Source organism: Fulmarus glacialis, unplaced genomic scaffold (genome assembly GCF_000690835.1).
Source record: "Fulmarus glacialis isolate BGI_N327 unplaced genomic scaffold, ASM69083v1 scaffold25580, whole genome shotgun sequence".
Lineage (NCBI taxonomy): Eukaryota > Metazoa > Chordata > Aves > Procellariiformes > Procellariidae > Fulmarus > Fulmarus glacialis.
This window is the reverse complement of record NW_009187535.1, coordinates 1-60,497: the sequence shown is the minus strand read 5'-3', so window position 1 is coordinate 60,497 and position 60,497 is coordinate 1. Positions and strand designations below refer to the sequence as shown.

The 60,497-nt window shown below is 36.1% G+C and overlaps 2 protein-coding genes across 10 annotated transcripts; one reads left to right on the top strand and one right to left on the bottom strand.

Annotated features, from left to right (window-relative positions):
- Positions 1–12,011: 12,011 nt before the first annotated feature.
- On the top strand, positions 12,012–42,723 carry PPP3CB (protein phosphatase 3, catalytic subunit, beta isozyme). Of its 6 annotated transcripts, XM_009575552.1 has the most exons (15): positions 12,039–12,234; positions 14,368–14,492; positions 17,889–18,000; positions 18,891–19,036; positions 24,242–24,381; positions 24,479–24,556; positions 24,648–24,742; positions 26,261–26,386; positions 28,063–28,132; positions 29,885–29,902; positions 31,766–31,776; positions 32,678–32,753; positions 33,649–33,746; positions 39,313–39,342; positions 41,021–42,723. In XM_009575552.1, exons 1-15 carry the CDS (start codon positions 12,207–12,209, stop codon positions 41,197–41,199), a joined length of 1,332 nt encoding a protein of 443 aa, XP_009573847.1. In that variant the 5' UTR covers positions 12,039–12,206; the 3' UTR covers positions 41,200–42,723. The 6 variants fall into 6 exon arrangements, with proteins under 6 accessions (XP_009573840.1, XP_009573855.1, XP_009573847.1 ...); XM_009575545.1 differs by lacking the exons at positions 29,885–29,902; positions 31,766–31,776 and having other exon boundaries at positions 12,012–12,234; positions 28,063–28,140; positions 32,669–32,753; XM_009575567.1 differs by lacking the exons at positions 29,885–29,902; positions 31,766–31,776 and having other exon boundaries at positions 28,063–28,140; positions 32,672–32,753.
- Positions 42,724–46,360: 3,637 nt separating this feature from the next.
- ANXA7 (annexin A7) lies at positions 46,361–58,005 on the bottom strand. Of its 4 annotated transcripts, none has more exons than XM_009575526.1 (12): positions 57,943–58,005; positions 55,118–55,334; positions 54,740–54,838; positions 53,577–53,620; positions 53,089–53,191; positions 52,709–52,803; positions 51,901–52,014; positions 50,425–50,595; positions 48,736–48,906; positions 48,552–48,627; positions 47,252–47,364; positions 46,361–46,719 (listed from the first exon to the last, which is right to left on the bottom strand). In XM_009575526.1, exons 1-12 carry the CDS (start codon positions 57,997–57,999, stop codon positions 46,597–46,599), a joined length of 1,383 nt encoding a protein of 460 aa, XP_009573821.1. In that variant the 5' UTR covers positions 58,000–58,005; the 3' UTR covers positions 46,361–46,596. The 4 variants fall into 4 exon arrangements, with proteins under 4 accessions (XP_009573821.1, XP_009573803.1, XP_009573812.1 ...); XM_009575508.1 differs by having other exon boundaries at positions 53,089–53,218; positions 54,740–54,847; positions 57,943–57,999; XM_009575517.1 differs by having other exon boundaries at positions 54,740–54,847; positions 57,943–57,999.
- Positions 58,006–60,497: the final 2,492 nt, after the last annotated feature.

Genomic DNA, 60,497 nt, shown 5'->3' with positions numbered 1-60,497 from the left:
CCCGTGGGGCTGAGGGTCTGCCTGCCGCGGGTGGAAGCAGTGCCTGAGGCCTGCGGCGCTGGCGCATCCCGCCCAGATGCGCTGCTCGGGCGCTGTTGGCACGCGTGTGCGTGTGTTCTGCTGGCCGGGGGCCACCGGCTTTCCCCGCTCCCCGGCTGGGGTCTGGCCCCTTCACGCCTTGTTCTCTGCGGGGGTTTTCCTCTGTCTGCGCAGAGGAGATCCGTGTAATTGCAGAAGCTGACAGCGCCGAGGAAGAGGGAGTGGGAGCGTGCTGCCGCCCTTTCTATTGGCTGCTGGTCTCAGGTTGCCAGTTCTGACGGAAAAGATTCACCTTGATCTATTTCTTCGTGGCCTTTCTCAGTAGCACAATCTCATGGGAAGCCTTTAAAAGTCGAATGTTATACTTCTCAGAAGAAAAAGTAAAACGTTTTAAAGCAGATCCATCTGTGTAAAACTAAGATAGTCCAACTACCAGAATGCTGTAAAATACCAAGTGTGTCATTTTAGCATTTGTGGGGAAAATAATCCTTCGCAACTGAGGTACCCTAAAATAGATTTGTTAGATCTAAATTGTCAGTTAAGAGAGTAGCACGGGTAACACTTCAAAGAATTTCTAGCTTTTGTTTACTCAAATTACAGATAATTTTATTTTGATCTCGAAGGTTTTGATGTTGAACTGTATTTGACTATGGCAGTGTGGACATTTGCGATAGCAGACCTGGGCTATTGGAATTCATGGTTGTACACAAAGCAGTCTGCTTTTAAGATTGACATTTGTGGGAACACAGGGTCTGACTGATTTCATAAGGGGCAGAGATCTGTTCATTTAACTTTTTATATAACAGGGGGTCTTGAGAAATGAAAAGGATGTCTTTGTATTCAGCAAGCCTTAATTAAAGCTTTGGAATCCCATAGCATGTTTTGGAAATCAGCATGTTTTCTAGCAAGCTGAAAAGCTTTACTCGCAGTAAGTTATTAATTTTGGATTGCTTAACCTGTTGATTTGTTTGAACAAAATGTAAAAGTAGAAAATGTTAAAACTAGCCTGTTGGAAACTTGTACTCATTAGTGCTACTTTATCGTATAGTGTTTAGACTTGCTGAAGTTTTGTACCTTTACCGCAATTTGTTGTAACAAATTAAGTTCTTCAAACAATGCAGGAGAACTAATGGTAAGTGATTAGATACTTTAGAGTGCGCTGGAAAACCTGCTGATTTCCAATCACTTAATAATTCAGCTTGTTAAATGTGACCTATGCATCTGGTTGTTTAAAATCATAGTTAAGACTTGCTTCATTCTAACAGTTTTACAGTCTGGGGTTACAGTATTTCTTTGAACCTGGGCGTGTAGGATACAGAACTATTGTAAAGGTAATCAGGCTTTGATAGCTTCATCTGTCATAATTACAACGAGTTAAACATTCATATAGCAGCATTTTTCTATTCCTTCTGTTGACCTGTCCTGTCCGTACCTATCGTGCTGAATCACTGGCTTCTGGAGAAAGCCTGGACAGCTGTGCCAAGCTGTCTGTGTTCTTGATATGAAGGAAAGGGTGGTTTGGTCCACCACCCCCCCATTAGGTGCAGAGCACTTGGAAATATTTTTTTTTAGACAGCGACCTCAGGGGTGCAAGATTGCAGGTTATGTCAGTGCTAAGCGGGAGTATCTATGCAACATAAATATGTTTGTTGAAACCATGTTAAAATGTGACAACTATGCCACATCCCTGTTCACAAACAGATGCGTTGCCACTCACATACCAAGAAACGTTCACCATACTCTTACCTATCGTACGATGAATAGATTACAGATATGGTGATACTCTCTTAAGGTGGGCCCTCTGCACTGCATACCAGGGGACCTAAAAGTGTTAATTTTTTATACGGGAAATGTGTGGACCAGGTGTGCTGGTGAAACTGTTAAGACAACAGTTCAAATGGTTGCATAATGTCTTATACTTTTAACTTCTGTAATCCTTATGAATCATTGTAGAAATTGCCTCTTTTTTCATAAGTATCAACTTATTTATTGATAATTATTAGTGAATTTATTTACTGGAATAAAGTTTAGGGATTCTTTTTAAGGCAATAATTTTTCGTGTTTATTTTGTTTAATGTGATCCACTATAGGAGGAGAAAAAAAGTGTAAAAATATTCTGAAAATGTTACTTTTTTTGTGTGCCGTCTCTGTTCCTAAGAAAAAACATCCTTGGTGCACTCAAGCTTTCTGTCTCTCCTTGCTGAGACATTTCATTTATAATGTCTCAGTTCCTTGAGAACAGCCACAGAGAAAAATGTAGTGATAGTATCTGGTGTATCTGTGTATTGGTCGATATTTCAGCTTTTGTGCTCTCCATATACTAGGCCTTTCTGGGAGGAAATGTGAATGCAGGACTTAATGGTTGCTGGTATTTGCGTTGTTTCATCTTTAGCTTTTATTTTAGCTTTATTTTCTTCCTCTGTATTACTGGAAGAGGGGAAAAAAATAACAGAAACCATTAAATTTCAGAGGCCGTGAGAAATTAACTCCTTTACCACTAATAATTTATGTTGGCAGAAATGGGCAAGAGATGCTAACCCAAGAAAAAATGATTAAATTATTGTATCATCACTAACTAATCTTTTCTAATAAGGTAGGGTAATAATTAGGATGTGTCCCCCTTTATATTTTGACCTGTATATTTAGCAGTTAGTGGGAAGTGTATATATCTAGAAAAACGTCTGTAAGGTTATCAGGTATAATGTTCATATTAAACATACATATAATAAACATAATAATGGCTTTAAATATGCAGTCTATACAGTCTAGCTGTGTTGGTCTGGCATAGTTTCCCAAGTATGAATTGTATCATCAAAGATCATTGGTTGCTTTAAAAGTGTATAAAAAGCCCAAATTTTCTCTTTTCATGGCTTAGTTCAATTGTCTAAGTAATTTGTACTTACACAATTTCCTATAAATAATGGTTTGCTATGGAATTGAAATGTCTAAAGTCAGGTTTTGGCATTTGGTTCCCAAAAGGTGTCTTGTGGCGAGGCTTTTGTTACTGCTTTTTTTAATAGACACGAGAAAATGTACCTGTCGTCTTGATTCACTGTTTTCTAAGGCACCCTCTTAATCTTTGAAGAATGATACTTAGTGTTGTACTGTCTCATGGAAGGTAGCATTTTCTCTATTATGTTCTGTCAAAATCACAGGAGGAAAAAAAAAAACCAACTTTTTTATTTAAACTGCTGTTGATATTTAACTGCTGTATCTGATTCTTTTGGGTTTGGGTTTGCCTTTCTTTTTATGATGATAATTGGCTGACTTCAGTCAGTGCACTTGACCTTTCAGTGCATGTGACTTTCATACTTAAATTTGTTAATGTATTGTATCTTTTCTCCTGAAACAACTGTTTCACTACCTTGTAGTAAAGTGTTTTTCGCTGATAGGGAGGAAGAGGTGCTTGTAAGCTCAGATAGTTTGATAGAGTGGTCCCAGGCATGGTGCGGATGAGCCTTCATTGGCTTTCCTTTGAAGGCAAAGCACCAGGGCTTCTCTGACCCACTTGTGAGTAGCTCCACTGCAAAGTTGTACTTGGACGGACTCTGTCCTCCCCAGCACTGCGCTTTGCCCACTATGGGTGTTACTGGGCTTTGGGAAGCAATCCACAGGACCTTGTCGTGCTGAGCTAATGGATATTTTTTGCTAAATTTGGAGATGATGTCTGTTCTTCTGGAAACGGGAGTCTTCAGTATTCCTTTGTTTTGGGTAAAAGTCATGCTACAGTCTGATTGGCAAACAGTCATTTGGACATTAAATGGTAGCTCATTGAAACAACTCTTCAGAGAATCCCAAAGAGAAGTAACTCATAGCCTTGAGCAGGGTCCTAAATTGAGACACTAATAGCTACTTTTTAATAATGATTTCCATGTAGGAGAAAAAGAAATTATTGCAGTATTTACCTTCAAATTTCAGAGTCTGGTTAAAAAAACCAGGTAAAAGGATAAATGCTTACGGGCAGCATGAAGGCTGTTTTAAAAGTATTATAAGGCACTTAGAATGCCTTTATGCTGTTGGTCAGAAATGATTCTAAAATGATCCAGAAAAGCAGCAGAGTAAAGAGCATGTTAAAAGGTCATACTTTTTAAAAAAAAAAAAAAATCACAGTTGTGTTTTGGGAGAGACAATGAAATGGAACTGAATTCTGACAAGTTAGTGTTTGACTGGCCATGTGCTTTTTTTTTTGATAGGGTGGTTAGAGTGAATAAATCTTAAAATAACAAGAATAAAACCCAAAAAACTCCACCCAAAAATGGAAGCCTGCCTTAATTTCAGTAGGGCCAATTGGCAGTTGAGGCTTGGGAAGGTAAGGCCAGAGCAGAAAAATCTGGCAACTACTTACATGTGTGTTTATTGCATAAGGAATTAAGGACTCTTTCACACATGAGTCAATTCTTATTGCTGAATGCGACCAAAGAATTGTCTCATTGAAATGTAAGTGGTTTCAGAACATATCAACAAAACAAATGTTCAAACAAAAAAAAAAAATCCCAGGACCAGAAGATATTTGTCTAGTGGCTCTAAAGGAATTCTTTGGGGTTTTTGGGTGCAAAATTGTGGATTTATTTTCCATAGCCTGTGGCATAACTCATCTTCTGAGTCTGAGAAATGGAGCACAGCAGCATTTTTTTAAAAACTCCAGATTGAACTGGAGAACTGTAGATCAGTAAGTTTAATTTAAGCAGACTCATAGCACTTGTAAGAAAGAGTGGACTAACTATGTCCCTGGGGAAATACAGTATTAAAGAGGAGTTGGTACAGTTTTCATAGGTGGAAATCAAGAGAAATTTTTAGAATATTTTGGAGAAGCCAGTGAGCTGGTTGATCCAGGCAAAACTATTCATCAGGTTCCTTCATTGGAGCCTTTAAAGTACGCAAAAGAGGAAATATCCTCTTTTGGATCAAAATTAGTTAGGAAAGGAAGGATGTTAATAGGTAATAAACTACCATGGTTGAGGGAGGTTAACATCTGTCATCTGTGCTCTTTAAATGTATTCATAAGTTATTTAGAAAACAGAGTGAATGGCAAATAATAACACTTATTCAGGATAGTAAACTTCCAGACATGTTTCAGAAAGCTCTTGTTAGAATGAGGGTAAAGAAGGTGCAGGAGATGCTGCTCTGATAAAGGCAGAGTAGACTCTACAAGGGAAAGAACAATTCTTGCTTAAACGTAGAGGGTGGTGAACTCGGGAAGGAAACATTAGGGTCTGTATGGATAACATTGTGAAAATGTTAGTGCAGCGGCAGTCAGACAGGCTGATAGGAATTTAGGGATTATTAGAAGATCAGTTTAGAAAAAAGAGAAGGTACCATCATGCCATTATATGCATCTTGTGTTGTATGTGTATCTTCAACAGCAGCATGTAATTTTGGTCCGCCTTCCTGATTTTCTTCTTTATCTAAAGATATATTCAGAGGCACAGAGTGGCTTTCATGCAAGGTGGAGCAACAAAGATGAGAAATCTGTGACTTGGAAGGGGATAGAGTTAGATACGGCTTACATCGTGAATGGTATTTAGTGGAGAAGTTGAATAGGAAACAACTGTAATTCTTGTCTCCCTGTGAAAAGGAGAAATGTAGTACTAAACAAAATCTTCCAGAAATGAATATAAAGGAAAGGTGAAATACTTTTTCATATAATGTGTAATTAAAATTGTGGAATTCATAGCAGTAAGGTGCAGTGGAGGCAAAAACTATAAAAGTGTCTATTCAGGGTCTGCACAAAATGCTGAAAAATAGTTCTATCAGTGATGATAAACATGGTGGTCTGGATGAAACTCTAGAGGAAATCCTTAAACCACCCTGTTTGGAAAACAGAGAGTATGGGGAGGGAAAGACCTATGAATCCATCATTGCCAGAAGCACATTTAAGCACTAAATAATCTTTTAGCATAACATGCTATGGCCATTTTAAGGGAGGAGCATCTTTAAATACTTTTCAAACAAATAATTATATTTTTCCTGAGAGAAACTTTCAAAAGCATCAACCAAGTTAATTGAAAAATTACACAGACAGTATAAAGGAGGAATGCATCATGGCATACTAGGTATATCAATATATAAATTTGAGAATTAAAATTCTATGAAACTTCTAAGACTGCAAGTACATGGTAAGTAAGGGTAAAATAAATAGTGTCTGCAGTGCTTTTGTAGGGTTTCGAGGTTTATGGGGTCATTTTTCCTTGCTTCTAGAATGCTTGTTAATATAGCAGGCAGCATGCATTCAAAGAAACTTGAGTAAAAGGATAGTTTTTGTGGCATTTAGGAAAAATACCACAATTCGCTAGAAAGTGACTTTGCTGTATCTGTTCTTTCTTGTTTGAGTTGAATAGAGTAACTCATATCTCTTGACAACTATTGATTCTAGCTTTCTGATTCAAGTAGACACTGCTGTGTATTTGTGCTTAACTAATATTTTCAAGGTTGCTGGTCCATAGACCATCTGTGGTGTCTTTATGCTATTTCTTTTCAAATCTGTTCTGCTAAATGCAAAAGGATAATTGGATATATTTTGTCCTTATAGCAGTCATGGGTGCTACATCTCTTTCTTCTGTATAGATGTTGGCAGAGGCGTGAAAACTCCAGGGACAGCCTGAAAGATGTGCTAGGTGTTAGGCTTTGTGATTCTTCTGAGTGACAATACATAGACAGCAATGCATTTATAAAACCAAAAGCCCACAAAACCTGACCGAACAACAGAAAAACCGCAGACAACTATGCTATCGTGGTAATAAACCTGCTGACAAAATGAAGGATACTGGCTTATCTTTTCACAGAATACCATGGTTGTATTGATATATTTCACTTAGTGGAGACAAACATTATATGCTTTTTCATGTATACCTACCACCAAAGCAACAAATTCTTTACAAACACAGTGTCTGTGTTTAGTAACCTTAGTAATGTGAGCTGAGACTTTATCTGTGAAATCAAAACCACTCTTAGAACAGAAAATGAAATCTGGGACGTTGAGCATGCTTTTGCAGCCAAAGCTGAGTTCATGGAACATGTCATGGGCTCCTGATTATAGAGGAAAAATGGCTTATTTTCTTTCACTGTCAGAGAAGAAGAATTATATAAGTTGTAAGGTCTTAAGAGCAGAAAATACTTCACTTGTGGAAGTACAGTACCTTGTACGGTTGATCCCTGATACTTTTTCCTACCATTAGTCTAGAGGCTTTGATCTCATCTTGTTTCATGAGCCTATTCCAACAGGGCGTCTCTGATACAAGCCAGATTTAACCAAGGTTATTAAAATGGGCATATATATCAGTGTGGTTTAAATTTACAGTATCTACATGTAAGATTTTATTAGCAGCTACTGTTATACTCAGTTACTAGGCAATGTGAGATCTGCTTTGGGTCTGCAAGTAGCGTGTTTGTGTTAGTTGCCATACTCCACCTCTCAGCAGGGATTATTATATTGGGTAAAGTGCCATGCTAATGTAGTTTTTGTACTTTTGAACTTCTTTACAATGTACTGTAAATTTATCCATTCAGATTTGTGCTAACTTTTGGATCTCTGTAGTATGCTTTATTGTAAGGTATAAATGTGCCCAGAGGCTTGTAGAAAGTCAGTGTAGAACTAGGTTTAGAGGTTTTGCTTTTGATATCTCTGTTTTAAGTAGTACTGCAGTATAAAGGAAAGGTGATTTTTTTCCTCTTTGTAACTGCATATACAAATAGTAATAAAAACCATCAAAACCTTTTTGTTAACAAATCCCAAAAACTACTCACTGTTTTTTTTCCCAGCATTACTGTTTAAAATTTTGAATCAATATAGTTAAAATTATATCATCCATACATATTTTAAAAGTGAAATTGATGCATTTTGACGAGTAAACAATGGTTTGTTTTAGAAAATCTTGTATGTTGTTGTAAATCATGGTGTGTTATCTTTGTTACTAACATCTATACTTTTACTAGTAGGATATAGTCTGTTATTTTGTACTGCAGCATGTATTGCTTTAGAGATTAATCTCTAAATGCTTTTCTATTGTGTAGCTTTGCTGGGAATGGAAAAAGGGAATCCTTTAATGACCAACACCATGTTATTTCCTTAGGGTAATTCCTCTTAATTACCATTCCGTTATAGTCCCGAGAGTACAGGTTATGCACAAAGACTTTGAAACATGGATTATATTTCTGTCTTGGAACACATCATGCCGCAATTTTTTTTCCTTAGGCTATAACATTCTATTACGACTTCATCAAACGTTTAATTAAAACCATTAGTTTGCAGAAATTGTCTACATGCTTCAAAAATTGTCATCCTTAACCTATTAAAAGATGTTATTTGTAATATTTTTTAAAGGTATGAGCTCTAATGTAGTGTTAACTATTGTTGAGACAAAACCTAAAGTGTAAAATGGAAAGAAACAGTTTTTATAGTAAGTGTTACTGTTTTATTCAGCTGGGTGATGCAGATAAAATCTTTAGCCGTATTTTATTCTGCCTTTTCTGAACATTATTCTAAAAAGAAAAAATTATTCTTGAGCAATAGGAAAATACATGTATTGTGCGAAAAGGGTTTTGTTAAACTCTGAGGAACTAGTTTTAAGACTTCATTTTTTCGTGAGGCAAATACAACTAGTTCTAATACTAACACTCGTGATTTTTGGACATTATGGATAACCCCTGGATAGACAGAGTTTTTAATTTGAATCTTCTTAAGTATATTGATTCAAATAATTTGAGACAGTTCTTTCCAGACACTGGACAGAAACATCTGTTTTTATAGCCTCCCAGAAAATGTAACTTGCTAGACTTACTTAAAGCTGTAGTTTGTTAAAATAGACAAAATTAATTTTTGTGTAAATCCGATCTGAAATATATTATGTGGACATAAGAACTTTATTAAGAGAAGAAAATTTCATCTGCCATGTGCTTAGAACCCCTGAAATATTTCTGAACTGTCATAAGGAAGAGGTCAACACCATCTTTCTGAATTCTGTAGCCATTGGTAGTCATAATAAGTCAGTAATGATTTGCACATAAGAGAATGAAGAACAGCTGGTCACCTCAACAGACGATTCTCTACCACACCCTGCATCTACTCAAAAAACATCCAAAAAGAAAAAAAGGTCATCTTTCACTTAAGTAGATCGTTATCTAGGAATAATACTAGAACTAATGAAGCACAATTCCTACGAAACTGTGTCTTGGAGGTGATTGGCTTTGGTTCTGGGAAGGTATGATCTCTAATGCTTTTACAACAATTAAAGCAGGAGAAATCTACTTTGTGAATTGTCTGGTCTCTTATAACAGGATGAGCTCAACTTTGCATTGCTGAAGGCAGTTGTGTTTTAACACAAATAATGTGTTAAAAAAAGTGGGGGAAGAAATGGCCTAAAACTAATTTATGTACAGATTAATAACTAATAAACTTCCAAATAATGCAAAAATAACATTAAGAGAATATCAAGGTTGGAAAGTCAAGTTCAAAAAAACAGTGAATGCTAGAATTGATGCTTGCACGGTCATAATTAAGTGCTTCTAAAATTAGTGAAATTTATCTTGTTGGAACAATGGATTTTTCTTTTCAGAGACAGATTTATGTTTTTAAACAATTGTGCATGGAACAGAAGTGGTTGTCTTTTGATTTCTTAAATACGGTAAGTTTATTAACGTTTGGACTACATGGAATTTTAACACTTCCAAATGAAACGTGAATCATTACTGGAGGAGACTGGAAGGAAAGGCATGCCATTTCTTTTCTGTTAATAAAATACTTTATGTCCAAAAATAAAGTGCCAAATTTGTTCTACACTGTGTAACGTCAAGGCACATTTTTCAGCTTCTTCCTACTTAGAAACTTTTATAAGAGGAAGAATAGACAATTCTCCAGTTTATTTTCTAGTATAATTTAATTTCAGTGAATATATGTATGTCATTTATGTATCAGTTATTTTATTGATAGATTTTTATTATTGCATAAAACAGAAGGGTAGCAATGTGTTGCTAGTAATCTAGGAGTCAATTTAAATGAAGTCAGTGAATGTTTTAGTATTTAAGCTTTGATTTTTGGAATGTAAAGTTCAACTTTGGAGAGTAAGAAAATAAAGTATGAATAATCTATCTACAAGTATATTCATACTATTAGTTGTTCTTATCTTTGAATAGATGTGTTTCTCCAATTTTTCTTTTTAAACATATTTGAAATAATATTGGAGAGAAACAGAATGGTTTTGCTCCTTTTCTCTTTTTTTTCCTTATTTCAATAGTGATATGGTTTTTTGTGGGGCGAAGTTGTGTTTCAGATTAGTTTTATTTCCTGTAATCCTGCATGAGTGTGATGATATTCTTACGCACTGCTTAGTGGCAATTTTGATGTATCCTCTTCTCCCATGTCCCACATCCATATTTCATTTGTGCAGTAACTGAACTGCCATTTTTTGAATTCATGTAAGCTGCTGGCCGTCAAATGTGCTGTCTGGGCAGTTGCTGAGCCTGGTTTGGTTCCCAGCTTCAGACCTCTCATCTGCTCCACTTCTTTGAGATATGGATCACATATGGCTGCTTTTGACCCGCAAGACTTCTGATACTTCCAGTGATTTCTAAAGTTGTGTCTAGTATATGGACAGCCTCTACTCTTATTTTAATCTTTTTAGAGACAGTGCAACAGGAAAATAAGGAAAACAAGGTCAAAGAAGGAATTTCAACCTGCAGTGGCAATGTTGTAGGCTCCCAAAATTACATTTTTTTTCTGATAGTGTGAATTGTTCTGCTGCTTAGTCAGTGGTTTGACAGAACTTCAAACTGGCAGAGTCCATCCTGCCCCTTTCTGCTCTTCAGTGGCCGAGAGTGCACGACTGCTGCTCTCCCTTCACCTTTTCCATTAATGCTGTCATAGACCTTTGTTAGAGTCCCCCTTAGTTTTCATGGTTTTAGGCTGAAGAATCCCAGCCTACTCCTGTAGCAGAAATCATTCTAACTTTTTGATTTCCATTATTGTTCCTTGAATCCTTTTTTAATTATTCTTTCTTTTTCATAAGGTGGGCAAACCAGAGTTGCATGCTAGATTTATCAGTGGCATAACTGCATCTTTTTTTGTTTTCTATTTGCTAATAATTCTTAACATTCAGTTTTCTGGGTTTCTTTGACTTGTCAGCATCGAGTATTTTCCTAGAACTGTAGCAGAGACATTGCTTCTGAATAGTAATAGTAATTTTATAATCTGTGATTTTTAGATGTAAAGTTAGGATTTATTTCCTTCATTAATTTGCATTTATTGATATTTAATGTGTCATATTTTGCTGAGCCACTCAGTAGCATGGATGACTTCTGTAGCTCTTCATAGTCTGCCCTATCCTTCATTGTCGGAATGCTTCCTGTCACCTGAAGGCTGCATCAGTTACCTTCTTTTCAGTGTAATTTATGCATTTATTAAATAGCACAGATTCTAGTGGGGCTTGTCTGGTGACCTTCTTCCTTTCCAGGTGTTGGCTATCTGCTCCTTTTATTTCTAGTCCTTTAAATAGTATTGTATCTTTTTCTTGCTAGCTTTGGATTTGTTTTGGTGTTTTTTTTTGTTTGGTTGGGTTTTTTGTTGGGTTTTTTTGTTTGGTTGGGTTTTTAAGCTTTGATGATGGACTTATTTTGAAATGCCTTTTTCAAGTCTGAGTGGATATTAAATGGATCTCTTGCATCCCCAATACTTCTTGAGTCCTTCAAAGAATGGCAGTATAATGGAGAGAGATGATGTCCCTTTGCAAAGGCAGTTTTGACTGTTCCAAATGTTGTACATATTATTGTGCTTTCTAACTCTGTTTTATAGTTTCTACAAACTTGCACATTGTAGATGTTAATTTTTTTAAATACGTACACAGATAGCACTATTCCATCCAGCTTTTAATGATGTCATCAAGTTGGTTGATTGAAAGACAAATTTGCTACTTTGGATAGCAGCTATTCCATGATAGATCCAATCCTAGATGGAGTATTTTTAAAATAGCATTGTTGTGACTACTGTTTCTTCTTAAATTTTAGCTGTCCCTTTTCCACCAACGCATCGCTTGACGTCTGAAGAAGTATTTGACACAGATGGAAGACCAAGGGTTGACATTTTGAAGAACCACTTGATAAAAGAAGGTCGAGTGGATGAAGAAATTGCACTTAGAATCATCAATGAGGGTGCTGCAATATTACGGAGGGAAAAAACTATGATAGAAGTTGAAGCTCCAATTACAGGTAATATTTCTAGATAATTTCACTCATAATTGAATTTGAAAAAAGACAGATTTTTTCAGTGGTAGAGTTTGTCTTAAAAATTGCTAAAATAAAATTTCTGTATAATCTTATTGAATTATCCCTCACAACTGCATTTGCTTAACAGTACTCAAATGGTCTGAAAAAAATAGGCTGCACATTATTTTGCAAAATGAAGGCATTAAACCTATTGGAAAAAAATAGTACGATTGGTATTAAAATGACAAAATAGAAAGTAGTTGAATGCTGATGAATTATGGATTTCTAATTCCTGCAATGTTGTAAGTGGGAATAAAGACGTCTACCTGGAATAGAAAAATGAACTCAGAATTATCCTGAAATCTAAATATGTGAAGAGAAGCTAATTGCTGTGGTTTGAAGCAAATACTGTGAAATGGAATTCTGAGTGAAAAATACACCTTTATATTTCCTCTGTAGGTGAGACTGACGATTGCATGTAAAACCATGTTCTTTTGAGGGTAGTAGTACTGGAAAGTGTTGAAAGATTGTTTTAGCATCTTTTAACGCACTAGGACCAGATCCACTGTGATACAAAACTGACTTTTGGGATTTTTTGGAGTGTTTTCATGGTTTGACTAGTTCTATTCCTGTTTGACCTGGTGAAAGGTGGAACTGGTGTCCGTTAGTGCTTTTATTTATAAACAATTCAGACTCGTAGAAAATAGTTTATTTTGCATATGTGTTATTTATGATAATGAAAGTAGATTTGATTTTTGTGTTCAAATCAGATCTTCTTTCATTTGAATGTGTTTTTTCCTAAATGGACCTGCCTAAAATTAGTGTCTGAAAAAACTTTTTTAGGGCATCAGCTTACTTTAATTTGTTAGTATTGGGTAAATGAAAACATTTAAACAGTACATCATTATTATTGACATTTTTTAAAAAATGAATGATTGAAATTGTGGAAACCACTAAGTGACTGTCTGAACTCAGAGTCTTTTGAAGCTGTAGATAAAGCTCAAAACTACAGTGTTGTCCGTATGTTTAGATTTTTTATATTTCCATTTATCCAGGTAGTTACCCAGAGCTACTGGTATATTGGCAGCTGAAACAGAAGGAAAGTTCTTGCAGTGTTTGAGTAGAAATCTTAAGAAAAGTGACATAAAAGAGGACACATTCTATTTAGTCTAGTATTTTGAAGGTCATGATGACAAATGGTCTGCTCCAAGGGAATAACAACCTTTAAAGTGTGGTGTGCCATATCCAATATTTCTTTCAAAAAAAATTTACTGATAAACTCTGAGAAGTCAGAAAATGCTATTTGTCAGTTGATCAGTGACATTTTGCATCAACGGAAGGCATAGTCTCTCAAATTCCTGTTAATTGTTATCAGCAATACCTCATGCAGAAGCGAGAAGGCGGCTCCTGACTTCCATTGAGCTGGGAACTCCTGTGGGAATGAGGAGTTAGGTGCAGTTGTCTCTTCCATACGTTTTTTATTAATTTTTTTTTTTAAATTGTGAGATGACCTGGCTTTGCTGTATGCTCTTCAAAGTCTTCCCATCTGCTATCTTTGGCACTTCTGCCTTAGGTTGCTAACCACTGTCTCTTATTCTAAAAACACAAGAAAAATCCACTGTTGAAATAATGAACGTGGTTATTTGAAGGAGAAAAGTAACTGAGCAAAGAGAAGATATGATGATATTAAAAGGTATGTTAGTCTGGCTCAGAAACAAAAGCGTACTCCCTGCTTTTTTCAATCCCACATGGACACAGCAAATTGTTGCAAAGCAGCAGGCATTTTCAAATATGCATACCAAGGAGAATTTGCAAAGATATCTAAAGGGTTGGGGAGGACAGTAAAGAGCTGCTGACAACTTCCAAGACCTCAGTGCTCAGTGCATAACTGTGTTTGAAAAATATTCCACAATCTGCTAGACTCAAATAGGGCTCTCATCAGCGTTGTCACAGGTAGTGAGGACAGCATCTTAATGAAAAGCAAAGGGGGAAGCTTCAAAAATTTCTGGTTTTCCTGCTTTATACCTGCCTTTCCTCTTAATTAGAAGTACTTTGTGGCTGTTTACTTAACTATAACTTAGTAACTTTTATGTTAGATTTTTTTTAAATTAATTTGAACAAAATTTTTGCTTGCAGTGTGTGGTGATATTCATGGCCAGTTCTTTGATCTAATGAAGCTGTTTGAAGTGGGAGGATCACCTGCTAACACAAGATACCTCTTCCTCGGTGACTATGTAGACAGAGGTTATTTTAGTATAGAGGTAACTGAATATATTAATCTGTTCTGTCCTAAATTTTTCTATAAGCACACTTTCACGGAGGTTTTCAAATGAAATTTTAGGTCTGCTTTAACATGTGAATGTGTTCTTCCTTGCTGTGCTTTCTCCTATGACAAAGGCCTGTTTACAGGAGGATATTGACCAGCCGTTTGGACTGTCCTGTTGAAATCGCCACTTACTCATTTTTCCTCCTCTTTCTTCAGTTAGTTTTTAAAAAGTTGAATTCTATAGCATTATTATACATAATCCTGCTTCTCTGGTAATATGCAGGAAGGTGTGTTTGTATGTTTTTGGAGAACAGGTGAGTCATGACTGCAAGGTCTTTTAATTTATTATAGCTATTTATCTGTATAAAGTAGATTCATTTTACTTATGTAATCAAATGTTTTTTAATAATTATTAATATTTTTCTTTACTAAAATTCTGAGGGCGATTACAGATATTCCCTAAGGATGACCTGTGTTTCTGCCATTAATTTTTCAGGTATTTTGAATTCAAATAATTTTTTTATTTTCAGCATGTTTATTAAGTATGCTACATTCCAGAAATATTCACTTATTCCTATCAATTAGTTTCAGAGCTATGATTTTTAAGTTAACTATTCTTCTGGAGCCAGCTTGGGAAGTGCCTCAGCTTGGGATGTCTTCATAGATAGCAAATCTAATAGAACGGCATACCATTTGATATAGTATTTTGCAAGTTATGGTGTATGATACTTCATTTCTGTATTAAAATTACGCTGTTCCAATAACATGTGTGGGTATATAATGTGCAGGACATGCACAATGCCTTTTGGGGTTGTTAGGGATGGTAGACAAACAGGAGATGCAGCAAGAGTGATTGCCTCAAAGTCATTTATAAGGAAAAATTTCAATAGACATTCCCTATTTATTAATTCGATCTTCTTGGCCTGTTCTTGATGATAACAAATAATGTAATTGTCCTTGAAAAGGACATTTACATAGCAACAATATATGTTAATATATCAAAACATGGTATGAAAGCTTTTCAACCATTACACCTACAAAAAGCCTTTGAAAAATGAATGTTCTTGAATATATTAATAAGAACAGGCTCAATTTTTTTTTCCTCATATGATTTTAATTTAATTTTTAGTAGAATATTTGGCATGCTAAAGGTACTTGCGGAATATGTAAAGATATGCTAAATATACTCTTGAAAACCACTCCAGGGTTCTTAAAAGGTTTGTCTTTCTTCATTGAGATAATCTACTCTCTTCTGCTCTGAGTGGCTCTTTTATCAGTGAAATATGTGGCAGATTGTCTGAATGAAGTTGAATTGCTGCAAGTGCATGAAGGTGGGGCTATGCTTTGTGGTCCTGTTGAAAAAGAAGAAAGCAGTACATGAAAATCAGCCATTTGTTCTCCACTTTGACCTTAAAAAAATTTTTCCTACTTAAGTTTTAGCCTTAATTAACATTTAGGAAGTTTAAGTTGACCTCCAGGAATTTTCATATATGGTTGCTTTAAAATCTTTCTTAGTGATTGGAAATGTAATATACTTTTGGTAAAATATTTGACTTTTCACAGAAAAGTGAAGGTGAAATTTTCTAAAAATGTACAAACAGTGAAATTTGATTTTTACTAATAAATTCTTAATCAGTCTGTCCTGAAATCTTTAATTGCATTGATATTTTAGTAGTAACCCATTTCCAATTAAAAAAATGTCATCACTTCTAATAGGAAAGATAATTACATGCTACCATGATTGTATATAACTGCTGGGATCAAGATGGAGTCCTTCACATAAGTGTGTGCAAATTCTTCTTTTCTGTACTGGAAGTAACAGGACATAGAGAACTCTGACATTAGTCTGTCTGTATTTAATAATAAAAAATAAATATGCCAGTACGGGAAAGGTTTAAAAAAAAATTCTTTTTGTACTTAATAGGTAACATACTTCAGAATGTGTAAATCTCAGCAATTTAATCAAATGTAGTATCCATTCACTGAAAGGAAGGCACTATTTTGCCACTTTTCTATTAAATAGAATAGAATAGAATCATTAAGGTTGGAAAAGACCTCTAAGATCATCAGGCCCAACCGTCAATCCAACACCACCGTGCCCACTAAACCATGTCCCTAAGCGCTACATCTACACGTCTTTTAAATACTTTTACATGTTTTCAAGGTTGCCAGCTTTTATAAATTTTTCATACAAACTGACTTAACTAAAACAGTTCACAATTGTAGAATTTGCCAAATTAATTCATGTATTCATTTGATGATAAGCAGTTGTTTTGTAAGAAACTGATTATGCTTTCTGCTGGGAAACAGTTTTAAAGTGTCTGGGGACTTTGCAATATATCAGGATATTTTAGAGTTATAGAAACATTGGAAAGCAAGTGGTATCATTACAAAAATTACTATTTTGCATATTTTTACTAAGAAGATAAGAAAAATCCAGTAATTAGTTTAGCTAAACTTCACAATAGAAGTCTTTGATGTATTTCTTCATGTTTGCTGTGTTTTTTAAAGTGTTCCTTTGTTTTCTTTCTTCCTTCATGTACTTACTATTCTATGCAAAATAACTTTGAAGAATAATAGCTTCAGGGTACTCGTATTGATTAAGAACAATAATAATAACAACTTGCAGGTGACTTCAATGTAGTCCAAAACTTGTGGGGTTTTGAGATTCCTGTGCTCAGTTAAAAATACAAGAATCAGATTTGAAATTTAAGAAATACGTTTTGGGCATTCAAGACTGCTGGGTGGTAACAGACTCCAAACTGAAAAAATTGTGCATGTTCTGTAGATCTGTCCTCAACTCTGTTCGCTGCTGATGTTGCAATAATAACGATATATGGAAACTTACTATAATTCTTTGAATTTGCTGCTTGAACACTGAATAAACAACCAGCTTTCCCAGGAAAAAAAAAAGGTTTACTCTGTCCATTCTTAATTTTAAAATGGTCTCCAAATGATACAGCTGACTTTAATGTAAATAGTTTTATGGGTTTTTTTCTTCAATCTATTAATAAATGTCTGCTTTCCTTCTTACATCAGTGTTTAGAATCATATTATAAAATCAAATTTTAGGCATAAACACATGCATTATTTGTCTAGATTAAAGTGTTCTGTAGTATAATTCTGCTGAGTTTATTTTATTATTGAGTGTCCGGTAAATACAAATATTTTTTCAGCATTCTGTGCAGCTGTTCTTAAGAAAAGTAATAAGCAATTTGCATAACTCATGTCCAGAACTGGACTCGGGGAAGTAGTGCTGTATTTTAAAATGTCAGATTAAGCTGTACTTGCTTTTGAAGCTGTTAACATTCTTACTCAATGTTTCTCAGTAATAATTTTTAAAGTTCTTATAAACTAGTGTATTTTACTGGATATCTTTCTTTTTCAACAGTGTGTGCTGTACTTATGGGTCCTGAAAATTCTCTACCCAAGCACGTTATTTCTTTTGAGAGGCAACCATGAATGCAGACACTTAACAGAGTATTTTACCTTTAAGCAAGAATGTAAGTACTGTCTAAGAATGTAAAATTAGCTTACTTCCAGCCTGCTAATCTACAGTTGGTCATTTTGCTTGAGAGATATTTGTCTGTTAGTTTAATTAAGGTCTTGCAAACATTTGGAGGCCCCATTGACTTCTGTAGAATTGCTTGCAGTTACGTGTGGCGTTGGAGTGCAAGTTATGTAGAAGATTGCTGTCTGTAAAGATACATTATGGAGTAAATTTTCATGTATCAATCCTGATTTTAAAATCCTGGAGAGAGGAAGGTTATTTTCCTGTCTTAGCTATAATCGGGAATGCAAAGTAACTTGCTGAGCAGCATTGTGAAGCAGGCAAGAAGACCCTACTGCCAAGTAGTTTTTCCAGTTGGGGAACTGATTTCAGCTATACTAGTAAGATAACTCTTCTGGTAATGTAAGCTGCTCCTCCATTTGGAGGCTTGTGTAAGTATTGATTCAGTGATAAATGGATCATTTGCCCTGATAAACCCTCTTTGGTGTAGGTAAAAGTGATGTAATCTATAAGCAATTCTTAGCTTTTCACTGTAAATGAGAAATCACAAACTTATCAGTAGTGTTTTACACTGAAGTATGCTGTATAATTCTATAACGCAAAATAATTCTGTGATTTTTTTAAAAACAAAAATAGTTTCTCCACACTTGAGATAACAGAAGAAGAAATGAAAAAAAGTTTATAGTTATGAAAGAGAATATGTCGTAGAAATGTGCTTGCTGTTGTGGTGTTTGGAAGTGCTAATTTAAACCCAAAAATACTAATTGTTTTGGTTTTTTTTTAAGCATTCACTTTGAAATTTGCTCTTACAATTATGATGCACTAGATTACATCTTCCATCTAATATGGATTTCTTAATGTTTTATATTTTCTTTCCTGTAGGTAAAATAAAGTACTCCGAAAGAGTCTACGATGCTTGTATGGAAGCTTTTGATTGTCTCCCTCTTGCTGCTCTTTTAAATCAACAGTTTCTTTGTGTTCATGGTGGACTTTCACCAGAAATTAATACACTAGATGACATTAGGAGAGTGAGTATTTTGTGTATTTGAAAATAAGTGGAAATACCGATATTTATATGATGCTATACAAAGGCGTGTTTGTGAAATTGTCAGTATATTGTTTTCGGTTCTTGTGTCTTTTGGAAGTGTAAATCAGGAACTGAAATGTAGGCTAAGCACTCTCATATTTAAAAACTCTTGGATTATCTAGTGCATTTTCCATTTGTAGATCTCATTGGGACAGCTGTTACAAAACACACACAAAAAAAAACCCTCAAAAACTCCACATAGTTTCCTGAGACAGGTAGTACATGTAAAGAGCTTCATATCCAGTCGAAATAGTGCTTTGTAGATAAGAGCTAGCGTTCTCATGGCTTTCAGAACAAAACTCGTAGAAGTTAATTGTAGTCTTAAAATTGTTTGGTATATCAAACATCATATTTCAGTTATTGTTATATTTCTTTGAAAACTTTTCTTTTTTACTCTCTTGATCATGTGGATTTTGGTTTTGAAAGAATGTGAAATTGCAGTATTTAATAGAAATTCAGATTGCTATTTAAAATGGCAAATTTGCTAGTCATTTGAGTAACAGCTGTGGAGTGCTTCTCACTGTGGTAAATGTGCCGAGTATATTGGTAAGAAGAATGAAAACAAGTTTTAAAAATTATACAATAGAAACACTGAATAGTGGTGTGCAATTTAAAGCGAAGAAGCTTGTGATGACATGAAGTATCTGTTTCTAATAGCTTGGTTTCAACTTGCATGGACTGCTGATATCAGGTGAAGATTGTATCAGATGGCAATTTTCAAACTCAATTGCTTTCCTTTTTGCATACTCCTTTTTGATTTATTTTAGTTAATTTAGCTGACATCTTGACTGCTGCATTTGGAAATCAAAACTATTCCTGTTATGATTAGTAACAGCTAAAGTGTAGTTGGTTTCAGCTTCAAATATAAATAGGTGGTTCTAAGAAAGCTTTGGGATTATATGTAAGGATGGAAGAAAAAAGTTGTTTATCCACATATGGAAGAAGGTATGTGGGGACCTATTTAAAAAAAGATCTAAATATCAGAGAGAAGGAAAAAGTATGTTCCTAATTTGGTTTTATAGTATATAAATATTGATGGCCCGTTTTGTCTTTTATCTTCATTTATTGTATTTCTCATTTTCTTAGCATTTTCTCCTTTACTTGTGCTCCATTTTTCTTTTTTATCCCTCCCTCTCCTCAGATTTATAGGCTGCTGTCCAGTTGAATCTCATTTCTGAATTCACCAGATTTTTTTGTACTCACTGGACCATTTCAGAGGCTGGAATGTCAGCTTATTTCACTTACAGATATTACACTGCCAAGCAGAATGATGTGAGGGGAGAAGAAAATGGTAGAAACAGAGAGGAAGCATATTTACAAGCTCAGTGGTGTAAGTGGGAAAATGTACTTAGGCACAGTGTGTTTTCGGAGCAAATACTAATGTGTACAGAAATCTATATGCATTGTGCAGAGAAAGAGAAGTAAGAAAGCAAAGTGATTAAACGGTGCCATTCTGACAAGGCCTTAACGCTTCTCACGTTACAGATGAAAAGAAACACGGTCAAAGCTTTTTGGAAAGTAGTGTAAAGGAAACAGTCTGGAGAAACACTTTGGAAAGCCACTGTCATAATAGGATTGTGATTCATTTTTCTTTTAGTCTCAGTCTTGCAGCTAATCAGGTTTCAAAGTGTCAAGTAAATTTAATTAAAAGGTAGTTCTGTCATCTTGGCTTGTACTTTCATATGTGCTTCTATAATGCTCAAGGCTACATTAGAATGAAATATAAGCTTGTATGTTTTTATATATATATATATGAAAATCTGCATTGTATATTGCTTCTGATGAAAACCACATTTATAAATGTAAGGCAGTGTTATTAGAACTGTTCTTTGGGCCTTTTTTGTTTTTTAGAGAATCATCTGGTAACTTGGAAGAGGCACTATTCTTGGGTTGGCAGCAGCTTCAATAGCTGCATTAGAGCTTGGCATGCACTGATATTTTAAATGTATTTAAATTAAATGGGTGATGTGAAATGCTCTTTTTATATCTAGGAAAATACCGTATACTTGTACAAGTGTGGTGCGTGAAATGACTTCTGTAAACAATCGAGACAATTGTATAATATTACAAACCTTCTGGTTTATTAGCAAAAGTTCTTATTAAGGAGAGGTCTTCTCTGCAAACATGTGTAGGCATAATCATCTGGCATAAGAATGGAAATCACAGCTCTATAAACGGTATAGGAATCACCTAAGAAAAAAAAGAAAAATTCTGTGCAGATGCAATTTCTTTTGGATGAAGTCTTTTGTCAGTATTACTGACATTCAGGAAGGTGATTAAACTACACAGAACAAATTACTATCTTTGCTGGCATAAACTTATTTCCAGTAGAGGACAGCTGTCATAGTAGCTATGACAGTAAAGCCTAACCAGAAAGATTGCTGCAAATACTACTTATTTCTGGGAAAATGGAAGTTTGTGAAACTTGCAGTAATCTGATTTTTATTCTCTGAACTTATTTACACACATGTTCTGATTGTTTTGGTAAAGAGTGTTTCTTTCAGACACATGTCCATAAAATTCCAGGAATTGTGATTTTTAAGCCTAGTGATTTATAAGGAGGGAAGCGTCCAGATAAGGTTATGAGGACTCCTAATTTAAAGAAGGGAGACAGAGAATTTTCTTCCTCATTTACAACAGAGGGTCATTCTTTTGTTTAGTTCTTGGTGATACTAAAGCTTGATCAGCAAAGTACCTTGAAATATATGGGGGCACTACTGGGAATCTGTCTCTATAATACCTTGCTTCCTTTCTGTGGTCTGCTGAAATTTCCTTTTCTTTAGTAATATGTAAGATGACTGCCACTCTTCACTGGCCTTCACGTTGTTTTTAGGGCTTTACTATGTGATAGTTCTGAGGAAAATTAGGACAGATGAATTAAAACTGGTGTCTGTATCTTCAAGTATGTGAAACTTCTGTGAAGGTCTTTTGCCTCAAAAGTAAAGTAGTTTTAATTTGCTGTACCTTAATCTACCTCCAAGGTTTTGTTACTCCTGAATTTGAACATCCATGTGGAGGTATGATGCACTTCAGTTTAGTAGCTCTGACTGCATAATACCTAGAAATTAATTTAGCTTTAAATATCTGATGGTAGGTATTAAAAAATATACTGTTTCTGTTTTAACACCAGGTGTAGTGATTCTTATTCTCGAATGAAGTTGTCTTTCTCAGTTACCTTAATCATATTTAGAAATATGTTAAGCTAATTTGTGTTGAGATTCTGTTTTGCCGTAGTGGCAACATACTCAGAAATAGTTAATCGGTAACAAGTGTTTTGAATTGACTCATGTCCTTTGTTAACTTTCTTGCTGTTGCGATGTAGAGAAACCCTTAAGTTGATTATTCTGATTTGATATATGCAATCTGGGTTGAGTAGCTTGCAGTGACATTTCCTTAAATTTTGAGATGTCTTGAGAACCATGCCAGTTGGTAGACTGTCTAGTGAAGGAGACACTGGTTTGGTGTGTATGTAAGTATATTTATTTTTTACAAACTGCCCCCCTTACTTCCAGAAATGGCTACATTATTGTTCCCATGCAAAGTAGTTTGGGAGAGGGGTGCATTGCTTGCAGCAACCAAAACTATTTATGATGTCTCTATCCATTTGGCCAAAGTCATAAGGAAAATCCTTAAAGAATAACTCAAAAAAATTTCTTAGAAATGCTTTCTAGACTTTCAGCCTTCTGTATTGCAGGAAACATCAATCGGCAAACAGTTGAATCTTCCTTGTGTGAATGCTTCTGTTAGCTTCTGGACCCAAATTTATTGCTGGAGGTTTAGGAACTTGATGGTTTAATCTACAGAAATCCAGGTACTTGCAGAAGTTGATGGACTGACTTCTTCAATCTGGAAGAAATATCCATACCAGGTTTATCATCCAGTGTGGGAAATGTTAAACCACTGGATTTTTAATATTGAATAAATTCCAACAACAACTTCAGTTAATACCTGCCTTGCCATTATCTGGCAGGAATTTGTAAAGATCTGGACCTCTCCACTTATGTTACAGGTGGCAGCCTCGGGAGCTCTGATTTTCCAGGGCATGAGAGAGCTTGGCACTACTGCTGGTTCCATATTTGAATGGATTCCTATGGACCGTTAGACTCAAATTCACCAGGTGCTCACCAAACCTCCCTTCGAACCTGTCATGAAGAGTTAAGTGTTCTCTAGTACCATCAAAGTCATCTTCTTTGGTAAAGTGAGATAAATGCGCTGTCCATCAAAGAACTGTTCCTACATTTCTTGGATAAAATCATCTTGTGAACAAACTCCAGCTACATAAAGATCAAATAAACTTTACGTTGAATGTGGGATATCTAATTTCATTTCTGGGACATCAGAGATTGACTGACTGTTACTTACTTAAGCAGGGTATTTTCCTTTTACGTTAACAAATGTGCTGTCCTCCTTACCTCTGCCCCTTTTCACTGTGGTTGCTAGGAAAGTTGCAGGCTGCTAGAGCGGGTGTTTCCAAGTGGAAGTCTGTAAAGAAGCAGCTAGAGAAAAGAAAACAAAGACAGACATCTCCCACGATGCTTATGGCCCATTACACCAGGGCTATAGCTGAGAAATAAAGCCTGTATGAAAGAAGTCTAAGATGGCTAAGCTAGTCATCTCTTCATTACGTTTTTAAACGATCCATTATGGAGATAGGTGTTTCAGGGTTTTTTTTGGTTGGGTGTTTTTTTGTTTTTTGGTTTTTTGGATGATATATTTAGTCTCTTCTAGTCAGTGCTAATTATTCATGCTTTTCTCTTATCATTCCTGTTTTCTGTACTGTTTCTCTTTGCTAATTCCTGGTAGTGTCTCCAGATTGGTAGATACGGCATGTGCATGAAAAAGGACCATTTTGTTCCTTGTCTGTAACTTGACCTTGTATTACACATATCCATCAGTCTGGAATTTATCTCCCTGCTTTTTACAACTAATAAATCTTATTGCTCTTAACAGGTTTGGTTCTTTTGGCATGCCTCTGCCTTATTTCATGAGGAGGAGAGGAAAAAATATACAGAACTACTTCTCTTTGATATGGTTGGGATTTATTCTAAAAATGCTTGGTATTGATGGATATGTAGTTTAACAAATGTGTTAAGCTTACTGATTTAATATTCAGAGAGTCTTTGTGCTGTTGCCTTTTCTCAAACAGTTAGATAGATTCAAAGAGCCTCCAGCATTTGGACCAATGTGTGACTTACTGTGGTCAGATCCATCAGAAGATTTTGGAAATGAAAATTCACAAGAGCATTTCAGTCACAATACAGTCAGAGGATGCTCATACTTTTATAGGTGAGAGTATGCTATGATCTATTTTATGTTTTAATGCTGACTCTTGCTGCATATTTTGAGGTAATTTCTTTTACTCATAGTTGTTTTCATTTCACAGCTATCCAGCAGTTTGTGAATTTTTGCAAAATAATAATTTATTGTCAATCATTAGAGCACATGAAGCACAAGATGCAGGGTAAGTACTTTGTGTCCTTCAAGAAATTATTCACAGTGTAAAATAAAAATTTATTGCTTTAAAATGTAAAATAATCTGTTTGGTTTTGCAGTTATAGAATGTACAGGAAAAGCCAAACTACAGGGTTCCCGTCATTAATAACAATTTTTTCAGCACCTAATTACCTGGATGTCTACAATAATAAAGGTAAAAACTTGTTATTGATAACTGTATGTAATACTAAAATAAAAATGTCTTACTAGATACGTCATCTCATATCAACAATTTTTTGCCAGGTAGGAAATTAAAGGACAAAAAAAATCCATTACTAAAAGTTGTATTATGAAGAAGAGCACGTGACATAAATGACGATCTTCTATAAGGGTACCTTGAAGCACAAGTATGGGCAAATGTTTCCTTTGTAAAAATTTGTTGCTATTTAGTGCTTGTGAATGTATCATCTGGTGTTTTCCAGTCAGGCAAGGCTTTCCTGTGCTGTGAGTTTTCACTCCTCTGGTTGTCTTTAGTTTGTGAACTAAGTAAAGAAGGGAGGAAGCACTGATCAGCAGCCTATGCATAAGGTAGTTTGTGTTGTGTGTCATGGCATCTGAGAGTCTAATTGTACTGGTACAGAGCCATAATGGCCGTGTATGGAAAATCAAGAACGAGCAAGTACTGATCTAAATACTGATCACAATTGGAAATGTTATTAGGGAGGTGTAAAACAGAAGGAATTAATTTTTGTCCATCCTTTGTTTAAGATAAAGTTGCACAGGAGAAGCATGCCTAATAGTGTGGAGAAAGGTTTACAAGTCAGAATTACAGAGAAGAGCTTAGCTGTGAATTAATATTATTCATAGATGAGAACAAAGTTCAACAACAGAAATAATTAAAAATAAAGCCTGCTGAAATTCAAGTATGACATTAAAGTATGGCATTTCAAGTATGTGATGAATGAAAGATCTCCAAATGTTCAAATAGTGTTCTTTTGAAACCAAGACCTCTTTTCTGTGAAATACATTGCATTTTCTCCCACCCACCTCCAAAGAACCACTCTCCCAACCCATACCACTTATGTAGCGTGATTAACTGTTGTTACTTGCACTGATTTTAAAGTAAAGGTGAAATAAAAATAACTTCAACTGGCTTTTTACATTTTTTTACCATCTCTGTGGATATTGTGTTTTAAGAATCCTTCTCCACATCAGCTATTCCCAGTGTAATGCAAGCATAAGTTTGGAAAAATGTAATCAATGCTTATTTACCTTTAGGATGCTTCTGTTTTTCTGTTTCGTTTTTCTGTGCTTCCCCTTCTCCCTGATCTTCTAGATTTCTATAGTTTTACTCCAGGCTTACAATGTGGAAGGACACATATGAAGAATAAAACCTGAATCTGGATATACTGCTGTTATGGTTTTGTTAAAGTTGCTGAAATTGTACCTTTTTGGGACCTTTTAAAGTCTTTGTTCATTATAGACCTATAATAGGATAGTAAAGAACTGTATTGACATGTAACAGTACCGTAAACTGCAACATGTGCAATAAAAATCCGAAGTTCTCCATTAGAAATCCGTCCTGTAAATCCTGTGAAAGAAAGAGAATGGAGTATCTCTGGGATTATTTTGTCAGTAGTATAAAATAGAGCTAAAACAAACCTGTGACTTTACATTTGTGGTACTTGCAAGTTTTAAACATTCTTTTCAAAATGTCTGAATTTTATTTTAGCTGCTGTATTAAAATATGAAAACAATGTGATGAATATTCGTCAGTTCAACTGTTCTCCTCATCCTTACTGGCTACCAAATTTTATGGATGTTTTCACATGGTCTTTGCCATTTGTTGGAGAAAAAGGTAGGCAAAAGTTACACATCAATGAATATCTTTCCTATTTCTCCCAGATTGATGTTGGGAAGATTTTTTTTTTTTTTTTTAAAATATATTTACCAATGAGAAAATTTTTCACATTCTACAAAATGCTAGGTTATATACATTATTAATCTTATATAGTTATCGGTATAAACTATGTTGAGATGTTAATGTAAAATTTTAACTTTTCTATATAGTTATAACAGAGTGACCATTAAAGATAACCTTTTCAGTTATAATTTTTCTTGTAAAAAAGATAATTTAGCACAGATCCTTTCTTCCGCTCCCCCGCCCCCCGAGCTGGTAACTCTGAATCTAGGACATTGGGGCTCCAAGTAGTCTTCACTTAAAAAGCAATGAGGTTAGAGGCTATTTGGGTCTGTTTAAAATCCTTCCATGTCAGGAAGTGCTCTTTTTATAAGAGAGATCTGGAAAGCTCTTTAAATTTCTTTGAAAAGTATTCTTGAGATGACATATTTACAGTCATATAAACCCAGGATTCTAGATTTGTTTATATCGTCTTTAGTGAGCAGTTAAACGCAAATAATTTGGACACTTTTTAGTGTGGTTAACCCACTCAACAATTTTTTTATATCTCGCTTACCTGATGATGCAGTAGATAAAGTAGATTTTCAACAGCAAAGGATTTTACTATTTATTTTGCTTTTGTTATGATGCTGGTAATGAGACACCCAAGTACTGTTAAATAAGTTGCTCATTGACCCTCTGTGTGCTTAAGACTGCTGGAATCATGGCCCTTGTAGTTTGGCTTTGGACAAATATATGCTTCCACTTTTGGTGAAGGATACAGTGTCAATATTGTCTGGTCTGTGTTGAACAGATCAAAATCAGAATAATGTGGGTTGTACAGAGAGAATAATACCATAGCAGATAACACAGGGATTGTATGAATTAGTCATGAATAAATGTAGACAGCAATTTCATGTTTTTTACTATCTGACTGAACTTCTGGAATAGGTTTCTGAACACTCTAGGGGGAGGAGAGGTTTGACTGTTTTAAGGAGGAGTCTGATATACGTGGGAATGATTGAGTGGCAGAATAGGGAGATTCCTGGAGAAAGAAAATATAAGCTTCTTGAGCCAAGTTTGTGTATCCACTATGTCAATAATTTTAAGGGGAGTTTGAAAAGACATGTAGTTTGCACCATATTTATATCATAATATTTTTCTGCTTCAGTGCTTCTGCTACATGCCTGCAGGTGCCAGGAATAGAATAGCTTTCTCGTTTTAAATCTAAATTTGAGCAGTCAAAATGTTTTCGTATTGAAGTAAATTTTGCATAAAAACTAGTTCAAATACTTATCCTAATGTAAAAATACTAATATATAAGAAGAGAATTCTTATCTAAAAGAACTCCTTGTAAGATAGGAGAGAAAGCTCTGCTGTGTTCTTTGATTGTTAGGTGGTATAATTTTTAACTGCTTATTTTTCTGAGCTTTTTAAATTCTGTGACAGCGCACATCAAGAAAAACACGTTTTTTTGAAACCAGATTACTGAGCAATGGCTATGATGTGGGAAGTTCATTCACTGTAGTTGCTGGTGACTATCAGCAGTTGCTGGTGACTAGTTATATCTTGTGTGCATGGAAATATTTTAAATTCTACAGGGAATTAATTAAGATTTATTTTTTCCTATACAGTAACAGAAATGTTGGTGAATGTTTTGAGCATTTGCTCTGATGATGAACTGATGACAGAGGGAGAAGATCAGTTTGACGGTAGGGGTTACTTTAAGATAGATAAATCTTTTTCATGGTAATAACTTGTGAAACAGTAGTTAACTTAGACTGGTGTATTATTATGGAATTTGAAGAAAATTGCCTTCAAATTTTTCTTTAGATAATGACACTTTGTGGGGGGCAGAGAAGGGAATTGTAGTTTTGAGTTTGTGATCAAGAAGCAGTAATGGTATTCTTTGCAAATAATCATATCTGATTTCTATTTAAAACTGAAACTTTTTGTGGAAAATTCTCAGAATTTCTTGGCACTTAAAATTTGAAACATGCTAAATTTACTTTGCTAATATTTAGAATAAATTTGTTTTAAGATCTTAAATTTCTTAATGATTGTTCTTCAGTAAAGAGTTGATATAGGTGAAAGTCAGATACTACATTTCTTACGGCAAAGTACTATACAGAAAGTATGAAATACAAGTTTAAGTTTGAAATACAAGTCTTGGTGTTTGAGTTTAAAGCATAAAAGTTAGGAGAATTTTTATATGTACGTTGTATAATATGTATTTATGTAATGAATTATAACATCTTTCTATCTTGTAAACTATGATACAGTAGATTGTTAAGGAGATGCCTGTAGCATGATGATTAAGAAGCAACATTTACATGAAGGCCTAGCATATCACACTTTGTTTTGTTGGTTTTTTTACAATAGTGCTTCATGTCTCACCTAAAAGTTTCTCAGACTTTTGTCATTTTATCCAGTAACAGAACTGATTTGGTGGATTGTTTGATGATGGGGGAGGAGGAAGGAAAGTTTCAGCAGCCTTTGAGGAACACTAAAGATCATTTATAAAGATATTAGAGACATGACCCCATTCTTGATGTTTGATAACTACTGCGTTCAATTTCAGTAGCCGAATAGTGTTGTGCCAAGCAGCTGTGTGTTTTAGATTGGAATGCATTGGTTATGAGCCACTTGAACTTTGCTGCTGTTTAGATTGTTGCCAGAAATGTGAAAACTTAGAAATAGTCTCAAATGTGATCCTGCAAACAGTTAATTTATGTTTTTCATTCAAGTAATCCTACTAAATTGAGCATAAAGCAATTACACCAAGCATTTGCAGGGTAGGGTTTGGTGGTATTCTGAGATGTTAGGATTTAGATTGTCCAACATAAGTGCAGTCATCAGTTGATTGCACATGCCCTGTCTTTAGTACAATAGTTGCAGTTTCCTAATTTGAATTATTTTATTCTTCTGTCTCCTTTAACAATTTCTCTGCTTGATGCATCTCTTAATGCCACCTAGGTACTGTCTACGCTTTATTTTTCTATGTGAATGGATTTTTTTTTAACTGCTGACTTTCAAGCTTTCACTTGTTTATCGTCGAATTTTAAAATACACTCAACAATTCTACTTCTTGTTCGATGAATGCATTTTTGAGTGTTGCAATTTTCCATTTTATTTTTTCGCATTCCTTCTTCATTTCTTCTTTATTACCACTGTCAAGTTAAAGACCTTTATTTTATTTGTCTCACTCACCTTTTTCTCCATCATTCACTTCCTTTTTTTCTGGACTCTCCATCTGAAGAGCGACTCATATATGGCAGTAAAAAAGGTACAGACCAGACAGAGTAGGAATGTTTTGAAATATGACTTCATAGAACCTGGCAGTATAAGTATTAATGCAGAAAATAGCTTTTTGTTGAGAGACATATGTAGCGTTTTATTATTATTGCCCGTTTCAATGGGATGTTTATAAAGGCTTGTGTATTTTGTTATCAGGAGTCATATTCCAAGACATCTGTCTTTCTGTGCATGAATTTTTTTCCTCCTTTCTTCCATTCTTTTTTTTTTTTTTTGTAGAATTTCATTCTTTTACCTATTTCTAAAATTTTATCTTTGGTCCTGCATGTGTAGGGAGCGTTCAGTTGTCTTGTCTTGCTCTTTAATAATTTTATCGTGAGCTTTTTTTAAGATTGTGCATGAAATGTGTTTATACAGTGTTCCAAAACCTGGTTTGTATAGTACTTTCAGTTTCCTTCAACTGAGATGTCAGAAAGGTACTTTTTGATTGTATGTGCAATTTTGAAGATGGCTGGATACAAAATGTAAAAAGAAGCCTCCTAACTTAAATTCATGGTCTATCACCTGTTTTTTGGAAATTCCAGGGTAGATAATTCTGTGCAGAAAAATTCTTCTGACCATTACTTACCTAATAATCAATTTGTTTTCTGTATAGATTTGTCACTTCCAGAGAATACTTCTAATACTTGGAAATGCATTAGATTATACAGAAGTTTCCAAAGGTTATGTGAATTCTTTGGAACATAATAGTATGAGCATTTAAGAATTTGTTTCTTGTGCAGGCATTGGGAATGGAGAATAGGAGACTTCTTTGTCATATGTCCTCTAATTTAGGGAGTAATCAAGACATTTTTCTGCAAGCAGGTGCCACCTTACTGTCTCTTCTCGGAACTAACCAGAATTCAGTGGCCACATTAGTGCAGTGCTGCAGCCTGGAGTAATACATTTGGCCTATTGGCTTGGCTGCGTAGCTTCTGGAGGGCTGGGGCAATGAAAGATCATGTTTAAAAAAAAACAAAACAAAACAAAACCCAAACCAAAACAACAACCAAACAAAACCCAAACAAACACCAAAACTATCCAAAACCAGCTTTTCAGCCTGCATGTTATAGCTCTGCAGCAGTGTAGCCCTCAAATAAGTGTGGGTAGGAGGAAAATTGAGGGACTTGTCGGGAAAGATTGATGGTCCCTCATTTAGCCCTAGCCATTTCAAAGTCCCCTTCTCATTCTAGAACCCTATTATTTAATAGTGTTCAAAGAGAGAAAGTAAAAACTTCTAGAACTTTAAAAATTAGAAGTTAAAATTTAAAATAAATTATTTTCAGTAAAAATTGAATGTTTCAGCCTATCCTATTCAAAGTTTTTCCTGAGCCTTCTGGTTTTGTTTTTTTTAATTTGGTGTCTGCAGTTCATTAAAGTTGTTTCTTTGTCTAAAAATGCTTTACTCCTGGCTCTTTCATTTCATTTAAACGGATTGGCAGGTATTTGTCATACCCTGAGATTCTTTCATTGTGTTCATACAAAGGTTGTCTCTTGCTCCCTTTTTTCTTTGTCGCTACTATACATTTTCCTTCTTGTGTGATTTTGTTGTTGGTGTTTGCCCCTATACGCCTTACCTTTTGTATTTTATTCGGTTTGGTGTTCAAGGTGGGAAGTCTACTCACTCTTGTGCAACAGAAGGCCTTGCGTTCTTGCAGCTGTGGTCTGAAAAGGGTGACTCTGTTGTGCTAGAGTGTATGTACTCTCACGTGGAAGCTAAATACTAGTGAGCAGGCATGAAGAAAAGCTTCTTCCACAGCTGCCTGTTTTGAATGCGAGTAGACAAATTTGTGGATATGCAGCTTTTCTCTGCCCACTTCTGTGATCCTCTCTTCCACATTCTTGCAAATTAGTTTGGCAACTTTTTAATGAGTACCTTTCTCCCAGGGTTGAAGAACAATGATATATGGAAGATCTGGAATACCTAACAGAGCTGTCTGAGTTTGTTCACTTTTGGTCCCCTGTGGTTGAATTCAAAGTATGACTGAGTTACTCTTATCTTGGTGTGATTAATAATCTCCTTCCCCAATGGCTGAGGAGAAGTAAGGGGTTTAGTTTTGGTATCTCCTCATCTACCTGTACTGTTTTAGTGGAATTGAGGAGTCAGCAAAAGGAAAGGAGGATGAGGGGAAGGATGACTTTTACTTTCATACATTGAAACAAACCCGCAACACCTAGTGTTGGAGAAAGGAGCTTCCGTTTTTATAATGTCAAGGCAGGCAAAGGTGGCTCTCCTTCCCAATCACAAGCCTCCTTTCAGAGTTTTGTCTTCACTTTTATCTGTCACAAATGGTTTATCTCTGCTCTGTGGAATATGCAGTATTTACTCCAGATCTTTGGTATTTGTAATTTCTGCAAATTATGCAAACCTAAGATGATACAGAACATAGGCTTAGGTGGTAAGGGAGGTAACACTGCAATTCTTTGGCATATTATTTTGTGGGGTTTTTTGTGGGGGTGTGTTTTGGGGAGTTGACATAAAACCAAGCAAACAAACTACTGTTTTCTCTCAGTCAGCTGTGTAAGAATTAGCAACAAATCATCTTTTTTTTGTGGCTTTAATATCTCTTTGGCTTCTATATTGGGCTGCATACTTACATCTTGATATACATAGATGTCAGTGAAGAATTTCAGGTGTAAAATTTAGGCAAAGGAGTTATGATAGTTACTACACTGTAGTGCGGTAATTTAGATGCTTGCTAGCTTTAGGAAATCACTGTGAACGTCCTAAACATTTTTGTGTGTGTTTTGTGGACACAGAGGTGATGGTGGTTTTTGATGGCATTCTGAAGTCATAATTTTATAACTTTGTGCCCTTAAGTGTTTGGGTACTGGCCTCCTGTGAAGAGTACTGAACTTGAACAGTTGTGTTGAATTTGATGCACTTTAAAATGGTGGCTCTGTAAATACTCCTGAGCTTGAGACTCTCTCTTATTCCATTGAAAGTAGGTACAGCTGCCGCACGGAAAGAAATAATCAGAAACAAAATTCGTGCAATTGGCAAGATGGCAAGAGTCTTCTCTGTTCTCAGGTACTTGCATGACTTCTGCATTCCTAAACCCCCTCTTATTATGTATATTAGGAAAACATCTCTGTTCCAGGATAATGGATGCCAAACATTTTTCAGGGAGATCGTTATGCATCAATCTTATTTGGCATATTGATGCACCCCATGGATGTTGGTATGTTTGGTTAAAGAATATTTTTAAGTTATTTTTGAGACATGTTTCAAGAAATTAGAGAACATGATCTTTAGTTTACAAGTTATTTGTCAGCCGTTAACTACAAGTGTTGGAAAGACAATACCAAAATAGAGAGATTGAAATCAAGGGTGTAATGGAGGAGGTCAGGACTGGCTTGGAAAATTTCTGGCATGCCAGAAAGTTGAGGACTAGGGGTTTTTTGTTTCAGTTTTTGTTTGTTTGTTTTCAGCTTTTAAAAAAATACCATTTTCTTGGTATCTAAATCTAGAGATTTCATGATCACATTTACCCAAAATGCATAGTTTTCCACAGACCACAATTGTTCAAAGAGGGATAATTTTTTAAAGTTGGTATTTCCTGAAGCATATTCACTTTGAACAAAATTGTGGACTGTTTTATGGCACTGAGATATGTTCAGTACCTCATAAGGCATTCAGTGCTAATTTCAAAGCTAATGAGTCTGCATGTGAATAATGTGAATAATTGCTCAGAATTTGGTTCAGAAGTAATCAGTGTTTATAACTCCTAGGCAAAGGAAAGACTGGTATGGAATAGAAGTATTTTCTCCTTTCTAGTTGTTTGAATTTGAATTTACATTCAGTCTTGACACACATAAAGCACAGCAAAAATAGGCTCTTCCTCTCCCCATCCCTTATTGTACTTTAATACAAGTTTTCATGAGCGGATATTTAAGGTTTTGTTACTGTTTCTTCCTCACACCAGGGAGGAGAGTGAAAGTGTGCTGACACTCAAGGGTTTGACTCCCACTGGAATGTTACCTAGTGGAGTGTTGGCTGGAGGACGACAGACCCTGCAAAGTGGTAATGATGTTATGCAACTTGCTGTGCCTCAGATGGACTGGGGCACATCTCACTCTTTTGCTAACACTACACATAATGCATGCAGGGAATTTCTTATGCTTTTCAGTTCTTGTCTTAGCGGCTGATACAAGCATAGTGTTATGTGTTAATCAGGCAATGTGAAATGGATACTTAACCAGGGTATAAAACTAAAAGCAAATCAGTTCAGCGGTGTCAGGCCACATTTTTCAGACTTTGAGCTTCCTTAGTTTACAATTTTTCAGGTGGCACAGATGCCAGAAGTGAGGTGACCTTATAGATCTGGTATTAAGGCATTTGATCTTTACAGATAGAAAAATGGCAATGTAATTTTGCATCATTACTTGTCTGCTTTCCATTAAAATGGTTTTATGATAGATGTGTTAGTGTTTTCATTGACAATGTCAAATACTTGTTGATACTAATATTAACAAACAGCTACAGGCTGCAGAGTTCCGTATTACACTCCATTGATAGATTGAAACGTGCTACGTTTTGTACCCTGGTAATTAATGCCAAAGTTTGTTCTCTATGTTGTTTGTCAAATGTTCTATGTATAATTGACCTCCCTGAATTGTCCTTGTAACATGCTGTTTCCTTCCTCTGCAGATGTAGCTGCTTTCTTAGATCTGTCTGTCTCTCTCTAGGTATAGATGTATGTCTGTATAAGTGTTAAAATTAAACCACTATCCCAGACACTTGTCTGTCTCTTGATGTAGAAGCAATGTTGTAGCACCTTGTTTTTGAGGTTTGCTGCATTTGCTGCTGCACATTGTCTGTGCATTTTGAACAATAATGTACTTGAAAAATATTCAGTAATTGTTATAAAATCAGTTGAGAATAAAGGGATTGAATTTAAAACTTGTAAATAAATCAAAATAAAAGGGTGTTATTAAGTGTGCATATATTTTTTTGCATGAAAATAAAAAGAACTCTATACAAAATATACCTGTAATCTGGCTCATTGAATATTTTGTAAAAGGTTTTTCTTCTTTTTTTAGTTTGTTGAATCATTGGATCATATTTTTCACAAGACCCATAAATGATTAACTAGGCTTAGAGAGAATGCTATGAGATTGTACCAAATGTATTAAAAAATGAAGTCAGGTTTCTGTTCACAATGGTGGATAACTAAAATATACCAGTCTGAAACTGGACTTCATATCAGCAGCACTCTTAACATAAATTATTCAAAGACTTTTTATTGGCCATCTTCAGGCTTTAATAGGAAGTATAAAACTATTGTATGGGACCACTGAATTTTATAACTATTGAAAGATTGTGATACATGAATACCACTTTTTACACAGTCTATTTTCCAAGAGTAGCTGCTTTTCTCATTTTGCGATTTAGGCTGTTTATTTGAATTTTTAAAATTTTCTATATAGTTTTTTTAAAGGCTTTCACTACATTTTCTATTAAACTATCAAAGCTGTTTTTTAATAGCTTTGAAACATGAATGTCACATTTTAAGTAATTTTTCAGTGGACATATAATGTCTACAAGTAAGTTTATATGTCCAGTGTGTGTATGTGATTGTTTTGTGAATGTCTATAACAAGAAATGGTGTATGTTTCCTAATCCATCCAACTATTCCAAAAGCATATGTTCTAGTTTTAATTTTCATTGTTTAATAAGATACTTTATTATGCTTAAAAAAATGAGTCTGCATTCCTCTCGCTCATTTAACAGATTTTTATCCATGTTGCATTACAAATATCAGAGAGGATCAAACTGACTAGAAAATTTTTTTAACATGAAACATATGACTTTCTACCATTACTGAAAATGTGGGACATTTGGAAAGTATGCAAAATGCATTTTGGATTTTTGTGGGTGTGTTTTTTTCTTGACTAGAACTTTTGATGGCAATATTCCTTGATGCACTACATTAATATACCTCATTTGTTTTAGTCATGTTGATTGTTCAAAATAATTCATGCCAACTGTTAGTTCTCCTTAGATTGCAGTAACTTCTTTTAACTGATAAGAATTTTATTGGTTCAGTCTTAAAAAAAGTAGAAGTTTTAAAATTATTGTGCTCAGTTGCAAAGCTAGAAGTAAGCCAAAAATAAAATAAAACTTCACTAATTGACGCTTTTCTAAACCATCATGGTATCAGTGAATTAATATTCTTGGCAAAAATATGGTCACTGGTAGTATAGTAGGATTTCTTATGACAAATATTTAATTACTTTTTGAAGTATATTGTACTATGTTGATCAATATACTATCAATAATTTAAACTAGTCTAGATTTGAGAAAATAAAAGAACATAATTGTAGTATTCTTTTGTTTGCTTGAAAATTCACAAAATTGACCAATATGTCATGGGTTTTCCAGGTTTCAGTCTTACAAGTGCTCGTTTTTCAATGGCACATTGAGAAAAGGTCTAGTTGTGCTGGTTGCTATTGAATCTCTAAGAAGCTTTAAAAGCTATAAGAAATTAGTGTGTGTTTCTGCATTTCTCTAGAGAGCTGGGCTGAAATTTTTTTATGAGGGCAAGTACATATATAGACATATATATGTAAGTCACCACTAACGCAATTTTTGCATATATGCCTATTATAATTCTTAATGTCAGTAACATATTCTGTACTAGATCTTAGCAAATACCACTACCGTTCCAGGAATTTGTTCAGCCACACCTGCTATCTTTTGTGAGATACTGGCCATTCTCAGAGGAGAGAAGCTTGTTGGCATTGACATAATGCAGAGTAGGGCACCAAACACATTAGTCAGTCTAATACAACTGCTTCATGGGCAATGCTTGAACAGATTCTTACTGCAAAGATACAAATTCTAACTGTAGCGAAAGGGTTAAACAAAGACAAGTCAGTTAAAAAAGATAATTTTGGAAAAAAGTGCGAAACGACATCCATTCTTCCAGAAGTCAATATATGATTTTTTTTTTTTTTCCCCCAGAAATATATGGATATATTTTTGGAAAACGAATCATAGGTTATTTTTAGATAGCTTTAATGTACTAGGTTAAAACTAGACTTTGGGAAATCATGGCCTTTGTATGTTTCTACATTTTTTTTAATGTAGATTTATGGTTTTTATTATTTATGTTGCTTGCATTATAGTAGCTGAAATATTAAAGACCCTATTACGTACTGTTCTCTAAAATAGCGTTTCCTAGTGACTTATTCTGTGAACTGAATCCAACAAAATTATTTTCCAAATTGAGTCAACATCTATTTAAAAAAAAAAACCAAACACCTAAAAGCTTATTCAACAACATACTAAACACAAGCCTAAATTAATAATTTTAAGTACTTCCATGGACATCAGTTGAACTAGTCAAATACTTCATATCTGTTATTGCTGCCCTTGCTATTAGTCAGAGGGGCACTAAGACAGTTTTTTGGTTTTATTTTGAAAGTTGGCAAGGATTTTGTATCAGATCTGTTCCCTAGGTAAAGCAGGGGAAGAGCTGGAATTGAGGATGGAAATGCCATTGAACCCTGTTGCTTAAAATTTGCTCTCAAGTCAAGAATTTTCTGAGCAAAGACTTCAGGATTACCTGTTACGTTAGTATGATACAGTATTTATTTGAAGTTTATCAGGGTTTACAAAGAATATAGTTTTAGTTTAGATGTACCTGCAAAAGAGAATCCAACAAAATTATTTTCCAAATTGAGTCTGTACAGTGTGTTTTTTTTAAGTGCTTGTATTTTCCAGTCAGTTTGTTCTTTTATGTCAAATTGAAAATTCTCTTTTTCTTAACTGTGATGTATATTCCAAGATCTTTTCGGAATAATAGTACTACAAGTAGAATGAACTAGGAGTAAATTTTGAAATTTGTATTTATGACCAAGCTACATAATTTACAGAGATAAATCAGTATTCGTGATCTTTTCAGGAAAAGATTGAAAACAAAGACTTCACAGGTAACAGGAAATGGTGGAAAGAGGTGGTTTTTTTTACATAGTATTGTATTTGTATGGCAAATTGATTACAGTATGAAAGTATGTATTTGGTGACTTTCTAAAATAATTCTTAAACTAATTTATTTTTACAATTTGAGAAAGTTTCTTTCCTTTAATGTAAACATAAATAACCATCCATTCAAGTGGCTTTTTGATTAATTCTGGGGTTGCCCTTGTCTCTGTAGATTTTAGTGCAGGAAACTTTTTTTTTTTTTGATACCATGGAATGTGCAGTACGTAAAAGTTAAAATGCTGCATGTCCCCTAAGTATTCCACATAATTTTAGTAGCAATTAATGCAAGTATCTAATTTTATTTATTTTTTTAGATTATCTCAGTGGAAATTATAATTTTATGCAACAGTGAGATTAAGGCACAGTGTAGGCAATTGATACGTAACAACATAGTGTAGGCAATTGAAATGTTGTATCTGGTTTTTGTTGGATAGGAAATGAGAAGTAATAAACTTAATTCGCTTTAAAGAATTCTGTTCTGATCGAATGCCATATTTTCTTATATAGCTAGTTTCCCCACATTCGCTTGAATACTCTTATGATTTTTGTTGTTAACAGTATGTATTAAGCACTACACGAGTAGGTGTACCACCATGTATGCTATTTGTTGTTAATATTTGTGAAATTATGGTATTAGAAGCATGGCACATAGTAGGGGAGGTAAAAAGTTGTTACCATTATTGAAACTTAGCTACAGTTTAGTTTGTAGTTAAAAGTGGTTTCTTTAGCAATTCTGCCCTAATAGAAGGTTATTTTGATTTTCATCTAATAACCTTATATTAAAGCTTTGACTTAGAGCTAAAACAATTGGGAAGGATCTTACACCTAAGAAATTACAGCAGGTGTCATGGTTATTTAGTTCAAAAAACAACTAGTACGCTAGATTTTTTTCATAACTCACATTAATTCACCCACCAAGACTATGTTAAATCCAGACCTCTTCCTGCTCTAGACTTTGTTTTTGATTCAGCTAAACAATTTATGAGGCTTTGTAAATGTGACTTGCTAGATTTGTCTCTTACGGTTTAAATTTCACAGTTCAGTTCTCAGAGTTACCCATTTTAGCTTAAAATATGGTGAGAAATTGAAGTACTAGTTAAACTTCAGGGAGCTAAATGTAAAGAGAAAAATAATTTGTTATTAGAACACTGCTAGTGTTATTTTTATAGCATCCTTGCTGGTAATATAATGAAGCTTATTAATGCATTTTAATCTTCAGAAATAGTAGTCTCAAATAGATTTTTAGCGGGTTTTTTAAAATCATACCACAACTTTAACATCAGTTGAAATTTTCTGTTGCTGTTTTAAAAACAAAACAAAACAAAAAACTTACAGAAATGTGTAGTTAATAACATCAGTTAATTAGTGTTGCTTTGATATACTTTTAGTTGATAAATTGTATTAGTTAAAATTTAGGAGAAGTTTCTTAAAACTTAAACTTAAAAACAAGCCCCCAAAACCTTAATTATAATTTTAAATAATTGTAATCTAATCTGGCGTAGCATACTATATTAAATTGATCATTGCCTTTTCTGCTATGCGATATTACACTCTTCATCTTTCTCATTCATTTTGCATGCATCTGCTCACTTCTGTACAGCCACTGTAGAGGCAATTGAGGCTGAAAAAGGTATGATCAGAGTCTTTGCCATTGGCAGAGATCTGTGGTGTCTGGGAGGGAATTCAAAAGTACTCTGTGTGGGTGTGTTTTACTTTCAACTTGCACAAGCAGAGATGAATCAACTCTGTTGATTCATCCCTTTTACATGTAACATTCATTTCTGGCTTTAGGATGATGATGATGATCTTTAATATTTTAGGGAAATTCTTGGGGGGTTTTGGTCTTTTTTTGTTTGTTTTTACAAAATATGCAGTAGGTTGTTGTATAATAGCATGTTGTGATACGTGGTGTTGTCCTGAAGTCCTTAAAAATGGTAGTGTTTAGTGTTTTTTTTCTGCATTCAACTGCAAGGTTTTGTTTGAATGGGGGGGGTTATATGTGGAAGGAGGGCTGTTTATGCATGCCTTTTCTCATAAAGTGTATTTTAATGGCTTTGAACCTATTTTTTTTAAACTTACCATAACACATCTGGTAGTGCAAGATGTATAAATGTAATGTTTTTTCTATAGATTTTGAACATAATTTGTTGACCAAATTTATTTCCAGTATATATGCCATCCTGCCAGTATGAGGCATATTAAATCCCATGGATTATCAGTGCTTCTGTGCTAAATAAGTTGTATATACGTCCTTAGCTAGTGGTATTGAGCAAAACGCCATCAAATGATTTGGTGTTCAGAGTATTCAACATCAGTTTGTTGTCTTTTCAGAGATACTTTAATTTCCTCTTGCTCAATATTTAATGAAGTGAATGGCAAACAGCCTAGCAGCTGAGAGAGCTACCTTTGGGGTTTTTCAGATTTGGTCACAAAGCACCATTTAATGACTGTATTCTTTGTGGTTTTTAATTAAGGAAGTCAGATCTCCAAAAATATAAACAAGTGCCATATTCTGTTCTCACATACACATGCAAGAGGTCCCGTTGTTGTGAGTGGAAAGCTGTACTTAAATCTCCAAAGAATTACTTCATCCCAAAGACTTCAGTCTTGCTATGTGGTCAGCCATTTTCAGGTCTAAATTCAACCACAGACCTCATTCATTAAAATAATCAGTAGCAAAATGATACCTATTTTCTGTACTTATTTTAAATACATTTGTATTTAAATGATACCATTGTTTAACCACCACAGTGCTAACTCAGTGATTGTGGTTGTGTCCATTGCCGTCATCACATGATTAGCACAGAATGTGATCCACATCCCGCAGTTTCGCCTGCATGAAAACTGCGGGATCAGGCCATCGGTGCGTATGCAGGATGTAAATCTACTTTTGTAACCCTCTGCTGCTTTGCCTCTTCTGCCCTTGCTGTGCTGCGTGGATCTTACTGGCATTCCACCGAAGAGAAGGGGGATGCTAAGATAAGCCTGACGCACTGGGCAGCAAAAGCAGTGGAGGTGATGGTCAGCCATGCCAGGGACACGCAGAAGCAATCAAGTGGGCTTAAACCCCTTGATTCCTACTTGCAGAATATTTGCCATACTTTGTTCTTTTTGTTACAAACTGAAATCACGATTGCCGTTGAACATTTCAGGAGAGCAGGTTAGAGAAGCTTTTACTAATACAGATGCAGAGCCATAAGTTTCTTTGGCTGATTTCTTACCTGTTTTTAAACATCATTTGTTAGAAAAAGTATATGCTTTCAACTTATTTTTCCATTACTGACATATCAAATTTGCATTTTGTTAAGCAATACGAGGATTCTCTCCGCAACATAAAATCTGCAGTTTTGAAGAAGCAAAAGGTTTGGATAGGATCAATGAGAGAATGCCACCAAGAAAAGATGCTCTTCAGCAAGATGGTATTAATACTATAAACACAACAAATGCCAATGGAAACAATGGAACTGGCAACAACAATGCACAGTGACCACGTCAGCTTCTGGTTTACTCACTCATGTCTTGCCTGAGAATTCCTAGATTACTGCTTTTTGATGTGACAACAGATGAAGTAGCCAGGGGGATCGCCTGAAGTGACTACTTAACATGAGGTGGAAAACCATCTGACTTGATCCCGCTGAAGAAAGACCATCATGCTTTTGGGACAACAGCCCCTCTCTTTACGTGGTGACCCGACCTCCTGGGAGCGTGCCTCACCTTTTTACACAAAGTCTATCACTGGCTGCTGGAGCTTCAGAAGAGATCTGGGGAAAGAATCGGGCTGTTATCACTAAAGCACGTCTAGACTAGCGTCTTATGCTTATCGTTGTCAACAGTTTTAAGTTTACAAACGGGATTTTTCTTTCAGTAGAGGTAGTTTGTTTGTTTGTTTTTTTAAATCAGACTTTCAAATACAACCCTAAGAGCTAACTATTTATTAATGGACATCGGTTTCATGAAATGTCTTTAAAACAATAGATTAGAATGGTCTTAAAATATCTGAGGCTGCAAAAACTGTATTTTAAATAGACAGAGAAAATGCCAAAAAAAAAAAATCTCAGTTGGTCATTCTGTAAAATGCTGACCTCAGGTTTACTCCTTAGATGTTGCTAATTCTATATTGTATTCACTGTATTTTTTAGTTACAGCTTATCAGAAGATTTCTATGTAGGAATGTTTATTACTTGAACACAGATTTAAAAAAAATATTTAATTTAGAAACTTTTTTGCCCAGCTTTTTCAAGACTCTTCCCTACCTTGAATTTTAAAAAAAAATGATTATATATACTAATTTTAAAAGTAAGAAAAATATGGAAGTGTTAATTTTAAGGTACTTTTAATTGAACTTTGTACATTGTTTAAGTAAATTTTGATTCATATCAAGTCTGTAAAGCTTGGCATTGTATTTTGTGTATGCATGTTTTCATTTTGCAAATATTTAATATATAGACCTATGATGTACATCTATAGGTTTCCTAGATGTTATGGGTACTTTTAGTTTATTGTGAGTATTACGGTTGCATAAATAGCTAATAATCACTGGGCTGAATAGCTGCGAGCTTTTTATTATTTTTAAATCTGTAAAGGAAACTGAAACTGTATTGGACATACTTTTTGTTTAGGCAAAGCAGCACGTAAGAAATTGCTCTGTTCAACTGCTAAGGCATTAGTGAAAGTGTAAACTTGAGACTGCATGTATTTTGGTATCTACAGGACTGCTTGGTTAAAATAAAAATTGAAGCCCTGTGCTAATTTGTTCACAAATAATGGACTGTACTGATTGCCACTGTACTTTGTTATATATTTTGACATTTGCTACATGTCCTTCTCATCCCCTGGAACACAACTTGAAACTTATGTCACTAGAGTTCATCTCCCCTTTTTTTTTTTTGTTTGCCATGAAGTACAATCTGTACATACCCCTAAGTTGGAAATTTTATGCATGTTCTGAACTATTCAAGTATTTTATAAACAGTAGCACACAATAAATTTTGTGCATGGGCTGCGGCTCCTATCATTGTGTATTGGTTTTATTTGGCGTACGTAGGTCTAATCTGACTTTGAAAATTGTTTAGAAATACTCTTCAAAATTGAAGCTGTTGGAAAAAAATAACCTAAAAGGTCAGATTTAACTTGCAGAGAACTAGTTTAATGTAAATGCTATTTAATTTAACTGTTATTGCTGCTGCTTTTTTTGCTTTTGAGTTCTCTCTCATAAATAAAGTACTTAGATATTTTCTGTCCGCTAAACTGGACATCCGTTGTTGGTTTGTACGAGCACTGTTAGTTGATTCTAGAAAGGCTGTTAGGTGTAGCTACGTAAGTTTTATGTGTTGGTTTGAACTAAACATTCAAGACACTCGTGGGTATTGGGGCTGCTTTTGGGCAGAGGGGGAGGACGGTACAGATACCTGATTTAGCCTTTCTGGTATATTCTTTTTAAAGTAAGGACAAGGTGCTGAACAGGATGAGAATTAAGATAAAAGATAAAAATAATAAGCACACTAAAAGTAATAAACACGCTATTGCTAATGGAGTTTTAATGTTTGATTTTACTTTATTGCAGATGTGTTCTAACTGGAAACTCTTCTCGAAGTTTGAGCGCAGAAGATCAAGTTAAAAAATGGTAAGTTTGGTTTTGGTGGGGTTTTTTTCTAAATCGAGCACCCCCATACTAGCAAGCTGTGTGGTCTGTGTAGGATGTATTAGAGCAGAATAAACACAAGATGAACATTATGATGGTCCCTTCCTCCTTGTAAGCGCTAGTGGAAAATTTCTCAACCTCACAAGACAGTATTTTTCATGATTTGATACTCAGATCTTAGTTGTGATCAGTATTCTGACTAGCTGGAGTTGTGTATATGGAGAAAATACAGATTCAGTCTTTGTCTGGAAAGACCTCATTAATTGGAGAGAACTGGTACTGATACTTGCACGGCACTAAGTGCCTAGCTGCGACGATGCTTGCTTCCTTGAGGATTCCCTTGCAATATCCATTGTCTGTAGTAGTTTTTGCCAGATATGAAGGCAGATCTGCAGTAAAGGAAGATTTCTTGGGCAGTTGTTGCTGACCTGATTTCTCTTCTGATGCTGTGTGCCTCCTGTCACCCTTTAAGCAAGTAGTCAGGTAACAGGATTATGTCTGTGGGTTTTCTTTGTTTGGAAAGTAGGTACTCATTTTTTACTACTGTGTTTCTGAAAGGTGGAGTCTGGAGCTGTCTCTCTCTAATTCTTGCGTTGTTGGGAGAAGAAATTATATTCTCCTTCCCAGAAAACTGTAAGTAGTTTGCATTGCTCGTTCTCTGCTTTCAGTGTTTTAAGGAAGGGAAAAAAATAAGTCCCTGTGTCCTTAGTCTGTTCTTGGGTAGGGAGGGGAGAATACTTGGAAATAGCTCTGTCACCCAAAGGACACAGGCAGCAAAAGCTATGAGAGGGGCGGTTGGTTCCTGGTTTGAGTTGGAGCTTTCCTGCCCTGCCCTGGGCGCCACGGACACCGAGTGGGTCACGGGAATAGGCCGCTTCTTCCCTGAGCTGCTGGTCAAACCGTCACCTGTGGTGCTCCTGTCTGCAGGGTGCTGGCAGCAAGGAGGAGTATTCGGAGGTGGGCTGGGGGTTCTGACTGTTCCGAGAAGTGTAAATGCATTTTGGTCAATCTCAGAAGCAAAAGTACGGAACGTGCTCGAGGGAGGTTTTGGGGGCCTTATTTTAAGGCAGGGACTCGTGCTGTCGAGAAACGTGCTGCCACCTGGTGAGCCAAACAGGGAAGACCAGCCTAGTTCACAGAGCCTACCTATATTTAGTTTAATGGCAAACACGCAACTTCACACCCAAAATTATTTATAGCTACGAACAACAGCTTTCCTTTCGAAGCTTACTAAATTGCACCTGTGAAATGGAAAAATTGCTATAGTCGTATCTATCGAATTGTGAAGATCAGGTTCTCTAGCAAAAAGAACAATGGTTGGGATTGGGGCTGTTTTTCTTCTTAGAAAGAGGTAGGTCTCTTCTGGTTTGAGTCTGAACATTTTTTGAGAGGAATAATCTCATAAACAGCTCTATTTTTTCTAACACTTAATCTTCAAACGCCGTTCTGTTAGTTGCATAGAAAAATAAGGCTTTCACAGAGGCAGAATAGACAGTATCTGTTCATTCTTTCCTTGCCTATTTTTTACTACAATTCCATTATCAATCATTCAATTCTTGTTACCCATTTAATGATTTGTTGTTACTAGCATGTAATGAAAACAACTTTTTGCCATAAAACAGATGAATGTCATTAGGACATAGAACCCTATTCATCTGTACATTTTCTTGTAGTAGTAGTAGTATGTATGAGTCAGACTTAATCGATATTCTGCTTTGAACGATAAGTGAAATGGTAGGGATTTTTTTAGTCACGTAAAAAGGTATAGATGCACTAATATGCTTTAATTATTAAATGCCAAGCTTCACTTGTAAGGAAGTTTGCTCAAGAGCAAAGAAGCAAGACCCAAAGCTTAGGAGAATCTTGGTCGAACTTGGAAAGCTATTGACAGCTCTATGTATTTTTATATATCTATATACAGTGGATACTTGCACCAAGGGTGACCGAAGTAATGCAGAGTGGAAATGTCTTTTAGTCCCCAAATCAACTTCCATCTATGGTTTGTATTTGAAATAATTAATTTTAATCTGACCCAGGAATTTTAAACTGAACTGTATTTCTAATTTTAATATCAGAAAAAGTTTATGGTCTAAAGTCAGATTTAGGTTGCAGAACATTGATGTAAGTGAAATACTTAAGCTTTCTTGGTATGGTAAACTTGCTATCTATTAGTGTTTTGCAAAAACCTTTATGTATGTGCTCTGGAAGAGTGAAAGTTTTGCCATATTAGAATCAACTCTACCAGCCCTTGCTATTTTTGTTTGAGGGACAATAGAAGTAGGGTTTTGCTGTTTGTGTGAGGATTATACAATCGTTATTTTTTAAAGCATTGCGTAGAAATGTTGGGAAACGCATTGCTAGCTGCTGGACTTGAAGCTTCTGTTAAGTTTATAGCTGGGGACAGATTCACTGCGGCTTTCTAAAAACCCGAATGTGCTATTCAAAGCTGTTCTTTTTAAATCCTTTGAAAACATCCACATAGTCATTTATATTGTCTAGGTCACAATCACTTTCAGTTTGGATTTACATGGGTTCCGTAGGGTTAGCATTTAGATACCGGCTTTTTTCATTGCTCAGTCATTTCCTGTATAACCCACTCCTTTACAAGGTGATACTTCAAAATTAGATCCGAGATGATTTCTCCTTTCCATTGCTGCCTTAAGCATAATGGTAATTAACCATTCATGGTAACTAATTTAAGAAATTAAATAGGGGGGTACAGTCAGATTCTGCCAATGTGCTTAAACTGTCAGTGTAATGTCACTTAAACTGAGCACTTGCATGTTTTTCAACATTAGCATGGAAAGACATTAAAGGGGTGGGGGGTGTAAAATGCTTTACCTCACAGCCTCAGGATTTTTTTGTCATCCACAGTTAGCTCAGCAGTTAAGTCTAGGTATTGCAAGAAAGTTGTTGAGTGCTGGAGATTTGGCTGAGACAAACAGTTTAATCTTGCAGGAGTCTGGCAGAGGGGAGGTGGTTTTGTCTGGGTCAAAAGGACTAAGGCTTAGGGGCTAATAGACAAGATACATCTTTTATTATACAATAAAGAATATTACGTGCTGTAAATTAAGGCAACTGTAAGTGCAACAAGCTTATTGAATCATCAAGAAGGCATATTTGATTATACAAAGTTTAAAATTATTCTTTTACACACAAGGATAGTCAGTGTCTGCATAAAGCATGTTACATGTCCTTCAGTTTGTTTTAAAAAAGAAAACAAAAAAACCAGATAATCCTCTTCTATTGACCAACAATTGCCAGCAGCAAACGCCTGTAATCACCACTTGTGTCACTTGCTATCATTGTAGCCAAAGTCTTCTGATACATTTGTGTGAACATCTGTTTAATCTGCACAAGGTCAATCTATGCAAAGAAAAAAAAAAAGCACAAAACTTAAACACAGTGTATGATTTCAACTCCTAACAGTCACCCCGCATCTCCTCCCTCACGGACTACAGAACACGTGCCAAGGGTGGAACATGCAATTGATTAACCCCGGGCGTCTTACAAGCCAGCTGGTCCCTCTAAGGACAGAGGAGCAGCTCCCAAAGCAGAGAGTCTAGCAGTGGTTCCTTGCGTTGTTAGGACCATACTATCCTAACTCAGCTGAACCTTTGAACTTGAGGTGCTTATCTGCTATATGGGCAGGCAACCGCAGTTAAGAAGGAAGACAAGCAGTATTACTATCTAGCCAAAGATAATTGAATTACTTTATAAAAGCTGGCTTTAAAACAAATTAACACATTCATCTAAATCTGAACCCCATAAAAGCTCCATAAAAGCTTCATTGCAATACATGACCTCTACAGCTGTGAAAGAAGGGCTAAGTGAAAAGCTGGTTAGGGTAGATAGCTTTCTGCTACATGTGACATTTACAGAGGAGAAAGTTTCTTACCTCGCTGCGAGTGACTATAATTCTGATGAGGGTAGAATCATCTGTGCCAGCTCCTTTCATAGAATAATAAAGTCTTTCTGCAAAAAAGGCTGGGCGATTTAAAGCACATTGCACTGCAATAAAGTATATTTTTAGGATTAGTTCCAGTATTGTATGCTGTACAGTGATACCTGGCAGGATCAATTCAAGATTTTTACTGTAGACAGCTAGAGGTAGGTATTGATGAAGATCCAGTTACTGTGGTTTACAGAAACTGTTTTATAGAGCTAAGCTTAGTTCCAGCTGACCAAATGAGTTATTCCTTCACACAAAAACTTACGGTTATTAGCAGTTAACTTCTCTGGAAGTGCTTTTCAAAGCTGGCTGAAACCTTAATTCTCAGATAGGTAATTTAAAACCAGTTCTTCTCCTGGAGAGCTGATACTGGGATACAAGGTGTTTTACTCATGTTCCATTCCTAGAATCTCACTAAGAAAAGTACAACTGTAAAAAGTTCTCACTCTAATAGTTACAGAATGGATCTTGTTTCAATTAGATTGTTCACTCTCAGAGGCAAGCCTGTATGCTTTTACATGATTCTCAGAGTTGAATTTTTCCCATAAAACTGTTGAGCAGAATATAATCTGGGAAGTTTTTGCTTATCCGTTATGGCTACAGAAATGCTGTCATTTTGGTAAGCATTGGTAGGACTGGTGTCTGCAGATTTACCAGTAAATCATACTGATTCTCACTATCAGCAAATTGTGCTAAAGTTGAACTGCTTTTCAGCAGGAAAAAGTGAATTCAAAACAGGTCTTCTATTTTGCTGACGTTTTCCTTAGCAAATGCTGAGCTTTTTGGGGGTAGGTGGTGGTGGGGAAGACGGGTGGAAAGGGAACTGTGCCTAAAATTGGCTCTGAGATCATGTGTGAGGATGGTTCAGCTGCCTCTGCTGAGGTGCCACACAGCCAGAGTCACGGCTCTGTTACCCTGGTACTCACATCATTTTGCAGAGCTCTGGAAAATCAACTACAAGCACTAACCAGTGACCCTTGTTTCTGCGTAGTTGCCTGCCTTCCCAGAGAAGTGACAAGTAGCTCCTATGTAGCCTTTTCTTGTTTCAAACTGACTTCTTCGTGGTGGATGTTTATTTTCTCCAATTAAGTGTAAAGTGAATAATGTGAATAATTGAAGCTACTTTTCTGCTAGCAGAGTCTCAGATTGTGTGTTCATTTGCCAGTGTTGCATTGGATTCTCCTTCAATTACATTTAGAAGGTTTAATTCCTAAGGGATAAGGGGAGGGAAGAACATATCACTTACAAATAGTCTTCAAACCACGTTCCACATTTCCAGAAAATTCCCGGTCAATGCTGCTTAGTAAATCACGATTAGCAATCTACAAATAAATGAGATTAATATGTGGATAATGAAATGCAGTAACAACTGCAACCTCAATTTAAAATACACTGACCAAGCTCATTTGAAATCAGTGAACAACTCCTACCCTGGAGTATGCCTCAACTGTTGCTTTCAGTTGGGGAAAACTTCTGCTTGCCAGAACCATATTAAAGCAAGATTCGTCAGTCCCAAGTTTTCCTTCACCTGCTTGGTACAGACGCTGAGCATCTTCTTGAGCTTTTTGATAATCCACAGTTTGATTCTCATCCCGATTACCCTAAAAGCAAAGACAACAGATGTCAAATGAAATTACACAGAGAAGGCTGTGCTTTAACTGTGTTCAGTGTAGACCCCAAGCATGTATCTTCCAAGCTTGAAGCAGAAAGAGAAACGCCAGTTTGAAATACATTACATTGCTTTAAAACTACTCTTTGGTTTAATATTGCTTATAGGCAACCAATACAAAAGTGGCCCAGAACCCTATCTGTAGGGCATGCTTTAAACTGTAGATATACTGACTCAGATAATTTCACCCCTATGTACCATCTCATAGTTCTAATTAAGTAAGTACTGTACTTAACTCTCTATTTTATTTAATAATGTAAGCTTTCTCTTGATTTGTTTGTTTCTAGGCTTCAAGTTGCAAAGAATCTTCCCAAATGAATAATGAATTATCTTACTGAATATGCACACCTGAAATATCTCAGGTCTTCTATTTTATTTAGAATTTGCTAATTTCAAGTAAGAATGTCTCCAGAAAGCACTTACTGTAGTTGTAATATGTCAGTGGGGCTTATATGACATTTTATGTGCTTTGGTTTGTTTTTTTTTTTTTGCTGCCCAGTGCATGGGTGGATACTGCTAAATATACTGGCTGAATAGGCCGAATACATGCTCTCAAATACTGTTGTCTCTATAGTGGTTAATATAATATTTAAATGATGTGGTTGTCAGTTATTGTAAACTACTGGATTTATCAAAATAAAAACTAGCAGCAGAAGCGTCTCAAGGTTTGCTTTCTTGTGGATTTTGACTTTTAATCCAGATACCTAGTTCAGCATAGCTGAACTCTCACAAAGGTAGAGGCAAACAAGATAGAGAAGTGTCATAGAAATTCTAACAGCAAATAGGCAAACGGATCAGAGAAATGTGGGAAGTTGCATTAGTACATATTTCTTCCTTAACATGGATAACTGCAAGTTATATTCGTCAACAGAAAGAGCCCTACTAAATGATATGGGATAAGTAAGTTCCAGCGTTCACCTGAGTTTAGTAGAGGAACCTCCCTAATTCTGGTGATGTGAAGGGAAGGAAAGCTATGGTGTAACTTGGGAGGTAAGTTTTGCCCTATGGGCTTGTTCGTAGGGATTCTCACAGGTATTCTACATACCGTAAAGGTTATCCTATCAGATTCACGCAAATTATTTTGTTAATGTATGCAAAAAATAAAAAGCATCTCGCTTTAACAGCAGTGTGCAGCACTGCTTTATAGTACCACTTGATCGCATCTGCACAATAAAGTATTTACACATAAGTTCCGAGATGAATATAGGGTGCTGAATTAGGTCACACAATTCATCATAGATTTGTAGATAGGAAGTATCTCTTCCTTGAGGAGGGACTGAAGTGTCATATCTTGTCATTAGGGAATAAATCAATGGTGAAGGGCTAATTTCTTAAAAACCTGGCTCTTGCTAAGCATACACAGGCTATTTATGGAGCCATTATGACTAGATGCATCGAAGTCAGACTGTACACCGTTATCTTACCAAAAAAAAAAAAAATTAAAGCTCACTTGGCACATAGATATAAGTAATCGTTCAAAGTGTCCTGAAGTGTCTGCTCTGATGTCTTGTTCAATGTCCCTTCCAAACTCTGATTTATAGCAGTTCACTATTTCTTGTATTTCCTGGTTTGTCCTTGTGCAAAGGATCTCAATCAGCACTCTCTCCTGAGTGCCTGCTCCCTGTAGGCAGAGGAAAAGAGGGCATAACTACAAAGCACTACCTATTCAGTTTTCTTCAACTGTGAAATTAAGCAGTCATCTGTTACTTCAAAACTTAATACAATCTACATTGTAAGAACAGTATCTTTGCAGCATGAAAGCACCAAGTCTTCTGTATACTTAAAATGGAATGAAGATTCCTCAAACGTTCAATTCTGCACCAGTTCAAAAAAATACCCCAAAACTATACATCCACAACAGTGACATCAGCCAAAGTTAACTGGAAAATGGTTTAGGAAGGAAATTCTTTGGCAACCTTAATCTGGAAACATACTGGAGGAAGGTAAAGCCTTATGATAATCATTAAAGCCAAAGATACACACGTAAATTCCATTTTGGTCAGCATGTAAGTGTGTTCCCTATTCCAAATTTGGCCGCTTCCTCAACATGGAACTTTTCATAGATGCTTCCCTCTCCCCAGAATAAAAACTTAACTGTGAGTTCTGTGTACAATGAGATCTTACTGGCATGGTCATCTCTATTCAGGCAAGGATTAAGTAAGAGTGGATCTATGTGAGACTTATAGGTAATGTTATATTATAAATTTTTTTAAATGGTCAAGAGTGGCTATTGCCTGCCTCCACTAAAGCTATTGCCTCCACTAAAGCCTCTTAATTTAAGCTCCACATTCTTTAGAAGGTCTGCATTCACATATGGGTTAAATTACTCATTTCCAGTATCAGCCATCTGCTAGCTGCTGCAGCTCAAACAAGCAAGAAATTCTGGTAAACTGGATGTACCAGTTTACCTGTTTACCTGAGTTAAAAGTTTAAACCAACTAGCTCACCTAATCTCTAATGCAGTCTTCATACTTGAACAGGTACATGCATCATCTGACCTTAGAAAACATTTTTTCATTTTGTCCTTTTGGAAAGAAACTGGGATAATTCAAAAATATCTTTCAGTAACAATGGTTTGTTCCCAGTAAGGAGAGGTACGTACCTTCATTTTAAACAGTGGTTACAGTTTTAACGGCACCCTGGCCCTTTCTAGGTTCTAGCAAAAATTATGAACAAGTGGCAGAGAACAAAGTTCTGTCCTGCAGCATTTCATCCTCTGCTGGATGGACAGCTGCTCTGAATTGGCTAATCCTGCAGAAATTGGCTGGAACTGGGGGATGCAGCAGTAAAGAATTTTAAGCCCCACAGTCCCGAAATTTGTTTGCCACTACATGATTTTTCAACAATGCAGGGATCAAGTATTCTCTTTTCTTAGATAAGCATTTTAAGACGGTTTTAAACTATTTTGTTCACAGGAAAACCATACCTTCATTGCATGACGTAAACTCCAGGCATCGTAGTAAGTGCTAGGCATGAAGAGTGCTAGAATCAATTCCTCCACATTTCCACTTAACTCAGACTTCAGATCTTTAATTAAATCCTGTTCAATTATAAACACAAAAAGGGCTTTGGAGAGTGTTAGCCATGTAGGTTATATAATGAAAAAAGATCAAACTAGAATTTAATTTTGTGACTGATTTCTATCTTTGTGCTGGTTTTCCTGTAAAGCTTTGTTTTATTTCTTATAAAGAACTTCCCTCTGTCCAAAACTTTGACAGCTCAGCTCTTCTCCATTATCTATCTCCTCACTAATTAGGGCCTAGTCAGGTCCTGAAAAATGCCACAACTATAAAATTTACTGTAAGTTGCAAAAGTGACAGAGGGAAGAAATTAAATTCTCTCGGCATTTTATTGACCAGTTTCTCGGTTTGTTTCTTATGAAAAAACAGATTTCAGTGCTGGTTTTTGTGCATAAAAAACTCAATAGTTTCAGACACTAATACAAGGACAGTTTAAGCTTGATTATTATCTATCAAGCATTGCAAAAGCAGAGAAGCTTCTTGCTTGGTCAGGGACAGAGCCAGCCCCTAACCTTCCCCACCTCCCCTTTTGCCAGGTATCAGGACAACACCGTGTTAAATACCAATATCTCCCGGTATACAAGGAATATAACCAAAAGAAGTGCATTTAAAAAATGCCCAAACCACTCCCCAGGACTAAAATGCAATCAGGCAGTCAAAGCAGCAATTGAAAGTCTGGTTTTGTTTACTGATTCAAAGAACTAATGAACATACCTTGCCATACATAGTCTTGAAAGCTGCCTTGATTTTTTGCCTTTGATCATTGGAACGGTTAGCAACAACATTGATGATAGCCTGCTCATCAGTTCCTTGGAAACAGAAGGGCAATTTCATGTAAGAACTCCTAATAATCCCCCAAGACTATGCATTTTATAATCTTGCATTTGGGCATAGTTACATAATAAATGACTACCATTAAGTCTACCAAATTTTCTATGTAATTTCGTCTACTAAATTGCCCAAGTCATTTCAAAGTGTGACTTTTGAAAAGCTTGGGGAGAAAAAATGTATGGTTAAATAAAAACTGAAGAAAAGGACAAAATGGCATTAAGAAGTTAGCTCAACAGAAATTTAAGCTTCTATTGCTTACTTACCAAATCCCTTCATAGCTTTGCGTAGAACTTCTGCATCCCTTCCAGCATCAAAGTTTGGAGCAGCTTGAATTGTGCCCTGGGTACACTGAACCATTGCTGCAGGCTGAAAATAAGAGTCACATGTAACTAGCTATCCTGCACAATATAAATACAAATTCAAATCACAACTTTGGAATCAGTACTTCAGAAGGACTTGTCCATTAGTTCCCCATTTTTTCTCTAACAGAATCAGGGCGACATTTAGTTGTGTTGAACAGCTTTGGCCCACCAATGCCAAAGCAATGCTTTTACCCAATTGTGTGGATGAAATCTACTTGATGAGCGAGTATTCGCAGATACAGGGTTATGATTTTGTTCAGGTTGTACTCTGAGTGTAGCTGGGAACTCCTGATGCAGAACACGCTGTAAATTGTTGGAAACCCGTTGTAAAAACATTAAAACTACAGAAGCCACGTAAGATTCATTATAGAAGAGGATACAGCACATACCGGACCAGGCATTGGTGATGATGCTTGTCCACCAGGATATCCTACTGAAAATAAATTAAAGAACAAAACAAAAGGAATTAATTAGGTCTGTTATTATGTAAATGGTATCTAATCTGAAAATAAAGCCATTTACAGACCTACCACTGCACAAAACCTGTTTCCTAAGTAATGACACCTGGCATGATCAGTAACTGAACTTCTTGCCCTCGGGAATGATGAGAAGAAGCAATCACAGACGCATTCTGGTACATACACTAGCAAGGCAATTCTAAAAATACTAAATGTACTGGTGCTGTGGGAACTGGAAGGATCTCTCCTCATTAAATATTGCTGTCTTTGACAAAAGCCAAGGTAGCCCACGCAAATGAAGAACGCATGTCCCGTGCTCTCTTTTAAAGTCATATTATACACTTTAAAATATCTAGCATATAAGTGATAAATATTAAGAATTCATTGGTGCAAAAAGAATTGAAGGAATCTCATTTTGTGATCAAAAGCACTGTGAATACAAAAGCTACAACTACATTTTTTTGTACTGGAATTTTATTTTTATCCATAATACATACGTACAGTTGTTATCATTTTAACAGCAGCTCAGTTATTATTAGAGTTAACAAAGCAACCATTAAAAAAAAAGGTTTTCCTGCTCTGAATTTCTTGCAAACACAACTGACACATTCCAGGACAAAAATCATCTTGATGGTAACTGACCACTCAAAGCATTAAAAACACTGCATTGTTTTTAAGCAATTGTGTGCATTCCCCTTTCCACTTCCCCTACTATGCCAGGGATCACCATGAACACACAGATCTGAAAAATGCATCCATTTCTTTGAGATTAACAGAACAGCTAGATACTCATTGAACGTGGACTCTAGATTTCACAGTTCTCATCAGATACTTGCAGTTTGAAGAAGGATAAGCACCTAAACCACTACATCATGACCATTAACCAGTGACAGACATCCCTTTTGGATGTAGCACCTATAGATATGGTTCTCATCAGCCCTTCAGTGGTCTTGTCAAGAAAGGTGGTAGGAGGTATCCAGCATACAAACCTCAACAGCTAAAAGTAACAAAGGTAAGGGCCTAATTTGTTACTATCTATCCTGGGATCTCTTGGTTTAACCTTGGATGCTTAAAGTTTCTTATATATGACATACCTGGAATTTGTGCTGGTCCACCTCCAGCATAGCTTTGGGCAGGAGGCTGCGGATAGCCACCAAATCCAGGGCCAGCGGGAGGCACACCGAACCCAGGGCCTGTAGGAGCTAGGAGAAGAAAAAAGATTTTAGCATGCTTCATGTTTTGTACTTGACTTCTGACACAACATGAGCCAGGTTATTGAGCAGAGCTATGCAAGAGACTAATTTCTCTGTGTGTGTGCAGTAGCCCAAAACCATCAAACCGTCTGGCTGCCTACATGCTGCTGCCTAAATTGATCGCTGAACAAAGCTGCTTTTCTTTACTAGTTCTACCAAGCACAGGGAATGGTTACACCAGAAATCACCCCCGAGGGGTACTCTAACAAAGGATCTTACCTCCAGGATAAGGTGGCATTCCTCCAGCCTGGGGAGCTCCAGGGTAGCTCCCAGGAGCAGGGTAGCCCCCTGGGGCAGGATATCCTGCTGCCCCTGGATACCCAGCACTCGGTGGTGCTGCAGGATAGGTCCCTCCTCCTGCCGGAGGGTATCCTCCAGGAACGGCGGGATAGGAGTACTGACCAGCTGGCGGATAGACAGACTCTTGTCCTGTAGGCTGAAACACAAAAATGGGATGTCTTTACGTCTGCTAACAGGACATTAGAGTAAAAATTCTCAAGCTACCAAAAAGTCCACGTGTATAATAACATGAATTATATAATTAGATTCAGCACTTGAAGCGGCAGCAGCAGAATTCCTGAAGCCTGGATGGGGGCCTCCTGGTTGGGTTTCCTGATGCGTCTCCCATGTTGACACAGAATCAGAGTGTGCTGCAGGGTGGAAGGCATCTCTGGATGGCCTCTGATCCCATCCAGCTTCAAAGCAGGGCCAGCTTTGGAGTTAGATGAGGTCATGCAAGGCCTTGTCAAGTTTTCAGTATCTCCGAGGAACAGCGAATCCACAGCCTCTCTGGGCCCCTGTTCCAGTGTTTGACTACTCTCATGGTGAAAAATGTTTTCCTCAAAGCGAATTACAATTACAATTACAACCTGTGGTTGTTACCAGCTGCCCTTTCATTGTGTACCTCTGAGAAGAGTCTGGTTCCAATGTCTCTATCACTCCTTCTTACACAGGAGAAGACTGAATAGATCTCTGTTTAGCCTTCTCCATTAGGAGCTCATCTCCTGTTTTTATAGGACTTTTAAGAGCTTAGTATCTTTGAAACTTCTGCCTCTCTTGCACAACCAGTATTTTCAAATGTTAACATGGTGAGAACTTACAAGAGGTGGGTTTTTTATTCCATCTCCTTTGGAATCCAGGTTATAAAGCATGGACATTCAATGACTAAATGTGGACCACTGAGTCAGACTGAACACCTATTACAGGTTTTGAATAAAAAGAACAAGTCAAACATCTATATGCCTTTGCTTTGCTACATGTATGACTTACGTGTATGACTTACCACTCATACCACAAAGGTACATGTATGACTTACATGTATGACTTACCACTCATACCACGAAGGTTGCTATTAGCATTAATGTACGTTAGAAATATTTACTTGAATGACCAGGATCTCTAAGGGAAAACCCTTTAAGTTAAAAGCCATATACTTGATCTTAAATATCAGGTATTTAAAATCAGCTTCATAACAAAGCATAATGTATGAACTCATTACTCACTTGCTGGGAATCATCTTCACCGACTAGCTTTAGAAATATGGGTCACACATTACATACAGTACACACTCATTATTGAGCCCAGAAAACAGAAATAAACTGCAAAGCCGTAAAGTCTATCTCCTCGGGTTTGGTTACCCCAGATTACTGTGCCCAGGCTATATAATATTCTCTTCCCCAGCAGTACAGTCTAACCTTTTTCTGCCAGACTCAACAAAAAGATTTTAACATAATTTAGATTCACAAATCCAAAATTAGGATCCTCAAAAGCCCTGCTCAGATAACTATCACTATTGCAGAAGAAAGTAATTTCACATTGTTTTTTTGCACTGGTTATCACTTTGGGCATCATCAGTGAGAATAGGAAACCTAGAATCGTTGGTATTGAATCTAAAGGGTCTTTTAAACTCATCCCTTGAAGTTGGCTATATTTTAGATGCTAGCTAAGAAAAAACATTTTCAGATGTAGTTAAAAATAAATTACAGCTACAATCATGAGGGCTCAGCAGAACCTTGCGGGGGGAACAGAAATCCTGGAGTTAAGAAAGTCTGATTTCTAACATGTTTGTCTTTAGTTTGACTGACTTTAGTGTTTCAGAGGGAGTAAGGGTAAATTGTAAAGCAAAATAATCGGAGAATTTATTGCATGTATTTATAGCTTTTCAGTATCTTAATGGGATCCAGGCTGAGTTCCAGGCTTAAGTCTAGTTCTGTACTAGATAAAAAACAGACCATATAAAATTTCCACAATTACAGTATGATCAGTGCCATACTAATAAAAGCACACAGTTGCATCTAGCTTTGAAAAATGATGCAAGCATATCAAAAAGACTGCAGTATCAGTCACACCTGATACATTCCAGCCTTCCATTAAGTTTCATTGGAATTTTTAGTCCATTCAGTCATGAGCTGAAGGTGGAACAAAGTCCTGCGGCTGAAGAATAGAGGGTCAAAGTCAAGATACGGTGTCCTTTATCCTCAGAAAAATATTTACTTGGTGTCGTATGAAAGCTGGGCTACTTGAGTAAGCATTCCAAGCTCTTCCTGAGGGTAATGGCCACTGAAGTTTGTTCAGCATCTCTGTAAATCCTGGGATACGGGTATGTGGAATATTTGGTAGAGACTGTGGTAGAGCCTGGTTCAGAGATTACCTCTGACCTTGCACGTAAAGACCCTCATATTTATGTAAGAACTACTGATACTTTAAAAAAATTATTTGCTGAGATAGTTAGCTATATAAAAGAAAACAAACTCACATGACAAAGATAAACTAAAACAAGACCAAACAATCAAAACCCTTTCTGGAACAATAGGCAACATTAAAAAAAAAAAAAAAATCTCTTAAACTTCCTTGTTGGAATTCTTATGAGACAACTGTAAAGTCATCCTCAGGGATATACAGACGAAAACAAAGGCCACACTCTCTAGAGAATACTGTGTATGAACTGACAGCTACTATTTACACACACAGAGAGCATAGTAAGAAGGGGTATTCACAGAATATAAATACATTAGGAATGCAACACTTTCAAGAGCTATACTTACAGGATAACCAGGGAAAGCAGGGTAGCCACCAGAAGGGGGATAACCCGGGTATGACATTCTGGGAAAAAGAAGATATTTTCACTATCGAGGCACTACATATGAGTTTGTAGTAGTTATTTGCTTGCTAATTACCCGTTAAATCACTTGAACAGTATGTTTAGTAGGTTTAGAATTCCTCAGGAGTACTTGTCAGCTATTAAACCCACAAAACCTTTCCTTTTTTTCACACACATGACCGTAGCAAGCAAGATTCAGAAGGGAAGCATCTTCAACTTTGTAATTAACTATCACTCTTATTTAGGGTCAGATAGACACTGCAACATGGTAAGAGACTTGAACCTTCAAAAAGAACTCTGAAATACAGGATACACTTTGAGGTGCCATCAGGAGGGGACTGAGCCCTTTGCCAGAACAGAAACAGAAGGGTCAGGCTAGAGCAGGGCCCCAGTCCTGCACTGCACCAAGCACCTGTCTCCCCTCACCCTGCACTCCTCTGCTCACAGGGTAGTTCCTGTGAGAAGAGTAGTACCCTATCTATCCCGTGTAAAATGATAATTTTATAGAAACCCATGTAATCCCCCAGCATTACTTCATTTGTGTAAAAGATTTCTGTTTCCTGCCAGTAACTGTTTCTTTTAGTCCCATTTTTAATAGAGGGGGTTGGGGAGTCGGAACAGAATGGGACAGAGATCATCCCCCATGTTGCCAACCACTTGGGCAGGGAGTTTCAAGGCTATTAGCCAGGTTACAAAATGTCTAATGGCAGGAAAAAAAATCATGTTAACGCTAACCAGCCAGATTCCCTGATCAGGGCCTGGGAGTTACGGCATATTTCTAAGACAGTATGCACCTTAGCTGCACAAATCAAAGGACATGGGAAATATAAAAATGAATGCAATACAGCGAATGATTATTCACATTTCTAGGTATTCACTGGCCAAATCAAGCGGATTTGAAAGCAGAATTCTTACTGCATTGGACCATTAAGGCAACAGGTGGTCATAGAATTAAACATCTGAGACTTAATGTGGAAAACATTAAAACTTTGAGTAGGTTCAAATAAGAGCCAAAAACAACTTGCAGAGAAGCACAGCTATGCAGTCCCACACTGATAAACTTGGATCATCACTTCCAAATAAATAAAGCGGGAAGAACAACATGAGGTGTATTTGTAAATATATGCTTTAATCATAAACGCTGCTGATGGCTATTTATTTCCCTAAGAAGAAACACCTTAAACCAGTACCTGTACAGTATTTATTACTGACAGCTGCTTGAATGAACTTTAAATTTGGCTTTCGATAGCACATTTCTTTTGGTATTTCTGAGTTTAACACTAATTGTAACTCCTTTCAGGAACAAGATGACCAGCAACACTTCCTTCCGATTTCAGTTTCACTCTTTCTGCTTACAGGAAAATATTGTGTCAGCAAAACTGAATATTAAAAAACAATCAAACAAAAACTTCTTCAGCTTTTCAGCTTCATGTAATTCAACTAAAGTTACACCATTAAGAAGACAGGATTGTAAAGCCTGTAAAACTTGTTGAGGTGCACTGTATCATTTCCACTGTAGAACTATGTTTTTCATGATGCAAAATCAACAGCTGGTGACGGCAACTCAGCTGGTTCAACAGTTGTAAAAAGTTTAATTTGTACAATAAATGGGACCCAACAATCTTTTAATCATATTAAAATATACCAAATTTTAGACTTATTGGTAAGATACTTAATTTAGGAATTTAAGTTTTCAGCTACATCTCTTACTAGCAAACACATTCTGGCAAAAAGCTTTTTAAGGCATGAGTTTCCAACATCTAATTTTCAAGCAAACAAGCCATCAAAGCTATGTCATATTTTTGATTAGCAAATTAACCACCCGTGTAAACCTGTGCACTAGTAAATTGTTTAACAATTTCCTTACTTCTGTTGCATTGGTTCCTTTTCTAGGATTCAATTTGTGATGCGAGTTCTTTTGGGCCAGGTACTGGGAATTGTGGTATTTCATTTAATCATTCCCCTCTTAACAGGACCCTGATTCCTATTTGTCATTCTTCTGCATTACAAAAACGAAATAAAAATGTTTTCTTTGCATTTGCTTGATCTAGCTGACTTTTTTTTCTTTTTTATTTGAAAAAATCGATTTTAGAGTAATAAAAGGGGCAAGTAAGGACCGCTGCTTCAATTACTTCAGGCGATTTATAACTAGATGAACATGATGCCAAATTGGGATTTCAGACTTGCCTCTGACACCAGTTACAAGAGTCTCTTCAAAACTTACTATGACCAGACAGCAATATTTACTGAAACAGCTTTCAGTATGTAGATATGTTTTCCAGGAGATATAAACTAAGTCACTTACACAATATTAAGTACTTAGTGAACACTGGCCTGCCGCTGCTGTAGCACATGGCCTCACCTCAAGTGCAAGCATCCTCAAGCGGAAGAGAGGCTCTGATATTACTACTTTTATAACCAAAAGAAAAACAGATTTGCCCATCAGATTTTAACTTCCATCCCGCTTTCCCCGGACGGGGCACAAGGCGGGGCCCAGCC

Coding starts and splice junctions, on each gene's coding strand:
- PPP3CB (XM_009575552.1), top strand. CDS start 12,207: ATGATAGAAGTTGAAGCTCCAATTACAG. Junction 18,001..18,890: donor TTTTACCTTTAAGCAAGAAT/GTAAGTACTGTC, acceptor TCTTTCCTGTAG/GTAAAATAAAGTACTCCGAA. Junction 32,754..33,648: donor AGAGTCTTCTCTGTTCTCAG/GTACTTGCATGA, acceptor TCCTCACACCAG/GGAGGAGAGTGAAAGTGTGC.
- ANXA7 (XM_009575508.1), bottom strand. CDS start 57,999: ATGTCATACCCGGGTTATCCCCCTTCTGGTGGCTACCCTGCTTTCCCT. Junction 52,015..52,708: donor TCAAGACTATGTATGGCAAG/GTATGTTCATTA, acceptor ATAATTGAACAG/GATTTAATTAAAGATCTGAA. Junction 48,628..48,735: donor CAGTTGAGGCATACTCCAGG/GTAGGAGTTGTT, acceptor ATTTATTTGTAG/ATTGCTAATCGTGATTTACT.